This window comes from Citrus clementina, unplaced genomic scaffold (assembly GCF_000493195.1).
Source record: "Citrus clementina cultivar Clemenules unplaced genomic scaffold, Citrus_clementina_v1.0 scaffold_5, whole genome shotgun sequence".
Classification (NCBI taxonomy): domain Eukaryota; kingdom Viridiplantae; phylum Streptophyta; class Magnoliopsida; order Sapindales; family Rutaceae; genus Citrus; species Citrus x clementina.
Genome location: NW_006262201.1, coordinates 20365989 through 20438077, shown reverse-complemented (window position 1 = coordinate 20438077; position 72089 = coordinate 20365989). Strand labels below are relative to the sequence as shown.

General features: G+C 33.5%; 3 protein-coding genes and 1 pseudogene across 4 annotated transcripts; 2 read left to right on the top strand and 2 right to left on the bottom strand.

Moving 5' to 3' along the window:
• Positions 1 to 33778: 33778 nt before the first annotated feature.
• On the bottom strand, positions 33779 to 41248 carry LOC112098020 (annotated as a pseudogene).
• Positions 41249 to 47465: 6217 nt separating this feature from the next.
• Positions 47466 to 49219, top strand: LOC112098019 (protein ALP1-like). The gene is made up of 3 exons (XM_024183622.1): positions 47466 to 47600; positions 47842 to 48067; positions 48153 to 49219. The coding sequence occupies exons 1-3, from the start codon at positions 47466 to 47468 to the stop codon at positions 48494 to 48496; spliced, it is 705 nt and encodes a 234-aa protein (XP_024039390.1). The 3' UTR covers positions 48497 to 49219.
• Positions 49220 to 50957: 1738 nt separating this feature from the next.
• LOC18040485 (cysteine proteinase inhibitor 12) lies at positions 50958 to 53533 on the top strand. Its single transcript, XM_006432305.2, has 4 exons — positions 50958 to 51396; positions 51477 to 51699; positions 52478 to 52623; positions 53145 to 53533. Exons 1-4 carry the CDS (start codon positions 51193 to 51195, stop codon positions 53277 to 53279), a joined length of 708 nt encoding a protein of 235 aa, XP_006432368.1. The 5' UTR covers positions 50958 to 51192; the 3' UTR covers positions 53280 to 53533.
• Positions 53534 to 54029: 496 nt separating this feature from the next.
• On the bottom strand, positions 54030 to 60813 carry LOC18040484 (dr1-associated corepressor). 2 transcript variants are annotated; one of them, XM_006432304.2, is made up of 6 exons: positions 60523 to 60813; positions 57930 to 58002; positions 57751 to 57844; positions 55558 to 55680; positions 55425 to 55482; positions 54030 to 54958 (listed from the first exon to the last, which is right to left on the bottom strand). In XM_006432304.2, exons 1-6 carry the CDS (start codon positions 60553 to 60555, stop codon positions 54479 to 54481), a joined length of 861 nt encoding a protein of 286 aa, XP_006432367.1. In that variant the 5' UTR covers positions 60556 to 60813; the 3' UTR covers positions 54030 to 54478. The 2 variants fall into 2 exon arrangements, with proteins under 2 accessions (XP_006432367.1, XP_024040288.1); XM_024184520.1 differs by having other exon boundaries at positions 57930 to 58021; positions 60523 to 60786.
• Positions 60814 to 72089: the final 11276 nt, after the last annotated feature.

The window sequence follows — 72089 nt, the reverse complement described above, 5'->3', positions numbered from 1 at the left end:
AGCCACTGCTTCCTCATGTTCATTCCCCAAAATTCAACAAATGAATTCAAAATTAACATCGCCCCGATTCATCATCAGCAACACAACATCGCCGCCCGGTTCATCATCATCCATCAATCATCAGCATCACAACATCGCGACGGTGGCCACATTTCTATACAAGTTTCGATTTCTACCTTATATGTTAAAAGTAGATTTATTCTGAGACGTGGGCTCAAGGAATCATGTGGCTTTCTGTGGAATCATGTGCTTTTTATAGAATCATGTGGCTTTCTTTATTAATTTAATTTTCCCATCTTCCTCATTCTCCAATATCTTCACAAGATCCCATGAGTTCTATTTGTTTCTACAACTACCAAAGAGCTAAAATTGGCATGCTTGAATTTATTTTTTAACTTTCAGGCATATATCCAGGTTTAAAACCCACAATCTGGAAACCCAAAATTTTTCGGGTTCAACCCGGACCGGACTCGGAGTTAAAATCTGGGTTTATATGCAAGTCCGGTAATTAAAATTGTCATCCGGGTTTGGAACCGGAAGAGTAAACCCGGACCCGGATTTTGCCATCTCTACGGACATGAGCAAGGTAGGTAAAGGTTTCTAGCTTCGATGGTGTTACATGTACGACTTAAGATGCTGTTTTAAGGTAATTGAGTTAATGTTTACAAGATGTTCTATAAAGTTTAGTTAGGTATAGTTGAATAAATAGTAGGATTGTTCAATTTTTAAATATTCATTCTAATGAAGTGTGAGTATTCCCATTAGTATGTGCTCGTTGTTGATATTTTCAATTGCTATGCTAAGGTTTATGATCACCTTCATAGCATGACGAATGAATACGACTTACAAATGGAAGAAAATTGCATGGTGAATGATAGTTATATGGAAGGTGAATGATAGTTATATGGAATATGAATGTATTCAGAGGTAAAGTAAGTAACAAATCTTGTAAATAAATATTTACATGCATTTTTTAATATGTCATTCATATTATGATTGTGGACTAAAATGGTGAATCCAAAACTTGAGCATGTTAAACGACATCGTTTCGAATATGTTTAATATACTTAGGAGTCACGAGCATGACATGTGATTTACTTAAGTTCAAAACGGCAAGAGCTTATGACGTTTTGGCCAAAGCTTAAGTGGAACATGTGGAGTGCACGTGGGGTGGAGAATTAAATCCGTTAAAAAGCTGTTAGTCCAGGTGGCAGAAATTTGTGCTTTCTGGGTTCATTATCAGTTGTTATATAAGCTGGTTTATGGAGCAGTTTCAACAATGATTTGAGAGCGTGATAGAGAGAGTTATAATAGAGAGAAAGCTTAGTCTTGATCCTAGTTGTTAGCTCTTGCATTACTCTGTAAGGATTACTTGAATCATCAATAAAGCTTGCTCTGTGAGCTTTTCCCGTGGATATAGATTGTGCTTCTTTGCGCAATCGAACCACGTAAATCTCTGTTTTTCCTTTTGTTTTTTATTAGCTTCTAATTCTTGTTCTGGTGTGTTCTAATTACATCCATTTACACTAAAGAGTTCTATTAACACTTAAATCTTCATTGTTTAGGATCTTAGCATCTTGTTGGTCTGATTTGTGATCTTGGGCAGTGTATTGGGTTGCTAATCACTTGGTATCAGAGCAAGGTTAACAAATCAAGATCCCAGTATGGCTAATCCAAAGATCGATCTTGAGAAGTTTAATGGAAAAAATGACTTCAACATGTGGAAAGTAAAAATAGAGGCTTTGCTGGTTACTCAAGGCCTTGGTGATGCAATCCAACCTGTGACCAAGAAGGAGGGTAAAGAGTTCTCCACATTAAAGACTCCTGAGCAGGTTGCTGAGATTGATAGAAAGGCTAGAGGCACGATAATCTTGAGTCTTGCAGATTCTGTAATAAGGGAAATGGCAAAAGAACCCACTGTAGCTGAGTTATGGGCTAAACTAGAGAGTATCTACATGAAGAAATCCCTGGCAAATAGGTTATACATAAAGAAGAGGATGTTCACATTAACGATGATGGAGGGCACACCATTAGATGATCATCTTGATGAGTTTAATAAAGTGTGTGACACTTTGAAAACTATTGATACAGCCCTTGATGATAAAGATAAAGCCCTTCTGTTGATAAGCTCTCTGCTAAGGTCATATGGAAATTTTATTGATGCCTTGATATATGGTAGGCAGACACTATCTCTGGATAAAGTAAAATCAGCACTCAACATAAAGGAACTGCAAGGTAAACAAGATCATTTGGGAGTTGAATCAGGTCAAGGTTTAACAGCAAAAGCCAAATCAGATGGCAAGAAAAAGAAACAAGGCAAGTACAAAGAAAAACCAAAAGATTTGAAGTGTTTCTTGTGTCACAAAGAAGGAAACTTCAAGAAAGACTGTCCAGAAAGAAGTTTAAAAAGAAAGGGCAAAATGAAGGTGCAGAAGTAGCTGAAGAAGAAGGCTATGAATCTGCTGAAGTGTGAATTGCCACAGACAGCAAAGATAGAGGTAAATGGGTTCTTGACTCAGGGTGTACTTTTCATATGAGCCCATATAAGAGTTAATTCACAGATTATTATAAATATAATGGTGGTAGAGTAATGATGGGGAATAATGCTGTGTGTAAAATCATGGGAATTGGCAATGTTAATCTTAAGCTACATGATGGAACCATTAGGGAGCTGAAACAAGTCAGGTATGTGCCTGAGTTGAAAAAAAATCTGATTTCTTTGGGAATGCTTGATCAGATGGGATGTAGTATTAGGATTGAATTAGGAGAGCTGATGATTGTCAAAGATTCACATATTGTTATGAAAGGTAGCAGAAAGAATAGGGTGTTCATCTTAAATGGGGATGTGGTTAATGGTGAAGTTAGAATGTCAGTAGCTGATACCATTGATAAAATCAAAATATGGCATCTAAGATTAGGACACATAGGTAAAAGAGGCCTTAAAGAACTTGAGAAACAAGGTGTATTAGGGAATGATAAGCTTGGAAACCTAGACTTCTGTGAAGATTGTGTGCTAGGCAAAGCAACAAGGTCTAGTTTCAAGAGATCAGTACATAAGTCCAAGGATAAGCTGGAGTATGTTTATTCAGATTTGTGGGGGCCTACTCAACAAATATCTCTAGGTGGTAATAGCTATTTTCTATCATTCATTGATGATTACTCCAGAAAGGTATGGGTCTATACCTTGAAGAATAAAGATCAAGTGTTTGATAAGTTCAAAGAGTGGAAAATTTTAGTTGAGAATCAGACTGGAAAGAAGCTGAAGAAGCTTAGAACAGACAATGGCTTAGAGTTTTGTAATTAGAGGTTTGATAAATATTGTGCAGAGGAGGGAGTTATGAGACACAGAACTGTTAGGTTGACACCTCAACAGAATGGCTTGGCAGAAAGGATGAATAGGACACTCATGGAGAGGGTGAGGTGCATGCTTGTTCAAACAAAGCTTCACAAGTCACTGTGGGCAGAAATACTTTTAACATCCTGTTACATGGTCAACCTCAGTCCATCTTCAGCCATAGAATTTAAAACACCTTATGAAAAATGGACTGGACAGCCAACAAATTATGGAGATCTGAGAGTCTTTGGATGTACAGCCTATATACATGTAAGCCAGGGAAAGCTAGCTCTCAGGGCTTTAAAGGGCATCTTCATAGGTTATCCAGAAGGGGTTAAGGGCTACAAAATTTGGTGCACAAATATTAACCCTCCAAAATGCATAATTAGTAGGGATGTGATATTCAATGAAGAAGAACTCATAAGCAAGAAACTTGTTCAAAGAAAGTCTGAGGAAGATGCAAAAGGGTCAGATAAACATCAGATTGAGGTGGAGCTACCTAACCATCATGATACACATGAAGCTGCAGATTCAGGTGATATAAATGATGAGTCAGAAACTCAGGATGCAACTCAACTGGAATCACAAATGCAAGGTTAACAGCTAACTAGAGACAGAGCAAAAAGGCCAACAAGACCACCCAGAAGATATGGATATGTTAATCTCATCACATATGCCTTGAAAGCTGCACATGAGATTGATGATGAGGAACCAAAGACCTTTAATGAAACAATCCAGAGCAAGTTCAGAACAGAATGGAAAGAGGCCATGGATGATGAAATCTTGTCCCTGCACAACAATGAAACTTGGGAACTGGTAGAAAGGCCAGAAAAAAGAAGAATTATTGGCTGCAAGTGGATTTTCAAAATCAAAGAAGGACTGACCAGCTCAGAACCAAAGAGATTTAAAGAAAGACTTATGGCAAAGGGCTATACACAGAAAGAAGGGGTTGATTTTAAAGAGCTCTTCTCACCTATTGTCAAGCATGCCTCAATAAAGGTAATCTTATCACTTACAATAGTTCAAGACATGGAGCTTGATCAACTTGATGTCAAGACTGCTTTTCTACATAGAAGACTTCAAGAAAAAATATTCATGACTCAACCTGAAGGGTATGAAGACCCCAAGAAGCCCAGACATATTTGTTTGCTTAAGAAATCCCTTTATGGTTTAAAACAGTCTCCTAGGCAATGGTATCTCAGATTTGATGAATTTATGGTAACACATGGATTCATGAGATGCAGTTATGACTGTTGTGTGTACTACAAACTTTTGAAAGATGACCTCTACATATATCTCCTCCTCTATGTAGATGACATGCTGATAGCTTACAAAATAAGGGAAGAAATAGAAGATTTGAAGAAGATCCTAAGCTCCGAATTCGATATGAAGAACTTGGGGATTGCAAAGAAAATATTGGGGGTAGAAATTGAAAGAGATAGAGTTGTTGGTCTTATGTTCTTATCACAGAAGACATATTTGACCAGGGTACTACACTCATTTCAAATGCTGAATTCTAAACTAGTTGTGACTCCCTTAGCAGCTCATTTTAGGCTTCGTAACTTGCAAAGTCCTAAAACAAGTGAAGAGAAGCTGGAAATGGAAGATATACCTTATGTTAATGCAGTGGGATGCCTTATGTATGCCATAGTCTTAAAAAGACATATCACATGCTGTGAGTGTTGTGAGCAGATACATGGCAGCACCTGGACAAGAGCACTGGAAAGCAGTTAAGTGGATAATGAGGTATCTGTCTGGTACATTGAGCTGTGGCCTGGTGTATGGAAAAAATAAGGGAAGTTGTGAAGGTCTGCTGGGGTTTGTGGATTCAGATTACGCAGGGGACTTGGACAGGAGGAGATCTTTAACTGGTTACATGTTGTTGTTTAATGGTTGTCTCGTGAATTGAAAAGCAACTCTGCAACATGTGGTAGCCCTGTCAACCACTGAGGCAGAATACACAGCTGCCACTGATCTGTGTAGGAACCCTGCACATCATGAGAGAACAAAACACATAGACATTAAACTCCATTTCATTCGAAATGAAGTATCCAAATGAGCTACGAAAATGTCCAAGGTTCATACAGATGAGAACCCTGCTGATATGCTTACTAAGGTGGTAACGACGGCTAAGTTCAAGGTGTGCTTGAGACTAGCCAGCTTGGGTGACTGCTGATTGCCTGAGGTCTTGGAGAAGGAAGCAAATTGAGGAGTTTTGGTTCAAGGTGGAGAAATGTGGACTAAAATAGTGAATCCAAAACTTGAGCATGTTAAACGATAGCGTTTCGAATATGTTTAATATACTCAGGAGTCACGAGCATGACATGTGATTTACTTAAGTTCAAAACGGCAGGAGCTTATGACCTTTTGGCCAAAGCTTAAGTGGAACATGTGGAGTGCACGTGGGGTGGAGAATCAAATCTGTTAAGAAGCTGTTAGTCCAGGTGACAGAAATCTGTGCTTTTTGGGTTCATTATCAGCTGTTATATAAGCTGGTTCATGGAGCAGTTTCAGCAATGATCTGAGAGCGTGATAGAGATGCTGTTTTAAGGTAATTGAGTTAATGTTTACAAGACGTTCTATAAAGTTTAGTTAGGTATAGTTGAATAAATAGTAGGATTGTTCAATTTTCAAATATTCATTCTAATAAAGCATGAGTATTCCCATTAGTATGTGCTCGTTGTTGATATTTTCAATTGCTATACTAAGGTTTAGGATCACCTTCATAGCATGACGAATGAATACAACTTACAAATGGAAGCAAATTGCATGGTGAATGATAGTTATATGGAATATGAATGTATTCAGAGGTAAAGTAAGTAACAAATCTTGTAAATAAATATTTACATGCATTTTTTAACATGTCATTCATATTATGATTTAAGATTATTGTCGTAGTTCATGGAATATAATCATATTCTAGTTATCATATGTAAATGTATCAATATTTGTTGTGTTGGTCAAGCAGTTTTTTGTGCAATAAAACGCTTGCAAACATTTATATTTACTTTTTTAGGGTGAACCATATACAAAGTTAGGATTGTAATAGATTATGTGCGATAGGAAATTTTTCAGTGTTATGTCAATAGTTTGCATTGTAATTGTTGAAGTTTCGACCGATTGTAAATAAGTCGTCATTATCTATATATGTATTGTTCTTTATTGTAGTCCGAAAGTTGTTATAATGATTAGATTGAAATTGATATCATAGTAATGTAATATTCTTAACCCAAGAATGGGCAGTTTTCTATTAGCAACTGAGTGATTTGTTTGTGTAAATGTGTAGTTTCGTACACTTGATGCTTTGCTGAAAGAGGAATTAAGGGTTGTTTATGGTAAGGAGTTTAGGTTTGAGAGATTCATAATGTTGGACAACAACTACCGAGCAACTCAAAATCTTATGACTGTGGTTTGTATATTATACGCTACATAGAGAATCAAGAGACTTATAAGGGATGCAAACTACAAGGTTGTGCACTATAATTGTTAGCATTGGCGGTGATGGTTAATGACAATTTATGATAACGCACTTAGAATATGATTTTCTTGATAGCATGATTCTAAAGATGCCTGCTTGCGTTGGCATTAAAAATTGCTACAATTGACATGAAAATGACAAAGAAGAGTGTGTTGTAGGCTTTGAGGAATTTTTACTTGTATTATGAAGCTGATGAAATGAGTAGGTTTGATTCATACAAAAGGATGTACCGCAGGCAATGCAGACGATCTAACACATAGGGCATGGTCGAAGGAAATAATGTTGTCTACATGACAACAGAACACTGACTCCCATTCTTTGGCTTTATTAAATTCATAAAAGGTTACTATCACCATCGAGTTAATGACTGTTTAATTTAAGGAGTTAATTTTTTCCTTGTTTTAGGAAAACGGTGTATGTATAGTAAACTTTGTTGAATATATTGTCCACAAGGTTGTAATGTATAAAAAACAAGGTAAATGTTTGGAGATGGCTGCAATGTGTATGGGTAAAATTGTAATGATTTCAATCATCGGGGTGGGATGCCAATAACTTTATTAACGATTATACTCATAAATTGGATCTTGCTAAATATATAGTAGTTGGACGAATGAAAAATTTTAAATATGAGGCAATTTGCTTAATTAAATATCAATTTTGATGTTTGTGTAACATGGATGCAAACATACTACAATGGAACTATTAATAACAAAAGCATTCCTATACAGTATACAATCCAATATAGTTGTGTCTTGATATTTGTAAAGCAAATAATTTATTTAACTATTGCGAAATTCAGTACATAACTCAAATTTAATGGCACATTAACCAATTTAAGAAAGCAGATAAAGAAAGCCATGTTAGCCTTAAATTTTGTTATTTGTGAATAAACATTTAATTGAATGAATTTGATCTAATTCTTTTCATTAAAGAATTACCATTGTTAATGAACATCTACAATTGGACAAAAAATAAATATAGCAAGTTAAGAGGTAGAGTTGGATGGCAGTTATCTACCTATCGGATTTGTCAAAACCATGGGAGGTGTAACTGTGCATGGAGAACCATGACAGATTAATGTCAGTGTTCTTGATGCCCAAATTATCTGTTGCTTGTGATCCTATTGCTTGTGGGTGTGAAGTTGAGGGACATTTGTTTTGCCTACTGGAACATTATTACCATAAAATACTTATGTGATCCAGCTAATGCTGTCATTAACTGTTGTGTTTTATCTTGGCATTGACTTGCATGTTTTTATCGTGTGTCCTCTTCCCCCACACTTAGTGTAGCATCGCTACTTTGTTTTATTGCATTTTGATTACTTTGGTGCTCATTTGTTTATCATGGTCACTGGATCTTTAATAACTTGTCTCCGCTTAGTTGTTTCTTTGTAGTTTGTCCTATCAAGATTGGAAAATATTTTTTATGTTAGTAATTGCCTCTCTATACATTTCCTTGCTTTGTAAGACAAACCTAAGAATTTTATGGCATACAACATTGATGGAGCCAATTCGTGCTTGCTTACTCATATATTACTGGACAAAAATGCTATGTGTATCATAAAATTCACTGTTAATCTGGCCTTTTTTTGTCCATCTTAATTGTATTATATACATGGGAATACTCTGCACAATTTTAGCTTTAAGTACTGCAAAAACATAAGAACAAGGTATCCTTACACTCTCAGACAAGATCAAGATGCGAGTTGAGTTTGTAGTGGAATTTTACCTCCCAACACTTGTTAGGGTCACGGAACTTGCTTATTTTGTATGTACGTGAACTTATGTCAGAAATCATTTCCTTAATTATGAGTAACCCTTCCTTGGCAATTTTGAGCACAAACTTTCTCAACAGAATTTTTCGTAAAATTTAACATGCATGTTCTTCGGATATTTTCAAGTGAGTTGTCAAGACTAGTCAACCATCTTTGCTTTGATAGTCAACCCATATTTCCATACCCTTTTATTTTTCTTGCAAGTTGTACATTCTTTTTTCAAAGTCGGACAATTATATCCGAGTATTGACATACTGATCAAGTTTGCATTAAGACTCTAACAATTTTGGCTATCTTGCATACCACAAAATAATTTTCTTTTAAGTAAGCCTCAGCCCGTAAATGTCTATCATCAAACATCTTTTTCACCCACTTGTATGTCTCCAAGTTATGCCTGTTTACCATAGCAGTCCATGCATTTTCAAAATCATTGTTCATGGATGCTTTTAACATGCATTTTTTTAAATCTATTGTGAATTCAGACTGGCCCCCATTGATTTAAGCATTCTGATCTAAATGCTAACAACATAGCTTATAGACACTTACAGGAAATGCCTACTTGATTGCCTTTTGCGTTGCCTTGTCCCCAGCGGTAATAACAGAAACTAAATGCTTCCATTGCGAATAAGAAGGTTTCTAATACCCATGTGTATATATGTTCAGATTCAGCAAAAATGAGTGCAAAGAAAAAAATTATTGTTCGCCAGAGGTGGTTTATGCTAGAGATCAACACCAGTGGCTTTCTATGTGTTGGTGAGGTAAGTTGTGTGAAATGTTATAACATCACCAAAAATTGCATAATCGGACCTATATCCTCTACATAACAAAATAGGTATGCTATTCTATCTGAGGTATCTAGTGCGTACTCATAAAACATTGACATGTCTAAACATTTCTTTCCTTATAGATATGAAATGCATGACTCTGCGTCCGTAGCCAATAATTTTCTTGGCCTTTCTAAGCTAAGGTAGTTCTACAAGTCCTTTGTTAACATGTTAGCCTATGAATAGCCCCAGAGCTTTAAACCATTAACTGGTGTATGTGTGAAGTCTAGATACCAACTCTATGCATTGCGGTTGCCTCTGCTATGTCAGAATCAGACACTTTTCTATGCCATCACATGTAGTGAACTTGCATCGATTTTGTTAATTGATGATTGTAGTCCGAATTAAAGTCTGCTGAAACCCATCCTGTACATATCAAATCCCGAGATATTCTAATTAGTCGTTGGGGTTTCCTTTTCCTCAACCAATTCAGTTGTGTCACCCCTAAGATTGGTCTAATATTTTGTTATGATCTAGCTGAACAAAGATGAATTGAAATTGAAGGTAAGATAGATTTGAGTTTAACTGGCATAGAACCTTCGATTAACCATGGGCGTATTTTTAAACTTACTGAATTTATTTTATTAAAGCGTAACGCCTTGCATCCAATTCATATTATTGGCCTAGGAGCCCATTTTTTGTTATTATTGTGCAAATATTTATATAGCCTAAACCCCTTCTTACTGCATACCCATCTTTTTATCTTCATTTTACCATTGTCAGCCTTGCATTTAAAATTCTTCCTTACTCTAAATCCTACTGTTCTAACGTAGGTCAAATTAATTGCCTCTGCCTCTTTAATAGACGTAAAATGCCGACCAATTACAAATAAATCCACAATTCCTTCACCATTGTAGCCACTACAATCAGTTTGACTAGCTTAATCATTACGTATGTTGCCGACATTGGTTCCAGCTTCACTCTCCTAATGTGTTATGTTTATGTCGATTACAGAGATTGGATTTGTATGGCTTAACTCAACATTGTTTGCCATTCCTCGCTATCTTATATTGTGAACATTTTCATCGGTAGGGTGTTCTGTTAAGTGGGTTTTGACTGTACATTGAAATATATTGAGTTATATTTACGACACCATTGTCGCTAAAATCATTGACAAATATCTTCATTGTCTACGATAAACATGAATAATCCCTAACCACATCACATGATTCTAAGACGCTTCATTCACTGGGTATATAAATGAGGATAGAATTGAACATTTCATCAGCTGATGTCTTGCCCCTATCTTTACTTGATATTGATTTTAGTAAAAGTGACTCCATTTATGTTGGGTGCTTGAGATCTGTAGTTTCATATGTCGATGACTTTTGTTAATTAGTATTTGTCATTTTTTATGAAATCGCATTATCATAGCTATGCTGTAGACGACAACAGGGAAACACCGCCAAAGATTTTGTTTCGGGCTATTGTAATTCCATTTTAGCACTCCACCATCTGTCCTATTTGCATGCAGAATAATTAATATTGTGGGTACTTATATGAGGTCTGCTTTGGGCTTTCAAACGTTTGTTCCTAATTCCAATCAATTGGCGTTGTTGTTGTTGACCCAGTGGATTTAAAACATTAATGTTCTTTTTAATTCTTTTTTATAATAAATATTTAAAAAATTTATTTAATTTCCATGAACATATTTCGCTCGACTTCCATGTCAAAGTACGAGGATTACTCAAAAGTTTCATGTTGTGTAGCCCATTGTATTATAAAGAATATAGATTTCTTAAGTTTATTCCCTTATTGCTCTTTTTAAGGCCACTATGTTTCCTTTTTTTTTTTTCCCTGTTCGAGTTTCTATTGGTATTTGATAAGATTTGAAAATGGCAACAATATGCTTTTTTATCTTTTGATGGTATTTTCTTAGATAAAAAAAATTGTTTTATTGGCTTTTATTAGCTAAGTTGCTATAGTTTGTTGGGTAATGGATGTAGTTAACTAATTTTCATTATCTTGGATGGTCTAAGAGGGGTGGTACTATAGGTCATGATTCGATTTTTTATTGCTTTGATCTTATGCGAAATTAAGGCGTTTGACCAACAAAATCTCAATTCGTGCAATACATAGGTGATATCGAATCACTTCGCTATTTATGAAACTTGATCCCTGGTTTGAAGGCATATATTCTTCAAAAATAATTTATTATTCATGTAATTAAACGAATAATTTATCCTTATTTGTGCCAAAATATTTTTATCAGCTAATACATTAATTATATTAGTAATAATTAGAGAAGATATATAGTACTTCCATTCGTCATATGATAATCCAATAGTTAACTAATCCAAGTTCGGTTTGGTTGTATTGTTTATTAGTTCTGCGAACCGAATAACAAGAATACAACTTATTATTCTTGCAACATACAATTATCTATCTACATTTCGAGACAACCATTCATTAGCCAAACAAATCGACTCATTATAATCATAGTGTTGAGCCAACTAATTTATCGAATTTGTTTTGATTATTCGGTTTATTGCCACTGTTCTAGACAGTGGTGGACCCAGACACTCAAATTAGAGGGGGCTTAATTCAAAGACTTTTATTTAATTTAGGGTGCTTTTTTTTTAATGTTCACTTGATTACATTTTAAGTCTCATAAACTCAAATTTCATTACTTTCTTTTAAATTCTAAATTATTTTTATTTTTATTTTTATTATTATTATTTATTTTAAATGCGTGAAAATATACTTTTTCTAAGTAGTTTCCAAAAAATATTTAAAAAACAAAATAATGTGGCTATTGAGATTTGAACTAAGACTTTAAAATCATCAAATAACACTTTTCCTACTGAACTATACATCTTTTCTTATATAAAAAAAATGTATCTAATTTTTTTATTTAACTCATTCAGAAGGGGCTTAGGGTGTATTTAAAAGAAAATTTAATGACCTAGAAAGGGGTAAAGCCCCTCCTGGGTCTTAGTTGAGTCCGCCCATAGTTTTGGATACTTCATGTCTGCACTACATGTAATTATCAGAGTTTGAGATGTGCTTATATCATTCAGCTGCACAGTTTTCAACCTTATAAAATAAAGTATTCATTAAAGTCAATCAGCAATACAGTCCAAATATTTTACAACATACCATGGGAATACAAAACCTATATCAAGTAATTTCTACTGAATATTGCTATTACTGCACTGATATTTATTGTTGCATACTCTATCCAACACAATTGACCATTATGTTGGAAGTATGCATACATTGTTGTTTCTTCATTTACCACGGAGTTTAAGTAGTGGTTGATTGAAAAATCTTGCCCAATTGCATTGCATGACATTGTGTCTGTGTACACCAACAAAACCATAAGCTCACATTTGCCAATATTACAGCAAAACAAGCATTGCTATACATGGAAGACATGGAATCGCATTTTTAAATATTCGGGTGACCGCATACAACAGCATTTGGAAAATAAATTGAAACAAAACACACGTAAATGAGGCCACACCAAATAGAAGATTCCATGTCTGATTTTGTTATCTTAATGTGAATTTATTCATTAAAATCTTGCAGCAACAAATTTAGATATTGCAAGTTTATTACGCATAGCCTACTTCTGCGAAAGATAATCTTCTTTTCATATATCCAAATTTCCCCTTGTTTATGAATTCATCATGTTGATATACCTGTAAGTATAAAGACAAATTGTCAGTTATAATGTTTGTGAATGATTCACCGTTGACAACTTTAGACATGCTTATTCTTACTGCCGTCCTCGTCTGCACTTTTCGTATCATTGAAACTTATGTCAATATCATCTTCAAGTGAACCCTTGCTTCTTGATTCAATAAGAAAATAAATTTGTATTATGCGCTAGCAACTATTTTGGTTTTTAATGGGGATTCCACTTAATTAGCATATAAAATTTATGATGCAACATTACGAGTCAGCTCCACATGGTGCAAACTAGATTTCATTAATAATTAGAATTGTTTCATTAAATACCGATATTAGAAAAGTAGCTTCGCATGTTGACATCATTCATGGTATAACATACCTTGTCTTTTGCTTCATTGCACAAGTCATCGACTCTTTTGTCTATTCCCTGTGGTTCATTACACTCAACATTGTATGCTTTTCGTTGTCGAAAAGGCAACATTTCTCCATATAAAATCCTTTCCCATTTACATTATTTTTCCAACTTGTCTATTGGTGTTGACTCCGTCATCCTATATTACTTTTTTTTCAGAAGTGGGTTTATACATTCTCTTTCATTAAGCACTGACCGACCTTTCTTCTGATCATTAGCATCAATTTATCAATCCATGACCATAATCGTGCATATCTATAATCAAACGAAGTCTCAAACCTTCTAAAAATTATTTTAAAGCTTCATAATATGTTCAGTGTTAAAGTATCTTTCAACCACCATCGAACATGCACACTTACATCATTCATCACATTTACATATTTCACCCAAATGGGCATGTAGTGTAAAGCCCATTTATTCTAATTCACTTGACTGGCAGCCCTTGTCTTCACTCAACATGATTTCAAAGTACTGTTTGAAATGCTTTTTAGATCTGCTACGGCATGCTTGGCAAAAGAGTCTTCCTAGACGTGGTTCTGAGTATTTTATTGCCATTTTCTTGTAAATAAATCTAGTAAATGTTCTCATCACGACCTTATTCTCACTATCAATCATAATACAAAGACTTTCTCCAACATCAACCATTAGTACTTTATTAAGCTTTATCATGAATTCAGCCCATGTTTTAGCGTTTTCTTTTGTGACCTCAGCAAATGTTATAGGGCATATCGTGTCATTTACATCCATACCAGCAACAGTCAACATAACACTCAAAATTCTCCTCTAGTTGGCTAGCTATCTAAGAGTATAAGTTTCATGCATCTCATCCAAAATGCCCAATAAGTTTTAAATAACGCCAAGAAAATTCACTTGAACCTCCACTGTGAATCTGACCACTCTATATTGATTAGTATATGGTTCAACTTATATGCCTTCATAATGGCCTATGATAAACTATACAATCTTCCGTAGGCTACGGCATGGTCTTTTCCTACCATCTTCAGAGTACTTTTCTGCGCACACAAAAGTAAATTGTTTTCATATTCCACACCAAACTTGTTCTTAATTTTCATCTTTACCTACAACATTACATCAACTAAATCATTGTCCCACGCATGCAAGTAGTAATGCGCCAGACACAGACATCTTTCTAACACTGGTTCCAACAGGACACAATCATGGTTTGTCTATACTCAATCACAATGAAAATTGACACCCTGGCATTCTTCCTTCAATCTGCTAATCACATCTAAGGTTAAAGCACGCGCACAATACTCAATCTCTGTCATTGTCCATAATGCACACCTTCTAAACCCTTGCTCGCCATTACTAAATTTTTGGCCTTTCTACAAAACCATCACTCTCTTGTTGCTGCTGTGAAATTGTCTGACAATATTGCATAATCCAGAAACTTTTGCATCATATGGTGCTTCTTGTACTCTACTTTTATCGCTAGACCCATCATATTACATATTTCCACTTGTATCTAAAACATTTGTCAATCTATTACTCTTCATCATCTAACCATTGTAGTATGATTTTCTCTTCTCTTATCATATACATCTAAGTTTTAATTATTTTTTCCATATTGTCAAGCATGGATTTATGTACTGGTAATTTCCTCCTACAACTTTGGGGCATATTTATCCTTCCTGCATACATTATCTGACTTTCCCCTTCTATTTCCATATGTAGCGTCTGCAATATATCAAATTCGTATACAAATAAGGAAACTGGAACTATTAATTTCTTTCTAGTCTGCCCTTATGACCTTTCATCCTATAGACTTCCATTTCTTGCAAGTGTGAAGTTGGTTCTTCTGTTACAACAATTGTGCTTTTAGAACATGCTTTCGGTCCGTTATCAACATCGTCCACCTGAATAAAGCTTGACCTCCTGGCGTAAATCATGTGAACGATGACAATAGTTTTGTCAGTATTTGCACATGTTGTCACGTTAAATTATCCACAAACACTACATCCTTAATTACTACATGTCATTGTCTTAGTAGAAATGATAATGCAACATATATAATTTTGTTAATAACTTGTACAAGGAAACACAAATAATTTATGAACAATTTTTTTGGCAACCAACAATGAATCACTTAGTGCCCTCACTTATTAAAGATTAGTCACATAATTGACAGGGGAATTGTATATATTTGTTCAGCTATTACAATACCTAATATATTATAAAATTATTATATGTAAATGCTAAGGGTGCATCGGATTTGTACCTCTAGGGTTATGAGCACATGCTTCCTCTATTTCAATACAAATTCATTCCTTCCCTGATTGTTATAGCTTCCTTAATTTTTCCAACCAATTGCTCCCTACTCTAGGTTCACTTAATAAAAATTTGGCCTGCAGAAAGTATATTTTTCTCTGTAAGATTAAACACTAGATCCACCAACCCACGCATTTTACACTCCTCTTACCTACCAACTTTCATTAATAGTGCACAATTTTGCAGCATTAGAGTTCCAAATTGTTGAGTACGTCAGTCAGCATATCTTAAACTTTTTAAGCATTGCCAACTTTACTTTAATATCATTTGCATATGTGGCCTGGAGGATGTTGTAAACCCTAATGGAAAGATCATTGTTTGTCGCATGATTGTAAGGCCTGATGGCAGGTATGTTGTAAGATGGATGGGTAATATTTTACCACACAATGGGTAATGTTTTGCGGCTTCTAATGGGGGGGGGGTTTGTAATAATAAACAACATTTATGCTAGCATATGGCTAAAACTTAGAATAGAAGAAAGTAAAAAAAATTGAAATTAATTTCATACAAATTGTTCCAATCGATATTACACACTCTAACGTAGCAACAGCTTAAAAATAATTTCAACTACAACATTGTTGACATTCGCTATGCGACACTTAGTTTCAATCCACCGTTCAATTTTTTGAATTTTGATATTAAACATGCTCTATAACATTACTCAAAAATTAAGAAAAAAATTGATAGGTTTTTTGATGTTTTTCTCAATAAATATTTTAGCATCATGAACCCTATTTACTATTAAAAATCTATTAACATTATAGTTATTTTAATGATTTCCATTACATATAGTTTTAATGATGTACACCAACTTCACATATACGATCATATTAATATAGAGAATCTTATTACTTTATAATGTCTGTATATTACCATCTTCAAGTACTTTCTACTAACCATTTATTTGTTCTTATCAGTTCTGAAGATGGGTGCATTTGTAATCAAAGTTGAGAAACAAAACAAGAGAAAACTATATTAGCATTCACCATTTCGTTTCACTTCATGCTCTTTTGTAAGGCCTTACCATCTTGACCTTATAACATAGTGTAATAGATTATAACATAGTGTAATAAGTTTATGGCTGAATAATATAAGTAATGGTCCAGTATCTCTAGGTCAAAAAGTAAATTACTACTTTATAGTTTATACATCTCATGTGTCACATCACCATTGGTTCATTATTGAATTAGAACAAGGCCGATTTCGGGCATCTTCAATTGGGAAATCTATGGCCAAGTAAAAAAAGAGGTTGCTTACCACTTTGTGGTAGCTTTCCAATATATTTCCCATGGGTAGTGGAAATTCTTTGCTCTACTTGGTTGCAGGTTGGCATTGTGATTGCTAATGGAAGTAAGTTGAATGCTATTAGTGATACAAAGAGGTCTAATAATGCTGAATACAAACATTAGAAGCTAAACAACAGCATTTTAGCAAGTGTTATTTGGATTAATTAAATCAGGTGTGTAAGGCGTGACCACTTAAGTTCAAAAACGACATTCTTCAATTGCATTTTGGGCATAACACACCAAACAAACTTACGTGCATAAGCTTGTGACTTCTTAAGTGAGTTTGGTTCATTAGAACAATCATGAATGCACGGTAGCAATCAATACAATCTGGGTTGCTAAGTTTGTCAAGCCTCAAGTTTGTTGAATTGTGTTTCCAGCTTGCTTCAGAGACAATTCTAAAAGGTATAGATAGATATTTTGATCAAGAAACCTTATATCTTGTTTTTTGTAATCTCATATTATAATGTAACTCAATCCTTAACTCATTAATAAAGCTGTATCTAGTGATTTTATTCATGGATGTAGGTCTTGAAGGGATTGAACTAGAAAATCCCAAGTGTTCTTTGTTTTCTTATATGGTTTCTATTTAATATAAATATTGTAATAATTTGAACAAAATCATAATTATAATAGGAGGAATCCAACCAATCTCTTGCTTCAATTCCTTGTACTTCGATTCAAATAAGATGTTATTCGTATAAATAACAAAAAATAGCCATAAATTAGTGAGAGCTGCAGTGTGTTAACATATAAATTCCTAATTTACAAATGAAGTCATAAAACCAAATTATTTAAAAAAATATAATTGGTTACTTTCACAATGGCTTTAATTTAACAAACTACACATTAATAAACTATATAATGAAGTAAACGTCCAGTTAACATCTCATCTATACTTCCAAATTATATCTTTATAGTTTTTATGTCAGATTCAATGTCCGTGTATGCTTTTATACCACTTTTAGACAATTTTTTTTTTCCAATGCAGTCTCCAAAACCTTCAAGTAGCCATTTCTAAAATTATTTTTAGCACTAGCACTCCTATGTAATACAAATCAACAATCAGAGCACGAGCTTAATGTATTCATCTGTAGCCCAATTCTTGCTTATTGATGTTCAAAATCCATTTAACTATTAATAATAAATACAAAAACTAGGCATTACACTATAATCTCCATCCCAGACAAAACAAACATATTTAACTTTTACATATATACAATACATAACAATAAACCACTTAAACGTAAATTGCAAAGTTGCATTGCATATTCAAAACATAATGTATCCTCAACGCATTGCTGCTTTGTCCCATAGAAAACTGTTCATGTTCAAAACCAAACTACTTACAAATGCCTTAGTCCAATTCTCATATTTTTGTTTTGCAAATCATTCGGGCAAATTACTTTTGTTTCACAAGCCACATCACCTAGCTTATTAATTTAAAATTTTGTTTCACATGCTTTAATGTCTTCGCATCGTTTGATCAACGAACTTGCTGCCCTTGAATAGTACATATCATTTTCCTCTTAATGCAAGCCGCAACTATAGATGAATAACATCAACGATGAAGACCTGCGATATAATAACTCTACATCCTTTCCCCTTGTTTCACTCAACTGTATGTTTTTGCATATGAGCACCTATAGGTGATATACTCTTTTCACTGCCTAACATAACCTTGAACGGGTATTGCGAACTTCAATAGCAAAATAAGTAGAGGCAAAATTATTTACGTGACTACCCATGAAGACAACATAAACAATATTAGCAAACCTAAGACTGCTAAGCAGTTGCAAAAACAAAATGCCCAAATTATGCATTCCTTGTAAAATAAACTGAAAAAATTACAATTAAAATAATATTTTATAACTATTGTTTTTGGGCACTATATATTAAGTCTTCACTATTTTTTCTTAATTTTGTTTCACCTTTAGTATAGTGAACAAATGTTACAATACGTACAAATAGTGACTAAATCACAACTATAAATCACTACAAGCCAAATTGGCACTGAAGAACCAAAATTCTAGTTAGTACATTGTATGCAATGCCTATCTTACATAATTAACTACATTCCATCCATAAACTATATACAAATATTACTATTACTATTATTATTAGTAGTAGTAGTAGTAGTAGTAGTACCACCACCACATTCAGAGAATGTCAAACATACTCTTTATTAAGTTTCCTAACTACATACCATAAAGCTGGATTTCAAAAATTTCATACGCATGTTCTGCATATTTACGTTAGTCTACAAATTCTAATGCATGGGCTAAGTGGTGACAGTGCAATCGTATTTATCAAAGGTGCATGCTTTATCCAAACTATTGTGCAAATTTTATTGAACTCGCAAGTGCACGAATCTCTTGTAGAATAGATTAATGGTGACGAGTGTCGATCCCACGAGGAGGTGGATTTTAATTATGTGTAGAATTAATTTTCTATGAGGGTGGTTGGATTTGTGGTGAAAATGACTTACACTATCCTAGAATTTAAATTGGAATGACGGAATTAAATTAAAGTGGAAACTATTATCATTGAAGCGCTTGGGTATCTGGATCCACATCAACAAGCACCATGGGCTAAATATTTCTTATTGGTGTCAATTAAATCATGAGGGGGGAATCCACACCTCATGAAGCACACTCTAATCAATATGGTGCTAAGGGCTTATCGTGCCAAATAATAATAACCTTGTACTAGGGAGCCGGTGAAACCAGGGCGGTATCTAGACAAGATTATTATTATTTATCGACGAAAAGTCAAAACATCCACAAACATTAGCGGGGAAGAGAAAATAAATTTATCAAATAAAGCCTATGGCACATGTTGAGACTTTACCTTCAACCCAAGCTTGAAAGAAAATTAGTTACTCATAATTGAACTAGGGATAAAATAGGAATTTATTAAAATACGTAGAAAATACAAGATGGAGAAGTAATTAAAGAAAATAGAGCTCAAAAATGAATTTAGAGATGCCAAATTAAGGGGGAGAGTCCCCTTTTTATCGATGCATTGAGTAAATCATGGCCATCGGATTAAAAATATTTCGGACGCTCAGGATTGTGCCACGTCATCAGTCAACAGTACGTGGTTTGACCACGCAGTTTGAATAGTGACACGATTTGACCACGCAGTTTGAATAGTGATGCGGTTTGAACAGTGACGCGATTTGGTTGAAAATAATCATGTCTATATGCATGTACTGTACGTACAATTTTTGGTTCACTGATATGCTGCCACATCACCGATCAACAGTGCATGAGAATTTTGTCCAATAGAATCATGACACCTCATCAGTCAATGCCACGTCATCATTCTGTATGTGTGAACAATGTCATAAACAGTAACATGGACAGTACCGTACATGTGAATAGTGCCATTTTTCCTTTTATGCTCCTCCTAAGGTTTTCGACTGTCCTGAGTTCAAAAGTGATGTCCGTGTGCCGTCTGATCTCTCGTTCATTTTGAAATGACCATGATGCCCCTAAAATACATAAAATACGTAATTAAAATAAAACACACATAATTAAATCACAATAAGCTAAAATACATAAAAGTAGATGTGTTAGTAAGACTTAAAATGTAAAATGACGATTTTTTTCTTTATAAATATACACTTTATAACACTCAACACAAACTATAATTATAAACAAGATTATAACAGTATAGACAAGACATATGAAATACATGATAGGTCCCTTATGTTTATAATATACATATATGAAATCAAATCAATAATAATAATAAGAACAACAGAATAGTTAAGTTTCTACTTAGGCATAAACTGAGAAGAAATATAGGCTCATATGATGCAACCTAGAAAGGTCTACCATTTTTATCCTCAAAACAAACCACATGGGTGGCAGCTAGCCTGACCACTGACCTTGACTTTCACCCTGCAGTTTCAAGATTCGAAATGTAACTATACCTATTATTACAGTTTATCCGATTTGTTCGCTATTTCTAGTTGTTGCCCTTCTTACACCTCAAGATTCACTTAAGATTCTATTCTTCTTTTTCTTAATTATAGTTTACTAGGGTTTATATATATAGCATCAGGACAAACCTTTCATCATAATTTAATGTTGTAATTCTGTTTCATTCATAATTTAATGTTGTAATTCTACAACCACATTTTTTATTTTTCATTTTTTCAAATTGTAAATTCAGACTCCATCTTAGTTTATTCATATACCATTATCGACTCATATTAGACTTTTGCATGGGGTACTCATAGTTCTACTTTAGCCACTTACTTATCAAATAACCCATTTGTAATTTCATACGCATTTCAAAATTAATCATAGCCCACAATTTACAACATCACTCCCACTCATGGTCACAAGTTAATTATATTTTCTCTACTACGCAGGTTTGAATTCTTTATTCTTCAAGTCTGCAAGAACAATTATAACAACATCATCCACGATACTTGTATTACAAATATTAATTATTTAAAATAAGTGCGTACAGAACAACTATAACTATAAATATGAAATCAATAACATCATCTAGATCAACAAATTAACGAAATCATACTTGAAAACGACAAATAGAACCTCAGGTCATTAACTGTGAATCTACGGCATCGGAATTGCTACGATAACCATCAAGGTAGTTGTCACTAACCGATAATTGATTAATCTCCCTGTTGAATGGTCTTATTGTTCAAACTCTGTAACATTTCATAAACACATATAGATTACATACTAATGAAACTCCCGATGGTCTCTTGTGCTCAAAAGCCATCGACAGTACTCTTTATCGCTGACCACAATTCCAGAAATGATCATCAACAATTTTCAAAAATATATTTGAACATGCTTGGAGTTGCAAACTTGATGGAAGAATGGGAATTAGGGTTTTCTTGTCTTTGTTTTTTTCTAAAGGGAATTACTTGACCCTGAGTATTAAACCGGATTGATTATGCATATTTCTTATACGTACATCTATACTGACTCTTTATTCAAGTGAAGTATCGCTCGTGTATTCGCTTATAATTACTCACTATACCGATAATCTAATACATTTTATGTGTTGTAAGTACATGTCAACCTGACGGTTAATTAATATGATTGTATTGCACGATTGATATCAGTTGGCACTACTTGGAGATTCTCCAAGGTAGCCATCGCCAATCTATATATATATATATATATATATATATATAAAGCTGGGACTTGAGGAGGTGATGTGGCATCACTATTTCTCATCTTTGTATATTCTCTATTATCTAATAAATAGAGAAATTTTCTTTTAGATTTGGCTTTTCATTTTCTCATAATTAATTTGATTGTTATTATATAATAACAATTATGTAAAGATTTTAATGAGGTATATTCTTTGTAATGAACATCCAAGGGGGAGTGTTATGAATTTATTAAAATAAATGTAGATGTTCATAACATATATCTCTTAGTCTCCCCACTATCTCCCATTAGCAACCTTTAACTTCCCTATAACTCCCACTATCTCACAATGAATTATGATCCACAATTTTTCATTAATTTCATGGAGTGATTATGTAACTATAAAAGGAGAGCTCATCTTTTTGTTTTGTACACACACAATTGGAATGAATAAAATCACTCTATAATATATTCTCTCATTTTATTTTTTATCTTGTGTTGTTTCTTTATTTGTATTGCTGGCTAATAGCTTTTTTTATTTTTTATAAGGCTGCATCATCTTTAAAAAAAATCAATTCATATTTTTTATCAGTTTCATCAAGTGTAAAGTAAGAAAAAATGATAATACTAAATTCTTTTTTTAAAGCCACTTGAAGCGCGGTTCTATTTTCTAGTTTTATATTAATTGTAGTGACTTACCATATTTTTTATCAGTTTCATCAAGTGTAAAGTAAGAAAAAATGATAATACTAAATTCTTTTTTCAAAGCCACTTGAAGCGCGGTTCTATTTTCTAGTTTTATATTAATTGTAGTGACTTACCATCCTTCTTGATAATTAAATTTGTGAAGATTGCTTACGAATATTGCAATAATATCTACAAAAAAGAGAGTTTTGTCCCTTAATTTTATCATTTTATGAGAAATAAGAACAAAAGGTAATTGTGGAATAAAGAAGGATGTTTTTAGAAGTGATACAATTTGTCACATTTAATTGCATGTATTGAAAATGGGATTTTAAAAGGATTTTGAAAGGGTGCTAGTAGTTGCACTCATAAAACAAATCACATCATTATGCTTCACCAAGCTAAATTAGAGAGATGAAATCAGGGCTTTCGATCTATCCAAATATGCTCACTTAACTCCACCGCTAAAAATTTAAATAAAAATAAATTGTTACATTTAAAAACAACTCAGTAATCCTTAATTAACAATTTTTCCAGCTCAATCGAGAATCAATTTTCTTTAATTTTGTTTGTTAATTCTCGCCCAAATGGTCTACCCCCTTCTTGAATTTTGGCAGAATGATTTGGCTGCTTAGGGTTTAGGATTTATATGATTTTTAATAGTTCAAACAGGTGAAATCCGGGACGTTAAATGAAGCAAGAGAGCATATGAGGAGTTCCAAATTAAACCATATCTTACATTTTAAAAAATAATAATAATAATCATCTCAAAGTTGATTTTTGCATACAGTTTTTGTTGCAAACCCATGCCAATAGATATATTTGAAATACAAGTATGCAACCCAAGAGGGGGGTGAATTGGGATTCTAAAAAATTATTCAATTTATTAAAGAAAATCTTAATGCAATTATAATCCAAATTCAAAGCAATAACTATTAAGATGATCACAATATAAAAAGATAAGGGAAGAGAGATTCAAACACCGAGATTTTTACGTGGTTCGGCCAACCTCGCCTACGTCTACGCCTCCAAGCTTTCCGGGCTTGAGGATTCCACTAAGCAAGCCTCCAAGGCTTCAAATGCTTACACTTGACTTCCAAGGTGTCAATAAACCTTTACAACAAGAGATTATCCCCAATCTCTTAACCCAAGTGTATCCCAACACTTACAATCACTCAAAGTAAAAGATTACAAATTATTTTTCTCTCACACAATATTTAAGATTACAAATCAATGCCCAATGTGTGAATAGATGAAGAGAGAATGGTTTTTTAAGCTCTATGAAGATTGTATTCTCGAATATTTGCTCAATGGTCGTGTTGTGATCAACCTTCTTTGAATTTGAATGAGCTTATTTATATTTGGAGCTGAAAATCTAGCCGTTACAAACTGTCGGACAGAAAATGGTTCGCCGTTAACCCTAAACGGTTAACCGTTTTAGTTGGTCAAAGTTACCGTTGGGCCAGATTTTAAATAAACGGTTTGCCGTTTGGGGTTACCCTTTCACCGTTAACTTCTAGAGACCTGCAAGATGAGCATTAGATATCCGTTTACACTAAACGGTTAAGGACTGGCGTGAAGTAACGTTTCTGGATATTATCCGTTAACCGTTTGAAATAAACGGTTCGCCGTTTGTCTCCAGTAACCTGCAAAACAATTTAGCCTTATCAGTTTTTGTTAATCAGTGCCAGAGGAGGACAACCTTCAATTCTGGACGTTATCGGTTAACCGTTTAAAATAAAAGGTTCACCGTTAAGTTCCAGTAGCCTTTCCACTCTTTGTGATTTCCGTTTTTCATAAACGGTTAGAGCTGTAGGCAATATGTTGCTCTCTGGTGTTAATCGGTTAACTGTTTAAATAAACGGTTCACCGTTAAGTTCCAGTAACCTTCCCATCTTTTGTGTTTTCCGTTTTTCATAAACGGTTAGAGGTTTAGGAAATATGTTACTCCCTGGCATTAAACGGTTAGCCGTTTGATGGAAAACTGTTTACCGTTTATTTCCAGAATCACACTTTAAAACAGATTTTACGGAGAATCATTTTTGAATTTGAAGGTCCATCTTTTATGAAACAATGAATGGAATAATTATCAAGGTTTTGTTTATTAAAGAATAGCTCCAATAATTTTATCAAAATACATTTAAAATTTGTTATCATCAAAATCAATATTATTAACATATTTATGTTAACAATCTCCCCCTTTTTGATGATGACAAATTCTAATCAATGTTTAGCTCTCCCTTAATATGTGCTCCCCCTAAATGTATAGCCAAATTGAGAAATGTTCAATAAAAGGATTTTTGCTAAAAAAAAATTCTTAAATCTCCCCATTTTAAATCCATCTTAAAAACCATAATTATCTCCCCCTTCATCATAAAAAAGAAAAGAGAGAATAAGAAAAACGCAAATCCGTTAAAGAAGTTGCCCGGTTTTGGCGAGCGAAAATTTTGGCTGAGTTTCCCCTTAAAAATGATCAAAACCACTAATACAAACTGAGATAAAACACTTCCAAAAATATATTAACACTAACTTCTTCTTTCAACAAGCCAACAACTCCATGAATAAAACAAAACAACACTCCAATATCCACAAACATACCAACACTCCAACATCCACAAATAAACCAATACTACAATATCCACAAATAAACCAACACTTCAATAACGAACAATCACCAATCACCAATCATCAATCATCTAATCATCAAGAACATCGCAAACATATGCATCAAAATCCAAAAAAAAAATATAAAAATGCTAACAACCAAAATGTAAAATGTATGTGCGAAAACAAAACTTAGAAACTACGAGGCGGAGAAGATGTGCTCCCCGGATCATAGCCGAAATAGCGGAGAAGAGTGCGCTGTCCGGGGATAATTTTTAAAAACCTCCCTTGAGGTTTGAGGCTGTTGCAAGTAGATGGTGAAAATCATTTTATTTGTAAAAGGCCCCCTACCGTTAGTTAAAATTTTCATTGACTAACTGTTGACTTTAAAAAGGCAATATTACCCCCAATAATATTTACGTCAATTAAAATTTCCTTAAAATCTTAAAAAAAATAAAATTACAAACTTAAAAAAAATTATATTTTTATATCAAATAATTAAGATTTTTAATTTTATTACAAACTTTAAAAAATTTAAAAAATTACATTTTTATATCAAATAATTAAGATTTGTAATTTTATTACAAACTTAAAAAAATTATTTTAAGATTTGTAATTTTATTTTTTTAAGATTTTAAGGAAATATCAATAACTTGATCATGGTGAAAATAATTGTTTTAATTACTTATGAAATTGTAAATATTTAGAATTGTAAATATTGGGGGTAATATTGTCTTTTTAAAGTCAACAGTTAGTCAATGAAAATTTTAACTAATGGTAGGGGGCCTATTACAAATAAAATGATTTTCACCATCTACTTGCAACAGCCTCAAACCTCAAGGGAGGTTTTTAAAAATTACTCCGCTGTCCGGTGATAAGCTCAAGCTGCTAGTCAATGCTCTGCTGCTGGAAAGTCTGAAAGTCAGAGCGGAGCTGCTGGTGGTCACGGGAAATAGTATCCAACCGATCAAGAATTAGCTGCTGGCGCTCCGAAATCCGCTGAACATCAGTAATCAGCTGCTGCACCGCGTCTGAAGCAGGGGGCTGAACTGGAGCTGGAGGCGGCATAGAGGCAGATGGCTGCTCGGGAACAGCAAAGGGCTCAGGAGCAGGAGGCGGCTCGGAAGAGGAGGGAATGTCAGCATCAATCGCACGCTCCTCAGTGTCAGAGTCAGCTGGAGGCCGAGGGACAAAGTGGCGACGCGGAGGATGAGGAAGAGCTCCTAATCTAAAGTCAGGAAGCTGATCGGGAGGATATATATCATTGAGCATCCGATCGTCCTTTGGAGCAATCAAGGTATCCCGGTTTTTGGAGTTGCTTGTCTTTATCCATTCTCCATTCTTCCTAGAGAAACCGATACTAGTCATGGCCTCGGAACCAATCCGTCTAGTCTCCATGTGTCCAGTATCAAAAAGAGGCACCTCAAAACGTCGCAGTATCTTAGTGATGATACTGCCATAAGGAAGCAAGCAGTGATTGACCGCGGGAGTACTCAACATGTGTCGCACAATAATATACCCGAGGTTAATGGGACGGTCTGTAAGTAGGCTATCTAGTAGGGCAACGTCCAACCTCGTAACCTCATCCGAGTGACCCTTTCTAGGTGTCACTATATGCTGTAAAATAGTGTGAAGAATGCGGATTTGGAGGGGTGTAAAATAGGCCGAGGGACAAAAGTTGAGACCGAAAAGGAAGCAAACAAATCTCATCGGATAAGTCTCGACGACGACAAATATTGCGGACACCATCAGTATGATGAAAAGTGTCAAAGGAAAGGGCTTTCCTAGAGGTGTAAATATCAAGCCCCTCACAAGGGATACCAAGAAAGTCAGCTAAGTCTGCACCATCAAATTCTATTGGCACATGGCCGACTTGAGTAACTATCCTATTTGGGCGAGTATCGGAGATTTCCATGTTGGAGTAAAAGACTCGCACTAAATTTGGAAAAACTCGGTCATCAAGGTCAATGGCAGCCTCCCAAGGCTGAAGCATATCCCGAATGCTTCTATCACATACAACTAAGTTGCGAAAATCATCAATATCAATAAAGAAGGAATCAAGTACCTTTCGACCGTTGAAGCGATCTTCGAACCGCGTGGCCAAGGAAGGAGTGGGGAAGTGAATGCGTGCAAATTCAGAGACTTCCCGTGGTGGTATAGGATTCCTTAGAGGCACAGATTTACGCCTGGGATTTCTCCGAGAGGGTTCAGCCATGGATAAACGTAATGAAGTGTTGAAAATGCAAGAGAGATGTAATGAGACGAAAGTAAATCGATAAAGGTTTAAGAAAGAGTAGAGGATGTGAGTAGGATGTTCAATTTGGTTGAAGAAAGGTGAAAATCGGATTAAAAACGAAGAAACCCGACCCGCGACAGTTAGGGTTTAGATTTAGGATTTTTGAATTTTGGGCTCGATTTGAAGTTTTGAATCGGTAGAATTGTTCTAAGGGTGATAAACCTTCGGCTGTGCAACAATGGTGGAAACGGTAAAAGGGTAACTGGAGAAGGAGAAGAAAAACCTTTGAACAGTTTTTATACTCTCGAAAACGGTTAACCGTTTATTTAAACGGTTAAAGGGTAACTTTCAGAGACTAAGGAATAGGTAACGGTGAAGGCTTAAACGCGTAACGGCTAAGGAGTAACTGTTAGAGGACTCTCTGTTGAAAAACGGTTCACCGATTGTAGCAAACGGTGAAAGAGTAAACGAACAGACACATAATCTCGTTTTTGGAATTAAACGGTGATCCGTTTATAGGAAACGGCTAACCGTTTATTTTATCTGTAATTTCGCAAATTTGATTTAATTTTTGGCTAGCAAATAATTTTTACCCATAGAAAAGTCATTTTCTAGCAAGAAATTTTTAAGTCTATCATACCATGCTCTAGGTGCTTGTTTTAATCCATACAAGACTTTAAGCAACTTATAAACATGATTTGGAAATTTTTCATTTTCAAAACCAGGAGGTTGTTTCACATAAACTTCCTCCAAAATATAACCATTTAAGAAAGCACTCATGACATCCATTTGATATAAAATAAAATCCTTATGACATGCATATGCTAACAACATCCTAATGGATTCTAACCTTGCTACAAGTGCAAAGGTTTCATTAAAATCAATTCCTTCTTCTTAGTTATAACCTTGAGCCACTAATTTAACTTTATTTCTTACAACCACACCGGATTCATCCATCTTATTTCTAAACACCCATTTAGTACCTATTATAGATTGATGTTCTGGTTTAGGAACTAATTCCCACACATTGTTTCTTTCAAATTGATTTAACTCCTCTTGCATTACCATCATCCAAGATTCATCATTTTCTGCATCCTCAAAGGATTTTGGTTCAATTTGAGAGATGAATGCATTATGCTCACAAGTATTTCTAAGTGATGATCTAGTTGTAATACCTCGTGAGGGATCTCCTAAAATTACATCTTTAGGGTGAGAAGAGACATACCTCCACTCCTTGGGGAGTGTTTGAGAAGTACCTTCATTTTGCTCTACGTTTGGTTCTTCATGATGTTCCTCTTGAATTATATGTGGTGCGTCTTCTTGATTGTCATTTGATGCTTCTTCTTGTTGTTCTTCTTCTGCATTATCATCAACAACGACTTTCTCCGTAGAGGAGGGGTTAGACTCATCAAATGTGACATGCATAGATTCTTCCACAACTAAAGTTCTTTTGTTATAGACTCTATAAGCTTTGCTTGAATTTGAATAACCAAGAAAAATACCAACATCAGATTTTGGATCAAATTTACCAAGATTTTCTTTTGTGCTCAAAACAAAACATTTGCATCCAAAAACTTTAAAATAGCCAATGTAGGGTTTTCTATCTTTCCAAAGCTCATATGGAGTTTTATTAAGATTAGGTCTAATCAACACCCGATTTAAAACATAACAAGCGGTGTTGACGGCTTTGGCCCAAAAATATTTTGGTAATGCATTTTCATTTAACATGGTCCTAGCCATTTCTTGAATAGACCTATTCTTTCTCTCAATAACTCCATTTTGTTGTGGAGTTCTAAGTGATGAAAATTGGTGGTCAATGCCTAGATTATTGCAAAAACTCTCAAATGCATTATTTTCAAATTCTCCTCCATGATCACTCCTAATGCATACAATACCATGCCGTTTTTCATTTTGTAATTTCTTACAAAGCACTTTAAAAGCATCAAGAGCATCATCCTTATTGGCTAAGAATAATACCCATGTATATCTAGAATAATCATCCTGAAATACAAGTATGCAACCCAAGAGGGGGGGTGAATTGGGATTCTTAAAATTATTCAATTTATTAAAGAAAATCTTAATGCAATTATAAATCAAATTCAAAGCAATAACAATTAAGTTGATCACAATATAAAAAGATAAGGGAAGAGGGATTCAAACATCGAGATTTTTACGTGGTTCGGCCAACCTCGCCTACGTCCACGCCTCCAAGCTTTCCGGGCTTGAAGATTCCACTAAGCAAGCCTCCAAGGCTTCAAATGCTTACACTTGACTTCCAAGGTGTCAATGGACCTTTACAACAAGAGATTATCCCCAATCTCTTAACCCAAGTGTATCCCAACACTTACAATCACTCAAAGTAAAAGATTTCAAACTATTTTGCCTCTCACAATATATAAGATTACACAATGATGCTTAATATATGAATAGATGAAGCAAGAATGTGTTCTAAGGTCTAATAAACGGTTTGCCGTTTATGATTAACATTTAGCCGTTAACTTCCAGAGACATGCAAGATGAGCATTTGTTATCCGTTTACGCTCAACGGTTAAGGACTGGTGTGAAGTAACGCTTTTGGATATTATCGGTTAACCGTTTGAAATAAACGGTTCGCCGTTTGTCTCCAGTAACCTGCAAAACAATTTAGCCTTATCAGTTTTCGTTAATCAGTGCTAGAGGAGGACAACCTTCAATTCTGGACGTTATCGGTTAACCGTTTAAAATAAACGGTTCACCGTTAAGTTCCAGTAGCCTTTATACTCTTGGTGATTTCCGTTTTTCATAAACGGTTAGAGCTTTAGACAATATGTCGTTCTCTGGTGTTAATCAGTTAACCATTAAAAATAAACGGTTCACCGTTAAGTTCCAATAATCTTCCCATCTTTTGTGTTTTCCGTTTTTTATAAACGGTTAGAGGTTTAGGAAATATGTTGCTCTCTGGCATTAAACGGTTAGCTGTTTGATGGAAAACGGTTTACCGTTTATTTCCAGAATCACACTTTAAAACAGATTTTTACAGAGAATCATTTTTGAATTTGAAGGTCCATCTTTTATGAAACAATGAATGGAATAATTATCAAAGCTTTTGTTTATTAAAGAATAGCTCCAATAATTTTATCAAAATACATTTAAAATTTGTTATCATCAAAATCAATATTATTAACATATTTATGTTAACAATCTCCCCATTTTTTATGATGACAAATTCCAATCAATGTTTAGCTCCCCCTTAAAATGTGCTCCCCCTAAATTTATGGCCAAATTGAGAAATGTTCAATAAAAAGATTTTTGCTCAAGCATATATATATATATAAAAGCATTGTTTTAAATCCATCTTAAAAACCATAATTATTCTCCCCCTTCATCATAAAAAAAAAAAGAAAGAATAAGAAAAACGCAAATTCGTTAAAGAAGTTACCCGGTTTTGGCGAGCGAAAATTTTAGCAGAGTTTCCCCTTAAAAATGATCAAAACCACTAATACAAAATGAGATAAAACACTTCCAAAAAATTAACATCAACTTCTTCTTTCAACAAGCCAACAACTCCATGAACAAAACAAACCAACACTCCAATATCCACAAATAAAGCAATACTTCAATATCCACACATAAACCAATACTGCAATGGCCAACAATCAGCAATCGGCAATCATCAATCATCTAATCATCAAGAACATCATAAACATATGCATCAAAATCCATATAAGAAGTATGAAAATGCTAACAACCAAAATGGAAAATGTATGTGCGAAAACAGAACTCAGAAACTATAGAGGTGGAGAAGATGTGCTCCCCGGATCATAGCCGAAATAGCGGAGAATAGTGCGTTGTCCAGCGATAAGCTCAAGCTGCTGATCAAGGCTCTGCCGCTGGAAGGTCTGAAAGTCATAACGCAGCTGCTGGTGGTCACGGGAAATAGTGTCCAACCGATCAAGAATCAGCTGCTGGCGCTCCGAAATCCGCTGAACATCAGTGATCAGCTGCTACACTGCTTCTGAAGCAGGGGGCTGAACTGGAGATGGAGGCGGCATAGAGGCAGATGGCTGCTCGGGAACAGCAGAAGGCTCAGGAGGAGAAAGCGGCTCGGAAGAAGAGGGAATGTCAGCATCCATTGCACGCTCCTCAGAGTCTGAGTCAGCTGGAGGCCGAGGGACAAAGCGACGACGCAGAGGAGGAGGATGAGCTCCTAATCTAAAGTCAGGAAGCTGATCGGGAGGATAGATATCATTGAGCATCCAATCGTCCTCTGCAGCAATCAAGGTATCCCGGTTTTTGGAGTTGCTTGTCTTTATCCACTGACCATTCTTTCTAGAGAATCTGATACTAGTCATGGCCTCGGGACCAATCCGTCGAGTCTCCATATGTCCAGTATCAAGAAGTGGCACCTCAAAGCGTCGCAGTATTTTAGTGATGATATTGCCATAAGGAAGCAAGCGGTGGTTGACCGCTGGAGTACTCAACATATGTCGCACAATAATATACCCGAGGTTAATGGGACAGTCTGTAAGAAGGCTATCTAATAGGGCAACGTCCAACCTCGTAACCTCATCCGAGTGACCCTTCCTATGAGTCACTATGTGCTGTAAAATAGTGTGAAGAATACGAACTTGGAGAGGTAAAAGTTGAGACCGAAACGGAAGCAAACAAATCTCATCCAATAAGTCTCGACGACGACATATATTACGGACGCCATGAGTATGAGAAAAACTATCAAAGGAGAGGGCTTTCCTAGGGTGTAAATGTCAAGCCCCTCACAAGAGATACCTAGAAAGTCAGCTAAGTCCACAACATCAAATTCTATGGATACACGACCGACTTGAGTGACTATCCTATTTGGGCGAGTATCGGAGATTTCCATGTTGGAGTAAAAGACTCGCACTAAATTTGGATAGACCCGGTCATCAAGGTCAATTGCAGCCTCCCAAGGCTGAAGCATATCCCTAATGCTTCTACCACAAACAACTAAATTGCGGAAATCATCAATATCAACAAAAAAATGGTCAAGTACCTTTCGACCATCGAAGCGATCTTCGAACCGCTTGGCCAAAGAAGGTGTAGGGAAGTGAATCCTTGAAAATTCAGAGACCTCCCAAGGTGGTATGGGATTCCTTGGAGGCACAGATTTACGCCTGGGATTTCTCCGAGAGGGTTCAGCCATGGAAACACGTAATGAAGAGTTGAAAATGCAAGAAAGATGTGATGGGACGAAAGTAAATCGATAAAAGGTTTAAGAAAGAGTAGAGGATGTGAGTAGGATGTTCAATTTGATTGAAGAAAGGTGGAAATCGGATTAAAAACGAAGAAACCCGACCCGCGACAGTTAAGGTTTAGATTTGGGATTTTTGAATTTTGGGCTCGATTTGAAGTTTTGAATCGGTAGAATTGTTCTAAAGGTGATAAGAAATGATTTTGAAGGTTTGATTTGGCAAGGAAAGCAAGAAAAATGAGGGTTTGAGGACAAAGAAACCTTCAGCTGCGTAACAATGGTGGAAACGGTGAAAGGGTAACTGGAGAAGGAAAAGAAAACCTTTGAATAGTATTTATACTTCGCGAAAACGGTTAACCGTTTGTTTAAACGGTTAAAGGGTAACCATCAGAGGCTAAAGAAAGGGAAACGGTGAAAGCCTAAGTGCTTAACGGCTAAGGAGTAACTGTTAGAGGACTCTCTGTTGAAAAACGATTCACCGATAGTGGCAAACGGTGAAAAAGTAAATGGACAGACACAGAATCTCATTTCTGGAATTAAACGGTGATCCGTTTATAGGAAACGGTTAACCGTTTATTTTATCTGTAATTGTGCACATTTGATTTAATTTTTTGCCAGCAAATAATATATTCCAAGATCATTTTATTGATCTAAAAATATTTTATGAGCCATTTTAATACATGATTCATGAACATGTTTTCAACCAAATAATTCATATAATCAAGAGTTATCAATGCAAATTTCATCATTTGTCTATCAAGCTCAAGCATTTCATAAATAGTAGTCAATCAATTCAGTACACTCAATAGCATGAATAGAGACGTTAATGCAAAAATTTCATCATCCCAAGTTCATGCTGAATTTTTGAAAATTGTTCTTCGCAAAGCGATTTTGTGAAAATATCGGCAAGTTGTTTTTCCGTGGAAATAAACTCTAATGCAATATCTCCCTTTTGAACATGATCTCTCAAGAAATGATGTCTTATTTCTATATGCTTGGTTCGAGAGTGTTGAATGGGATTCTTTGAAAGGTTTATAGCACTAGTATTATCACACTTAATAGAAATTTGTTCAAGATTAATGCCGTAATCTCTAAGTGTTTGTTTCATCCAAAGTGCTTGTGTACAACAACTTCCGGCAGCTATATATTTAGCCTCGGTAGTTGAAAGTGCGACAGAATTTTGTTTCTTGCTAAACCATGAAACAAGAGAGTGTCCTAGAATATAGCAAGTTCCACTAGTGCTCTTCCTATCCACTTTATAACCAGCAAAATCCGCATCCGAAAAACATGTTAAATCTATATGAGTTCCCCTAGGATACCAAAGTCCAATATCTATGGTTCCACTTAAATAACGGAAAATTCTTTTAACAGCGAGCAAATGAGATTCCTTGGGACATGACTGAAATCTTGCACACAAACATACACTAAACATGATATCGGGTTTACTTGCAATCAAATAAAGTAGGGATCCGATCATACCTCGATACATTTTGATATCCACTTCTTTACCTTTTTCATCTTTGTCCAGCTTGGTTGTTTTGCTCATTGGTGTATTCTTGGTCTTTGAATCATCAATGCCGAATCGTTTGAGTAGATCCTTTACGTACTTGGCTTGATTTATGAAAATTCCTTCCTCGTTTTGTTTGATTTGAAGTCCAAGGAAGTATTTCAACTCTCCCATCATACTCATCTCAAATTCTTTGCTCATACACGATGAAAATTCTCTACACAATAACTCAATAGTAGAACCAAAAATAATATCATCAACATAAATTTGAACAATAAGTATGTCTTGGTTCTTATGCTTAACAAATAAAGTAGTATCCGCTTTACCCATAGAAAAGTCATTTTCTAGCAAAAAATTTTAAGTCTATCATACCATGCTCTAGGTGCTTGTTTTAATCCATACAAGGCTTTGAGCAACTTATACACATGATTTGGAAATTTTTCATTTTCAAAACCAGGAGGTTGTTTCACATAAACTTCCTCCAAAATATATTCATTTAAGAAAGCACTCTTGACATCCATTTGATATAAAATAAAATCCTTATGACATGCATATGCTAACAACATCCTAATGGATTCTAACCTTGCTACAAGTGCAAAGGTTTCATCAAAATCAATTCCTCCTTCTTGGTTGTAACCTTGAGCCACTAATCTAGCTTTGTTTCTTACAACCACACCGGATTCATCCATCTTATTTCTAAACACCCATTTAGTACCTATTATAGATTAATGTTCTGGTTTAGGAACTAATTCCCACACATTATTTCTTTCAAATTGATTTAACTCCTCTTGCATTGCCATCATCCAAGATTCATCATTTTCTGCATCCTCAAAGGATTTTGGTTCAATTTGAGAAATGAATGCATTATGCTCACAAGTATTTCTAAGTGATGATCTAGTAGTAATACCTCGTGAGGGATCTCCTAAAATTACATATTTAGGGTGAGAAGAGACATACCTCCACTCCTTGGGGAGTGTTTGAGAAGTACCTTCATTTTGCTCTACGTTTGGTTCTTCATGATGTTCCTCTTGAATTATATGTGGTGCGTCTTCTTGATTGTCATTTGATGCTTCTTCTTCTTCTTGTTCTTCTTCTGCATTATCATCAACAACGACTTTCTCCGTAGAGGAGGGGTTAGACTCATCAAATGTGACATGCATAGATTCTTCCACAACTAAAGTTCTTTTGTTATAGACTCTATAAGCTTTGCTTGAATTTGAATAACCAAGAAAAATACTAACATCAGATTTTGGATCAAATTTACCAAGATTGTCTTTTGTGTTCAAAACAAAAATTTGCATCCAAAAACTTTAAAATAGCCAATGTTGGGTTTTCTATCTTTCCAAAGCTCATATGGAGTTTTATTAAGATTAGGTCTAATCAACACCCGATTTAAAACATAACAAACGGTGTTGACGGCTTCGGCCTAAAAATATTTTGGTAATGCATTTTCATTTAACATGGTCCTAGCCATTTCTTGAATAGACCTATTCTTTCTCTCAACAACTCCATTTTGTTGTGGGATTCTAGGTGATGAAAATTGATGCTCAATGCCTAGATTATTGCAAAAACTCTCAAATGCATGATTTTCAAATTCTCCTCCATGATCACTCCTAATGCATACAATACCATGCCCTTTTTCATTTTGTAATTTCTTACAAAGCACTTTAAAAGCATCAAGAGCATCATCCTTATTGGCTAGAATAATACCCATGTATATCTAGAATAATCATCTACTATCACAAATGCATAATATTTGCCATTTAGACTTGCAAATCTAGATGGTCCAAAAAGATCTGTGTGAAGAAGTTCAAGTGGTTTTGAAGTAGAAATATGGTTTTTATTCTTGAAAGAAGTTTTAATTTATTTTCCAAATTGACAAGCTTCACAAATCTTATCCTTTTGAAAACCAATTTTCGGAAGACCTTTAACTAAATCATCTTTTGAAATTTTTGAAAACAAATCCATGCATGTCCTAACCTTCTATGCCATAACCAACAATCATCATGCAATGCCGAAAAACATTTATCAAGAGTAGATGCACATTCTATGTCAATGATATAAACATTACCACATCTATTTCCAACAAATAAGGTTTTGCCATCACATGAGTTCTCAATAACACAACTAAATTTATCAAAGATAACTTTATAACCTTTGTCACATAATTGACTAATGCTAATTAAGTTGTGTTTCAAGTTCTCAACCAAACATACGTTCTCAATTAGAGTTGAAGAGACTTTACCAACATTTCCAATTCCAAGAATTTTTCCTTTTGAGTTGTCTCCAAAAGATACGTCTCCACCATTTTCAATTTTAGTGAAGCTTGAGAACCATGCATAGTTTCCAGTCATGTGCCTTGAACAACCGATGTCCAAGTACCATTTATTTTTCTTCTTCTTCAAGCCCTACAAGAAAAAATCTCAAGTTTTAGGTACCCAAAGCTTTTTGGGTCCTTGAGAGTTAGCAACGGTTCCTTTTGGAACCCAAATGCATTTGACACCATAATATGCATTCCTTTTCACGGGACATCTATATTTCATGTGACCATTTTGATTACAATAATGACATACAATCTTATGATCATTTGTGGAGGTAGCTTTAATAAAATAATTCTTATAATACTTTTGCTTTAAGTTAGGCTTATATCCAAGTCCTCCTTTATCAAAAACACATTTTTGTGAGTTAAGCATATTATCCAACATCTTTTGCCCATTTGTAAATTTCAAAACAATTTCATTCAATTCATTACTCTTTTTCTTGAACATTTCATTCTCATTTTTCAACTCATCTATATGTGATTCTAGATGCTCATGTATGATGCTAGGTTTCTCATTTGATAAAACAATTTCATCATGCAATGTTTTGTTTCCTATTTCTAGGCATACAATTCTTGCATTTAGAGATTCATTTTCATTTTTAAGCTTTGCCATTTTCTTTTTAAGACATACATTCTTTTTACCAATCTTCATCAACTCATTATGCAAATCTTTAAAGGCATCATACAATTCATCATAGGTGGGATCACTTACCTCATTGAGATCATCATCCCCTCCTATTGCCATGAGTGTTAGGTTTGATACTTCTTGCGATCCTTCTTCATCACTTGATTCTTCCTCACTATCATCCCAAGTTGCAACCATTGCTTTCTTCTTGAGTTTGTTGGTAAGTGGGCACTTCGATCTTATATGTCCAGGCTTCTTACATTCATAGCATGTGATTGCCTCCTTCTTCTTCCTATGGTTCTTGAAATTTCTGAAATTGTTTCGCTCTCCGGTTTTCTTGAAGAATTTTCTGAACCTCCTTGCTAGCATGGCTAGCTCTTTATCATCTGGTTCACTCTCCCCATCACTCTCATGTTTTGAAGCTTTGAGAGCAATACTTTTCTTCTTCTCTTCATGTTCTTTTTCTGCAGCTAAATCCTCTTCATATGAAATGAGAGAACCAATTAAATTATCAAGAGGTAAAGTATTTAAATCTTTGGCCTCTTCAATGGCAGTTCTTTTAGGTCTCCATTCTTTTGGAAGTGACCTAATGATTTTCTTAACTTTCTCACTATTTGAGAAGGTCTTCCCCAAGGCACCTAGAGTGTTCACTATGTCCGTAAATCTAGTATACATAGAATACACATTCTCATTTTGTTCCATTTGGAACAGCTCATACTGACGAGTGTATCTACTGATTTTAGACTCTTTAACTTGATTTGTCCCTTCATAGACAACTTCAAGTTTATTCCATATTTCTTGTGCACTTTCACAACTAGATACTCTATAGAATTCTTTCTTATCAAGGGCACAAAACAAAGCATTCATAGCCTTGGAGTTTAGAGACATCTTTCTCTTTTCTAACTCACTCCATTGACTTGACGGTTTAGGAATATCATCTCCTACTTCATCTTTAAATGTAGGCATGAACGGACCATCACAAACAACTTCCCAAATTTCATAGTCTAAGGCTTGCAAATAGATTCTCATTCTAGTTTTCCAATAAGCATAGTCATTACCATCGAAAAATGGTGGTCTAGTTGTGGATTGCCCTTCTCTAAAGGTTGAGTCATTTAGGGTTGCCATGGATCTTTTACGCTAGACGATTAAGTCTTAACAAGAGAACAAGGCTCTGATACCAATTGAAATACAAGTATGCAACCCAAGAGGGGGGGTGAATTGGGATTCTAAAAAATTATTCAATTTATTAAAGAAAATCTTAATGCAATTATAAATCAAATTCAAAGCAATAACAATTAAGTTGATCACAATATAAAAAGATAAGGGAAGAGGGATTCAAACACCAAGATTTTTACGTGGTTTGGCCAACCTCGCCTACGTCCACGCCTCCAAGCTTTCCGGGCTTGAGGATTCGACTAAGCAAGCCTCCAAGGCTTCAAATGCTTACACTTGACTTCCAAGGTGTCAATGTACCTTTACAACAAGAGATTATCCCCAATCTCTTAACCCAAGTGTATCCCAACACTTACAATCACTCAAAGTAAAAGATTTCAAACTGTTTTGCCTCTCACAATATATAAGATTACACAATGATGCTTAATATGTGAATAGATGAAGCAAGAATGTGTTCTAAGCTCTATGAAGATTGTATTCTTGAATATTAGCTCAAATGGTCGTGTTGTGATCAGCCTTCTTTGAATTTGAATGAGCTTATTTATATCTGGAGCTGAAAATCTAGCCGTTACAAACTGTCGAACAGAAAACGGTTCGCCATTAACCCTAAACGGTTAACCATTTCGGTTGGTCAAAGTTACCGTTGGGCCAGATTTCTAATAAACTGTTTGCCGTTTATAATTAACCTTTAGCCGTTAACTTCCAGAGACCTGCAAGATAAGCATTTGGTATCCGTTTACGCTAAACGGTTAAGGACTGGCGTGAAGTAACGTTTCTGGATATTATCGATTAACCATTTGAAATAAACGGTTCGCCGTTTGTCTCCAGTAACCTGCAAAACAATTTAGCCTTATCAGTTTTCGTTAATCAGTGCCAGAGGAGGACAACCTTCAATTCTGGACGTTATCGGTTAACCGTTTAAAATAAACGGTCCACCGTTAAGTTCCAGTAGCCTTTCCACTCTTGGTGATTTTCGATTTTCATAAACGGTTAGAGCTTTAGACAATATGTCGTTCTCTGGTGTTAATCGGTTAACCGTTAAAAATAAACGGTTCACCGTTAAGTTCCAGTAACCTTCCCATCTTTTGTGTTTTCCGTTTTTCATAAACGGTTAGAGGTTTAGGAAATATGTTGCTCCCTGGCATTAAACGGTTAGTCGTTTGATGGAAAACGGTTTACCGTTTATTTCCAGAATCACACTTTAAAACAGATTTTTACAGAGAATCATTTTTGAATTTGAAGGTCCATCTTTTATGAAACAATTAATGGAATAATTATCAAAGCTTTTGTTTATTAAAGAATAGCTCCAATAATTTTATCAAAATACATTTAAAATTTGTTATCATCAAAATCAATATTATTAATATATTTATGTTAACACATCCACTATCACAAATGCATAATATTTGCCATTTAGACTTGCATATCTAGATGGCCCAAAAAGATCTATGTGAAGAAGTTCAAGTGGTTTTGAAGTAGAAATATGGTTTTTATTCTTGAAAAAAGTTTTAATTTGTTTTCCAAATTGACAAGCTTCACAAATCTTATCCTTTTGAAAACCAATTTTTGGAAGACCTTTAACTAAATCATCTTTTGAAATTTTTGAAATCAAATCCATACTTGCGTGTCCTAACCTTCTATGCCATAACCAACAACATCATGCAATGCCGAAAAACATTTATCAAGAGTAGATGCATATTCTATGTCAATGATATAAACATTACCACATCTATTTCCAACAAATAAGGTTTTGCCATCACATGAGTTCTCAATAACACAACTAAATTTATCAAAGATAACTTTATAACCTTTGTCACATAATTGACTAATGCTAATTAAGTTGTGTTTCAAGTTTTCAACCAAACATACATTCTCAATTAGAGTTGAAGAGACTTTACCAACATTTCCAATTCCAAGAATTTTTCCTTTTGAGTTGTCTCCAAAAGATACGTCTCCACCATTTTCAATTTTGGTGAAGCTTGAGAACCATTGCATAGTTTCCAGTCATGTGCCTTGAACAACCGCTGTCCAAGTACCATTTATTTTTCTTCTTCTTCAAGCCCTACAAGAAAAAGTCTCAAGTTTTAGGTACACAAAGTTTTTCGGGTCCTTGAGAGTTAGCAACGGTTCCTTTTGGAACCCAAATGCATTTGACACCATAATATGCATTCCTTTTCATGGGACATCTATATTTCATGTGACCATTTTGATTACAATAATGACATACAATCTTATGATCATTTGTGGAGGTAGCTTTAACAAAATAATTCTTATAATACTTTTGCTTCAAGTTAGGCTTATATCCAAGTCCTCCTTTATCAAAAACACATTTTTGTGAGTTAAGCATCTTATCCAACATCTTTTGCCCATTTGTAAATTTCAAAACAATTTCATTCAATTCATTACTCTTTTTCTTGAGCACTTCGTTCTCATTTTTCAACTCATCTATGTGTGATTCTAAATGCTCATGTAAGATGCTAGATTTCTCATTTGATAATGCAATTTCATCATGCAGTGTTTTGTTCCCTGCATCTAGGCATACAATACTTGCATTTAGAGATTCATTTTCATTTTTAAGCTTTGTCATTTCCTTTTTAAGACATACATTCTTTTTACCAATCTTCATCAACTCATTATGCAAATCTTTAAAAGCATCATACAATTCATCATAGGTTGGATCACTTACCTCATTGAGATCATTATCCCCTCCTATTGCCATGAGTGCTAGGTTTGATACTTCTTGCGATGCTTCTTCATCACTTGATTCTTCCTCACTATCATCCCAAGTTGCAACCATTACTTTCTTCTTGAGTTTGTTGATAAGTGGGCACTCTGATCTTATATGTCCAGGCTTCTTGCATTCATAGCATGTGATTGCCTCCTTCTTCTCCCTATAGTTCTTGAAGTTTCTGAAATTTCTTCGCTCTCCGGTTTTCTTGAAGAATTTTCTGAACCTCCTTGCTAGCATGGCTAGCTCTTCATCATCCGGTTCACTCTCCCCATCACTCTCATATTTTGAAGCTTTGAGAGCAATGCTTTTCTTCTTCTCCTCATGTCCTTTTTCTGCAACTAAATCCTCTTCATATGAAATGAGAGAACCAATTAAATTATCAAGAGGTAAAGTATTTAAATTTTTGGCCTCTTCAATGGTGGTTCTTTTAGGTCTCCATTCTTTTGGAAGTGACATAATGATTTTCTTAACTTTCTCACTATTTAAGAAGGTTTTCCCTAAGGCACCTAGGGTGTTCACTATGTCCGTGAATCTAGTGTACATAGAATATACATTTTCATTTTGTTCCATTTGGAACAACTCATATTGACGAGTATATCTACTGATTTTAGACTCTTTCACTTGATTTGTCCCTTCATAGACAACTTCAAGTTTGTTCCATATCTCTTGTGCACTTTCACAACTAGATACTCTATGGAATTCTTTCTTATCAAGGGCACAAAATAAAGCATTTATAGCCTAGGAGTTTAGAGACATCTTTCTCTTTTCTAACTCACTCCATTGACTCGATGGTTTAGGAATATCATCTCTTACTTCATCTTTAAACGTAGGCATGAATGGACCATCACAAACAACTTCCCAAATTTCATAATCTAAGACTTGCAAATAGATTCTCATTCTAGTTTTCCAATAAGTATAGTCATTACCATCGAAAAATGGTGGTCTAGTTGTGGATTGCCCTTCTCTAAAGGTTGAGTCATTTAGGGTTGCCATGGATCTTTTACTCTAGACGATTAAGTCTTAACAAGAGAACAAGGCTCTGATACCAATTGAAATACAAGTATGCAACCCAAGAGGGGGGTGAATTGGGATTCTAAAAAATTATTCAATTTATTAAAGAAAATCTTAATGCAATTATAATCCAAATTCAAAGCAATAACAATTAAGATGATCACAATATAAAAAGATAAGGGAAGAAAAATTCAAACACCGAGATTTTTACGTGGTTTGGCCAACCTCGCCTACGTCCATGCCTTCAAGCTTTCTGGGCTTGAGGATTCCACTAAGCAAGCCTTCAAGGCTTCAAATGCTTACACTTGACTTCCAAGGTGTCAATAAACCTTTACAACAAAAGATTATTCCCAATCTCTTAACCCAAGTGTATCCCAACACTTACAATCACTCAAAGTAAAAGATTACAAATTATTTTTCTCTCACACAATATTTAAGATTACAAATCAATGCCCAATGTGTGAATAGATGAAGAGAGAATGTGTTTTTAAGCTCTATGAAGATTGTATTCTCGAATATTTACTCAATGGTCGTGTTGTGATCAACCTTCTTTGAATTTGAATGAGCTTATTTATATTTGGAGCTGAAAATCTAGCCGTTACAAACTGTCGGACAGAAAATGGTTCGCCGTTAACCCTAAACGGTTAACCATTTTGGTTGGTCAAAGTTACCGTTGGGCCAGATTTCAAATAAACGGTTTGCCGTTTGGGGTTACCCTTTCGCCGTTAACTTCCAGAGACCTGCAAGATGAGCATTAGATATCCGTTTACACTAAACGGTTAAGGACTTGCGTGAAGTAACTTTTTTGGATATTATCGATTAACCGTTTGTAATAAACGGTTAGCTGTTTGGCTACAGTAACCTGCAAAACAATTTAGCCTTATCAGTTTTTGTTAATCAGTGCCAGAGGAGGACAACCTTCAATTCTGGACGTTATCGGTTAACCGTTTAAAATAAAAGGTTCACCGTTAAGTTCCAGTAGCCTTTCCATTCTTGGTGATTTCCGTTTTTCATAAACGGTTAGAGCTTTAGGCAATATGTTGCTCTCTGGTGTTAATCGGTTAACCGTTTAAGTAAACGGTTCACCGTTAAGTTCCAATAACCTTCACATCTTTTGTGTTTTCCATTTTTTATAAACGGTTAGAGGTTTAGGAAATATGTTGCTCCCTGGCATTAAACGGTTAGCCGTTTGATGGAAAACGGTTTACCGTTTATTTCCAGAATCACACTTTAAAACAGATTTTACAGAGAATCATTTTTGAATTTGAAGGTCCATCTTTTATGAAACAATGAATGGAATAATTATCAAGGCTTTTGTTTATTAAAGAATAGCTCTAATAATTTTATCAAAATACATTTAAAATTTGTTATCATCAAAATCAATATTATTAACATATTTATGTTAACAATATTGAATTAAGTATATTTATTTTTTCAAATTTAAATAGTAAGATTTAAAAAAAAAAAATAGAACCAAAATTTATTTTGAGTTTCCTAATACTAGAACCACCAATATATATCATTACCTCATGCTTTTTTCATAACACCTAATAATTCTCCTAACACAAAAAAATTTAAAAGAAGATAGTAGGGTGAGAAAAAAGTCTGGACGGCCTAGCCTAGGCCAGTGCCCTTTGGCTCTGGAGGAGGCCCTCTATTTAAAAAAAAATTATAAATTAGAATAATAAATTAAAATTTAAAAAATAGAAAAACAATAAAAAAACTTAAATGCCTAATTCATAAATCAATAATGATTAAAAAAATTAAAATTATGATACTAATCTCTCTTTTAAGCATTAATTAATTAAGAGAGTGCTTGAATTATAGATGACATGACTCAAAAATGTTTAATTTACCTCTAAGTATAAGAATGTCTAGTTATAATATAACTCGATGAGTCCAAGATTGATCCACAGAGAAAATATTTAATTTTTTTTATTTTAGTTTATCTAAAAAATAAAAATTAAATTAAATATATACAACATAATTTAAGTGACACTACGAGGGGAAAGAAGTGAAGAAAAGGTGTAGAGAGGTGTGTTTCCTCCTCCCCGTCTCTATTTATATACATGATTAATTCACACCACACACATAAATAAGTCCAATTATATCAAGCACACCCAACTCATACCATTAACAATTACTACACTTAACATAGTAAAAATTTATAATTTCATAATTACCACACTTAACGTGATAAAAACTTATAACTTCATAACAAAAGTCATGAATCCTCATTGACAATAACCTAACTTCTCAGGCCTCCAGAATCTAAATTTGACATTTGTCCATTTGTTTGGAGTTTCGAATTGCGTGAAATTATTATTTTATCTAATAAACACACAACAATACACAAAATCAAATATTTAGAAACATAATTAGAAATTCACAATATGTTATATAATTACAAATATAAATTATAATATAAGCACAAAATAACGTTTTTAGTTTTTTTTACCCCTTAATGAACATACAATTTTTAACACTAACCAAGGGAAATCAATATTAAAAAATTAAATTTCTAAACTTTTATTTGCTTCATCTTCTTTATTGTTATTTTATTTTTAAATATTTATTTTTTAATTTATTGTTGATTATAACAACTTGTTTATTATTAACTCATTTCAAGTAGATGAATTAAAAAAATAAAAAATAAGTGAAAGCTTAGACCCAACCTTTATACTTCCTTTAAATTATGCTTAGACATGGGCTTGAAAAAGCCCGACCCAAGCTTGCATTTTGTTATTCCTAGAAAAGAGGGCGAAGTGCAACATCAATAAGGTAAGATTTAACTGGTACATAATATAAATTTCATTATGCCATATGGAAAGATAAATTATAACTTATATATTTAATAATTGATTTTGAAAAAAGGTATACCGAACACATATTCGATGTTTTCATCATTTTTAATTTTGTCTACCAATTTATAGTATTATTTTGTTTTTAAAATGTAGGAATACAAAATCATATTAGACGCATGCTCAAATGATTTCCATGCATTTTTAGATATTAAAATTACTAAAAAAATACATCAAAGGATTTTTGAATTTTATCCAAAATTTTGAAATTAATTTTAACATGCTAATGAAATTTTTGGGCCATGACGTAGCCCATTCGGAAGTGTACAATGATGCCCAATGGGTGGCGAAACGAATAGACAAATTGAATTCGAATCAAATCATAAACAAATTGGGTTAAAACTCTACTTATTCACATTTAATTTATTTGTTAAACAAATTGAAATCTTAGGATTCAGATTTGTTTCGTTTATAAAACAAATATTCAGTTTGATTTGTTTAATTCATTTAGCAGAATTGATTAAACAAATCAAATCAAATCTGGATCCATTTACTATTCATTTATCTTATAACAAATCTATAGGAATCAAACTAAATATGAATTCGCTTGTCAAAATATAATTAATAAAAATTTAAGCAAAATAAAATATTAAGATTACAAATTTATCATCTTACAGAATACAAACTTATTATTATTTATAATTATTATATTAACCTTCAAATTTTATAATATTTTCATAAATTTTTAAAGATAAATAAATGATTTAATTAAATGAATAATAAATGAATGGATTGTATTATATTTACTTAACGAATCTTAAATGAATAAACAAATTAATATCTTAAAACTCGAATTTAATTTATTTAATTAACGAATCCAATCACATTTATGTACCGAATCAATTTTTTTTTCAAATCCATTTAATTTGCATGGAATCGAAAAGAATAAACTAATGGTGTGTTTAATTTTTGGAACAAGGAATGGGAATCAAAACTATGTTTACTTGACAAAATTAAATTTGGGAATGGGAATAAATTGTGTGAGTCCCACACAATTTGGGAATAAATAATGGGAATCCCATTCCCATGGGGGGGTTGGGAATGGGGATTTCCATTCCCTGAACTGACCATTATATCCCTCTCATATATTTTATATTTACTGAATTACCCTCATTTAAAATGAAGCCACTTACACGATTTCTATTATCAAATTGCAAAGCCCTTGAAACCTAACCATCAACGAACTTCACAAAACAAGTTGTTTGTCAACGTTCTGCTCCCGTCTCTAGCGACGCCTGCCCTCGTCGCCTCCACGCCGTCGACCTGCTCTTGACCCACTTCCGTCTCAACCAATTGAAAGGTTTGTTTTATTTTACTTAATTTTTGTTTCGACTCTCTTTGTGCTTCAAGTTCTCTGTGTTTCATGTTGTTTTGCTTCTCAGTTTCATTTGTGTGATTAATTTAGTTTAATTTAATTTAATTTGTTTGATTATTTTGCATGCAACACCACTAATCGTCATTTCGACAGTCCTTCATTGGTCAACTTTCTCTGCAAAGATTTGCTCTTTAGCTTCTACGGTACTCTCTCTCTCTCTCTCTCTCTGTAATTTGCGTTATGGCTTTGCATTTTTATTGTACTTTTCTTTATTATTATTATTTATTTTTTTGGTATGGGTGTTAATAAATATTAGTGGACATGATTTATTAGTGAGGATTGGAATACTAAACTGTAAGTCTTCTGTCATTAAAACAAGAGAAATGAATTTTGGAGTCCTAATAAATATTTTGTGAATTTTCAAAGTTGTGGATCTCTGTTTTGGTTGTTGCTGAACAGTTTTCTGGTTTTGGTTAAAAGTCACTTATCGGAAATGCTCCTCACTTGTGTTGATTTTTATGGATTTTTATGAGTAATGCCACACCTGTCCACAGTAGCTCTGTAAATTTTCATGAATTTCTTACATATATAATTGATTTATTATTATTACCCTGGAATTTGCTTTCTGTTTTATGATTCTGGAAATATGATTTTACTGCAGATATTATGTATTTTGCTTTCTAAAGCTTTTTATTTTGAACTATATATTTATTTTTGTTTTTATAAGAGCTATTGTTGGTTTCAAACTTTATATAGTAATTAGTTTTTTATGTTATGTTGAGATATAGGAATGACTCGTCAGTTGGCAAGAAAGAAGAGAGTCTTGGTAGTCGTACAAACTATGGGTATGATGTTACAAATGATATTGGTTGTGTGTACTGCAATGTGTTCTCACCTTACCTTAATTAATGAACGGAGAGTGAGAAGACCTATACCGGTCAATAGACTTTGGAGTAGAATGAGCTTTTTGTATGGTTTGATTTTTTATAGCGATGTTAAATGTTTGTCACAATTAAGGATGGATAGGCAAACATTTACAAAATTATGCAACATGCTTCAGGAGGAGGGGGGTTTGGTTGGTAGTACAAATGTTTCTCTCGAGGAGATGCTTGCAATGTTCTTGTATATTTTAGCACCCCATATGAAGAATTGGGTAATTGGTTTTAATTTTACACGATCGGGACGAACAATTAGTAAATGTTTTCATGAGTGTCTGAAAGCAATGATCAGATGTCAAAAGAATTTTTGGAAAACACCCGAACCAGTGATGGAGGATTCAATGGACCCAAAATAGAAATGGTTTAAGGCGCGTTTAAATTATTGAAACACAATGTCAAGGTTGTTAAATTTTTTAAATTAATAGACCTGTGAAATTTTTTAATTTTATTTTGTAGAATTGTTTGGGAGCATTGGATGGTACTTATATCAAGGTTCACGTTCCGGAAGTCGATAAACCGAAATATAGAACTAGGAAAAATGAAATTGCAACTAATGTCTTGGGGGTTTGTTCCCAAGATATGCAATTTATTTATGTTTTACCTAGATGGGAAGGTTCAACTCATGATATGTGTGTGTTAAGAGATGCATTGACGAGAAGAAATGGTTTAAAGGTTCCACATGGTAACCACATATTTCAAAACAACGTTTCCATTAATGCTGTTTTTTTATTAAATTTTTATATTATGTAGTTTATTTGTCTTAATAGGTCATTATTACTTAGTTGATACTGGCTACACAAATGGAAATGGTTTTCTTGCACCATTTAGAGGTGAACGTTACCATTTGAGTGATTATCGTGACGGACACCAACCTACTACGCCTGCTGAGTTCTTCAATATGAGGCATTCAAGTGCTCGCAATGTCATCGCAAGATGTTTTGGGTTACCAAAAAAGAGATGGGTTGTTTTAAGGAGTCCTTCATTCTATGATATTAAAATACAACGACGCATAATATATGTTTGTTGTATGTTACATAATTTCATAAGAAGGGAAATGCCTTATGATGATATGCAAATGAACTTTGATGATGAACAGCCTGATGAATCATAATATATTGACAACGTTGAGCCCACAAATGAGTGGACTACTTGGAGAGAAAATTTGGCACAAGAGATGTGGAACACATGGAATGCTAGTAGAGAAGCATGAAATGATTTCTTTGTATTGTTGTTTGTTTTGTCTTGTTATTTGACATTATATTGTTTTTTTATATTATTGTTTGACATTATAGCGACTGAGATGTAATGTCTTTCCTTTTTATTGTATTTCATGACTTTGGCCTAATTCCTTTTAATTTGATTGGTTTATGATTGGTTGTGTTAAGATTATTTAAATTTGTACATGAAATTGTTTGTTAATGATATAGAATGAGTTCTTCTACAAGAGGTAAAGGGTTGAACAAGCATTTTTGGACCGAAGTTGAAGATGCAGCCTTGGTTGATTCATTGTTGGAATTAAGTCAAATTCCCTTGTGAAAGACAGATTGTGGATTCAAAAATGGCTATTTGCAAAAATTGGATGCTATTTTGGAGGAAAAGTTACCAGGTTGCGGTTTGAAAGGAGATCCCCACATAGGATCTCGAGTAAAGACTTTGAAGACTAAATGGAGTGTTCTGCACGATATGCTATGTCTTAGTGGCTTTGGTTGGGACAGTGGAGCAATGAAGCTTATTTGCGACAAATCTGTTTTTGAAGATTGTGTCAAGGTATTAATATTTGTCCTGTTTAAGATTATATTAGAATTATTATCTGTTTTCGATTTTTTGAATTATGTGTAAGAATTATTATCATGTTGGATAAATATTTTGATTCTATTACAGAAGAGACCAGCTGCAAGTGATTTGCTCAACAAACCATTTCCACATTATTACACTTTGGGTGAGATTTATGGTCGTGATCGTGCTACAAGAGCGAATGCAGGGAATGCCGATGATAATGAAGAGGAGGTACGTCAAGAGGACAATTTGAATGTGAATTTGGGAAATGACTCAACTAATAAGGTTTCAGCAAACAAGAGTGCACCCTCTCAAGCTGAAAATGCTCATAGTAGTTCAACAAATAAGTCCAAGAAAAGAAAAAAAAAACAAAGATAGAGATACTGGTGGTATGAACTCAAGTGTTAAGGTAATAGCTGAGTCACTGGCTGGGATGATACCCAAATTAGATGGTTTGATTAATGTTCTTTCTACACAAGATAAGGAGGTAGCAGATTTACTAGCTAAGGTGTTTGATGAGATGCTGAAAATTGATGGCTTGGATGAATGCAGAAAATGAAAGCTACTAACATGTTGGCAACAAAGCCTGAACTGCTGCGTGTGTTTTTTAATATGCCTAATTCGATGAAGAAAGGATATGTGCTTCTATTGCTAAGTGGTGATATGTAGTTTCATGTGATAAAATCTGTTTCAACGTTTAACATGATAATATTTTGAAGAGATATCTTGTTTTGGATGATGGAATATATGTGTTTGGCTGTTTCAAAAATAATAGTTATTAATTATTTTTGTTAGTTATCAAACATGTTGATCCAAATGGCTCTTTTATATCTTTTTCTTCTTATTCATCTTTTATTATTATTATTATTATTATTATTATTTAAACTAGATCTAATTAGGTTCATCGGTGAAATCTGCCTCATATATGTTGTTTCATTACAATCTGCCTGAAATCAGATTGAGATGTCGAATTCTAAAATTGCAAAGTTCCAAAATTTTACATGTCATAAATTTTTGAAGAAATGGAATATATGTGTTATTTTAAAATTGTTTTCCTTGATAATAACTGTTAATAATTCCATTATTACACAACAACTATTGCTACAACTTAACACAATTAAGCTTCGTTCTTGAACAAGTCCATGGCACGGCATCATTAATTTTTCAAAGGAAACTGACAGACATGCTTATGGGAGTTTAAAAAATAGCTGGGGCTTTGTTTGTTTATAATTTGTATTAGGATGTTGTTATTTTGAAGAATATTATCGATTTTTTGTTTCAATTTTGATTCTCTTCAATTGTAATCTTCAAAATTTATTAATTTTATTATTTTAAATATCATTATTATTATTAAATTTTATTAACTTTAATATTTAGTTATTATTATTATTATTATTATCATCAAAATTTATTAATTTTATTTTTTAAATGTCATTATTATTATTATTATTAAATTTTATTTATTTTATTATTTTAGTTATTATTAATTATTGTTATTATTATTTTTATTATTATTATCATTATTCACATATATTATTATTAATTTTATTTTTTAATTAATATCATTTTTATAATAATATTGATACATGTATGTAGTTAATAAAAATTACATTATTTAATACTATGACCATTTTAAAAAATTAATTTTTATTCTCATTCTTCATTTCTATTTATTTTTAACAAATAAATATTAAAATTTTATTCACATTCTTCATTCACATTCTTCATTCACATTTCAAACTATTTATATTTCTAACTCATTCTTATTCCACCCAACTCTCATTCTATACCAGCACCCCGGTCCAGTCCCACGCATCTTTTCCTTTTTTATTCTAACCTAGTGAAGCAATTGAATGCCCACTTTGCTTACTCATTAAGCAAAGCATAAAATTGAGAAACACAACCGAAGGCCGTTGATCGACAGGTGCAGTCCACGTGTCTGAATCAGGAGACCTCTTCGCTGCATGCAAAAGAATTGAAAAGAAACGGGGAAAGGAAACGCCATAAGTACAGCAAATCTATTTAAGCACCATGGCCAAATTCACCAATCCCTTGATTTCATTAAATACTCTCTCTCTGCTTCTGTTTCTGATCATATCTGCGACGGCAAATTCTGAATTTTGCGACGATAAAATGGCCTTGCTTGGCGGAGTACAGGAATCCCGAGGTGCCGAAAACAGCAATGAAATTGAAAGCCTCGCTCGATTCGCCATCGAAGAACACAACAAAAAAGAGGTGTTGTTTTTTAAAAATTGGGTTTCATTTGCTTCTTCATAATAATAATAATTTGTTGAATTTTTTGTGGGTTTTTTTAGAATGCTTTGCTGGAGTTTGTGAAAGTGGTGAAGGCGCAAGAGCAGGTGGTTGCTGGTACCATGCACCATCTAACAGTGGAGGCTATTGATGCTGGTACGAAGAAGCTATATGAAGCGAAAGTGTGGGTCAAGCCATGGTTGAATTTTAAGGATTTGCAGGAATTTAAGCACGTTGGTGATTCCCCGGCCTCTTTCACCTCTTCAGATCTTGGTGTTAAGAAAGGTGATTTCTATCTTTTTTTCAAATAAATAATTATGTTATTTGTTTGTGCATTTATTAATTTTATTTATGTATAGCATGACCGGGAGTGGTTTTCGTATCCCAGAAGATTTTTCCAACTGAACAAGCTAGTACCCACGAAGTCATATGTTATGTTTATATAGAATGTGGCATTTTGTTTTACTAATGAGAGCTTTAGCCTTAGGAAGCAATATACTCAGTACAGGAACATTTTTTTATTTTATCTCAATTTTCTAGATTAGTAGGTGATGATATTACTAGAAATTGAGTTATGATTGCCTGGATAGGGTTTGGTTCATTGTTCTCTCTCTCTTTCTTTTTTTTTTCTTTTTTTTTTTCCTGCTGTTTCTTGTTTGTGATGCAACTTCTTTTATTTTGGCCACACTGGAGAATGAGTAGGATGGTTCAGTACTAAGAACACTCTGAGGATCATTGTTGTTATTTCCATCGGTTCAATGTAATTTCTTGGGTTAACAATCCTTGGGGAATGTTTGCAGGCATGGTAATGGTGTATCAGATGTGCTCTGTGATAGTGTTTTAATATTTTTTAAATGTAGGATATAATCATTTTATGAAGATATGCGATTTAGAAAATTTTTTATTACTGGGTCCAAGCCACGGTTAAGAAGCAAGTCATGTGGCTGATTATATAATCTGTTCTTCCTAATTGGTGCCAATTGTGTATGTTATCTAATTAATTGCTAATGAATGTTATCTAGCAAGTGTGTATATTTCTCTTGTTGACCTGGGTTTGTATCAGATGGTCATTGCCCTGGATGGCAGGCAGTTCCCGTACATGATCCTCAAGTCCAGGATGCAGCCAATCATGCTATCCAAACCATTCAGCAAAGGTCCAACTCCCTCTTCCCTTATGTACTTCAGGAGATTGTTCATGCAAAAGCTGAGGTCAGTTCTTCCTACTTGATATTTTTATTTCTCCATGTTCTTCTCCATTTTCATTTGGCTGATTGTTGCATGATATATATGGTAATTGGAACGGCTCTGTTTTATTTGAGTGATATGTTGTTTGGTATCACTTGCATATTTATCATCAGAAAACTATTTTATACCACCCATGAAAAAATGTAGGTCATTAGCCAGGTTTTCAATTTGGTGTCTAGTTCTCAACTTCTCTTGAAACAAATTCATTTCATACTTGAGAATGAAGAATCTAGTTTTGTTTGTATAAATATGCTGCATTTGAGACAAAACTATCTTCTCTTTTTCCTTCTTTTCTTACTGTATTTTGCTCCTTGATTTAGTTCCTTCCCTAGGTGAACAACCGGGAGAGTTTTGTTCTACTGGCCTCTTATAGTATTTGCATTCTGGAGAACTCGAATTAAAGTGATAAGATCTCATTAAGTGTGGTCTTCAAATATGACATAAGTTGCGGTTGCATTTACTAATGGTGTTTCGGTGGCATGCAGGTGATTGAGGATTTTGCGAAATTTGCCATGCTTCTGAAAGTGAAGAGGGGAGAAAAAGAGGAGAAGCTCAATGTTGAAGTACACAAGAAGGAGGGCACATTCCATCTCAATCAAATGCAACAAGATCAAGAGTGATTTTGGAGATCATTGCTTGTGTTTTGTAGGGAAATTTATGCTTATATCTTGTTCATGTTGGTAGTATTTCTGTTTATACATATCGGTAGCTGTATTGCTCTATCGCTACTGTTGTTCCATGTATCAGTTTCCCTAAGCTAGACCGTTGCTGTGGTAAAAGATCTTTGATCTTCTATTTAAAATATTTCAATAATCGGAATCTACTATTGGAAACTTCAAATAGTATCTTGATGCTGTATTTTTTGGTCCTAAAATAGTGTTTCTGAAAGATTTTATCAATTCTCTGTACAACAAAATCATACATTATCAATTTTCTGTACAAAATCGTACACTAGTCCTTCCGCCTTCGGCACCGAAAGTTGATTTAAATCTTAAATTCAAAGGAAAATTGGATTTGTTCGGATTTGTTCGCTGGATCTGTTAAAGTAAGCCTCACTTAAGAAAGGAAAAAGGGAAAGCTAAGTTCGAGACAAATATGGTTTTTAGGTCCGATTTTGAAGATATGAAGAATGTAAGTGCAGCTCGTCGAGTACATAGCAAAAATTTGTGCTCAATTGGAGAAATAAAACACTCATTTGGTACACACAGTCAAAAGCCCAACACCATGCTGGTAACTTGAGAAAATCAAAAATTTTATCCAGTAATGGTGCTTAAAGTGGTGTTTCTTTTAATCGACTGCTGTCAAATACTCTAATTTAAAAAATTCTGGGAAAACAAATGCGACAAAAATAGAGTAAATGATAAGGGAAGTGCATAAGAAATCTCATGGCATTCGCACATTCTGCATTCCGCAATACAAGTAAAATGCAAGAACAGGAACACAACTCCATCTTTCAACGGCTGAGTAAAAGACTAATAGACAAATCAGAACAAGTAAAAGATTTACTACTAGCAAGGCTGCCAATTTCCTGCTACATTACATAGTTGAAGTGCATAAATCTAGTGCAAGTCTAGTTATGGAAAAGGTAGTTAGAAAATGGTATCAAATAAAATTCGCAAGGTGGCAAAGAACCAGAAGGAAAAGAGAGAGATAAAACATAGCAGCCATTTCTAAGGAGAACTACGGAGAGCGTATATTCATTCTGTGTCTTGTAGGCCATCGCTATGCTTGCAACTACGTTGTGTCTTTCTCTTGTCTGTCTACTACACATTAATCTGATCTGAATGACTAACCTTCTTGCGAAGCCTTGACTTCATAATTACCCTTCTTCATCGTAATCTTCCTCTTCCTCATCTATCCTTCTGCTGAGGTTTGCAATCTGAAGAGGGTCGATGGCCATCCTATCCATTTCCGAAAGAGACCAACCTGGATATTCTTCATGTTTGGTCTCCTCAGAAGGCCCTGCTGATGAGGGTTGGGTTGGTGCTGCAGGAGCTGCAGTCTTTGTGTCCACATTCTCATCTAAATCAGCATTCAGATCAAAATTTCTAGTAGCAGGATTAACACCATCACTGGCTATGACATTTTCCTTTGGCTGTTCCTTTGACTCAGAGGCATTATCCACCAACATTGTGGAGTTTGAATTATCACTAGCGCCATGCTGTGGAGCTGTACGGGGTTCAGGCTCGACCTCACGATGAGAAGACTCTCTTTCTAAATGTCGAGCACCTCGTCCACGGCCTCTTCCTCGACCCCGGCCCCTCCCTCTGCCACTGCCAGTAACATGGCCCATCTCATGCTGTGAGGAATAAAGGAAAAAAATAGCTTAAACCCATTTTCCAGCCACTTGAGAAACTAAAAGCCTACTTTTAATGTCCATCTTTATGTGGAAATAAGATATCTTAAGTAAACCTTAAAAGTTCATCCTGGAAATTAAATAGATTGACGATAGAAAACATGATATCATCTAAACTTGAGTTTCCTCTTTGTTTGACAACGCTTCCTGGCTTCCTGCGTTGTAAACTTTGGAAAAAATTACAAAGAGGAAATAATGACCAAAAGGAACCTAGAGATAGATGTGAGTTACTATCAGGAAATCTTCTCTTTCTCTCACTCTTTTATGTGAAAAAAAAAATTATGATAATCATTCATAAATTAAGTTGGTCTCAAAGATAAACAAGCACAGATAAACATGTGATTGAAAAAAGGAATGGCAAAAGATATTCCGCTTTATATATGTACATATATATAAAGGACTATCTCACCATCCTGCTCCTCTTTGACTCTTCATCACTGTCATTGCATTCATCACCAGCAGCTTTCCTGGAGGAATAAATGCCGATAAGTAAATATAGAAACATGAACAGGGGAAAGCAAAAAGAACCACGTCATCCTAACCTTCTCTTAGAAATGGATCGATCCTCAGAAGTAGCATCAGAATGACCATGACTATAGTCTGGAACTCGGCTGACAATATCCCTCAGAAAATCAAACACATTATAGCTCTGAACACAATGTTTTCTGCAGTGTAGCAGGATAGTTAAGTTGGATCAAAATGTAGAGATCATTACCATTAAGTGTATGACAAATGCACTTGTCCAAGAACAGCTTAAATGGGGAAAAATACTTTTTGCTAAGCTCTAGAAAAGAAAAAGTAAATGTAGTAAAAGAATAAAGGTTTGATCACAGTAAAGAGAGTTGCAAAAACCATTTATCAGCTGTACATATATATGGTCTTTTTGGTATTGAGGTTGGGCAACTGTAACTTAAAAGTTATAGAACTTAATTGTTTGGTAAACAGTGGCTGCTATGACTTGGAAGCTATGTTGATTTGATCCTACAGTCATATGATGAAAAATCTACAATATATTTGCTACTTTTGTAAAAATTAGTATTTAAAAGCAGCATTTTTTCTACAGCACCGTAGTAGCAAGCGGGGCCATAATAATGTTGCCTCAACACACATCCTCTATTTGTAAACTGCTTTCCACTAATAAGAGGTTTTCTCTTCATATATATAGCCCCCAAATACTCCTGAATTCTTACAGCTTTGAGGCTGCCAGTCTTACACAATTTCTCCATCACTTTCTTTTAAGTGGCTAGCACAATTTTACCATTCCCCAATTTCATAAATTAATTAATTCAACAAGGAGACTGAACACAAGATTAAGTCAATTTAGCTCTGACACCATGTTAAGTTGCCCTAGCAAGGATAAAGCATGCTAAGAAAAGTTGACTACTGCCCGCCATTTAATATTAGACAGATTCTTCATACGGTATAACTATGAAGAACTATGCCTAGTTTAATTGAATCTCATTATACAGGCTTCGATCATACTCTGAAACATTGAAGCAAAATGAAGAATTGTTGATCACAAGCAGACATAAACCAGAGACAAATGACTCAAATCAGATAAAAGAGTCTTGGAAGATAACTTTAAAAAAAAAAACATTAATTAATTCATTATTCAAGGCATCTGACTTCAAGCTTTTTGCATTGCACAGATTAACTTCATGAATATTATTGATTCCATCAAACAACATTAACATGTTGCGCTATCAATCTCAAATATATTACCAGCTCGATATGCACATTTCTCAAATAAAGAACCGCTTCCTGTGGTTAATTATCAAATTGACTCAGTTATCTTATCATACTTTTGGCTGGTAGGTGCTATTATCAAACATATTGATAATTCTTATGAAGGAAAAACTCATAAATGTTTGTCAGAGAAAGCTAAGATCAAATCTAGTCTCTTCTTTTCTACTTTACCAATTTTCTAATTCTGGGTAAGTTACATTGCATGACACAATAAGAAGTCATTTATATGTGTAAAAAAGACCTCAAACAATTCATGATTCACGACATAACATCCCGTGAAACAAAAAACACCAACTATAGTTACCTCCTCAGTCAAACATATGCAAGAATCAGAATACTTCTCATGCACTCAGCTGTGATACAAGTGACCAAGACATCAAGGCATAGTGGAACCATACACACCAGAAACTGACCTTTAATGATAATTTAGTTCTGAGAAACAATCACAGTTAGTAGGCCATTTTTTTTAACCATTTTTTCACAAATTTCAATGGCCTAGCAGGTAAGTAATTCTTCAGGAATTTAAAAGTAGAAGCAAAAAGGATAAACGAGTACTTTTAAATGCAATTTATCTACAGAAGATTCTTTGCCATGTGGACAATTGTATAAACATTTCCTTTTACCTGAAACTCAAGAATTAAACAAAAGTATTAATCTGCAATTTGCCTTACACAACTTATTATTCTGCTACATCTGACATTAAGGCAAAAGCTTTAGATCATATACCTCGATCGATGATTTATTCAGCAACTACATTTTTTTTTTCCCCGGCAACTACATAACAATTGAAGTCTATATTTAATTAGTCCCTCTATTAATCTAAAGTTTCTCGTACAAAACAAAGGGGAATGTAACAATCCCCAAGAACCTAACAATTGATACTGACGAGAACATCTTGAAATACAGAGTCCAACTTCAAGTTCACATATTAATCACATTTACAGCTAAAGAAGAAAAGAATTGAGCAAAGGAAGGTTATTGACACTTACAAATGCAAGGAACTCATTGTCTTTGCTCCTCTCTGAAGGGTTATCTCATATGTACGATCACAGAGGTCTTGCAAAAATAATTCCAAAGCTTTTGCTACAAGAATACCCAAAAAGAGAATAAATAACACAAAAGCATTGATGTTGCAAGAAAATAAGGCCAAGCAGCCACGGCTACTTACAAACTAGAACAGGGACAGCCAATGCTATCTTCCCAACATCCTCATCAGCTTGCATTATCTTTTTAATTCGAGCCTGCACATTTTTTTTAATCCTATTTGTCAGATTACAAGACTAAGTCACATAATGAAAGTAACAGCAGATAAAAAATAACAGGGACAGGTAAAGATAATTTTCAATTTCAGTGCCCTCTAAAAATCGTGAGTGCGGAGCGACAAGGAAAGGAAAACTTAAGGAAGGAGAAATTCTAAGAAAATCAACAATATAAGTGGCCAAAGGAAAGGGGACGCTGCCAAAGAACCAAATAGTGAAGCCTTCCAAAGAGCCAAATAAACTTCTAATAAGTCAGATTCAAGTCATGACAACGATTGAAGATACTCTCAAAGGTCAGCCACTCCTTTCATTCCAAAGCACTAACTCAATCAAATAGGAGCAGTCTTCCAAGCTACATTTCTGTGTTATCACCACAGATAACAGTGCCAACAACCTCCACAACACAAAAACTCCATCCCAAGCCAAACAAAGAAAAGATTGCGTCCAAATCTTTCAAACAATCTCACAATGAAAACAACAATTGAATAACAAACTTCCACTATTTCACTAAAACATATAGCAGTAGTTCTCAACAATCCTCCCTCCTCTTGGTTAGGTTCTCAGCAGTAAAGATATTTTAGAGAGTAGCAGGGCAAACAAAAAGGCTGCCTATTCTGCAGACAAGATTGTCATCCCTCCATCTAAGCAAACAAAAACCTAGAAACTCGAGCCTCTACATGTATTCCAGAAAGCCTACTAGCAAAAAATTGTTTTCAATTAAAATTATCTCCAGCTCAACATCTAATTGACATGAACTAATTTGGTAACTGAAGCCTCCAAGCACAACACTGGAGACTGAGTTCAAAACTTGCTACATACTGACCAATGCCATCTAGTCAATACCATATGCTTTGCAAATATTCTCAAGATGACTATGTTATCACCGACCGTTATCAGATATTTAACTCTTCAGTAGAGACCTGATTCGATCATTTCTTGATAAGTCTCAGATTTGATATAAAGTCAGTGCTAACTCAATCTCAAAAGCCTCAATAACTTAATGAGGCTAGATGAAATGAAAGAAATAAATATGATCCCTTACAACAAAAGCCCTGAAATAGAATAGGATAAAGTATGTTTACAAAATATTGACACAAGACCCAGGCGCCATGTCTATGTCTAACACAAATGCATAGACTCCCACAATGATTTCTATTACAAAGCAACATCCCAACTCAGCCAACAAGGCTAGAGTCATATGACAAGAAACTTCCAACCCACTTCAAACCTCGTAAAATGATCAACCTATTCCAAGCATAAAACAGAGATTAAAAGCAGCAATAAAGTTTCAATATTTCTGCTACACAAAATTTTTCAATTTAATCAAGCTACAGGCTACTCAAGCAGGTGGAAAGTTTGACGTAAACGTTGACCTATTTATAGAAAGATAAGGCAAAAGGTTTGATGAAAACATTGACCTATCTATAGAAAATTAAGGCACGATGCACCATGCAAAATATAACATAGAAAGGAGGGGAACCATACATGCATAACAGGCTAAAGTCCTCAGATCAAATGTTACCAAATGCGTGAAACCCAAACTTAATTTGAGTAATTTGGTGGATGGAAAATTGATCTATTCTATGTCCAAAAAAGCCAAGTCAAGGTAACATAAAATGGAACTCTAATAACGTAATTCTGTCATTCTATCCTTAAAAAAGAGAGTGGCAACAGAGATGCACTAACGGAGAAATACAGATATTCTCATCTCCAAAAACAAGTATGCAAAAAGGCTCTAACAACAAGGAAATCATACGTCCAATATAATTTACATGTTAATCATAGTTATGGGATAAAACCGATATCTTCCACGAAACAAAAGCAAATTAAAAACCCCATGACATCCCTAAGAATGTGACACCTACCGGCTTCAGAACTAAACCACTAAATAGACCCCCAAACACACAAGCAACATAAAAATTCCCCACACAACTCCCACAAAACTATGTAACACTCAATTGACTTTTAACCTACACAATCATGAACAGGCAAAGTGCAAATGTAACCAAAGATCCCCATTAATACCCTAGACATAAAATAAAAAGCAACTTTATTTCATTAGAAGCCACAATCCTACGATGCAAGTATCTAAAACAAAAAACAAGATAAAACCCAGGTCATTTTGTAACATAAGTCACCCGAAACTGAGCCTCCCATAAAAAAATTTTTACAACACACCACCATCATAATCAATCAGTAGAATCCAAAATTAGGTCAAACCATCACCCAGATCACCCATGCCCCGTAAATCCCTAAAACTGAGAACCCACAACTAAGTTTTAGTAAATATCGATTCAAGCAAAGAAACCAATTTCAAATTACGAGGAAAAGCCGACCCAGATCAAATATTCCCACAAATATCAAAAAATAAAATTAAAAATATATATAAACTAACTTTTAGGGCAAAAAAAACAAGAAATCCTAATTATCAACCAATCAATCAGTAAATTAAGCTACTAAGCTAGAATAATTAAATAAAAGAGAGAGAAAGAGAAGACTTACAGCTGGAAAACGTGTATCGAGCTTCTTCCTCATAGTGTAAAAATTTGGAGCATTAAAGTTAAAAAAAAAAAACTATATTCTTAGTCGATTAAATTTATTTTTGTCCAAAGAATATTGGTAACATGCAAAAAATGATCACATAAAATCTAGTAAACAAAACCCATCTCAGATCCGATAGTATTTTCTTTTTTGTTGCCCAGAAAAAATACAGAGTCTCGTTACAACGGAATATCCGTCCGTACAACTTTGACGAACTAATAGAAGGAAAAAATTAAGAAATAAAATAAAATTATAATGGGAAGATAAAGTCACTGAACAGTGACTAAAAGTTTACAACTGCCTATTCAAGAAAAGTACACGTGCGTAAGTGGATTGTGACCTTTATTATTATTATTATTTTTCCTCTACTTTAAGTTTTCGGCAGGAAAAAATTCTTTTATCCCTCATCCGTCCATTTCATCTTTATTATTTAAATAATAACTGATTTTATCTTATTTTTTAAACAATAACTTAAAACACCGTTAAATTAATTTATCATCAATTTATTACATAATTCATTGAGAAAAAATAAAATTTTTAGTTAAGGAGATACAAACTATTTTAAAATAAGATTATCAAATATAATTAAATAACATGTGACTTTCTATATAAATTTAAAGTTTTAGGATAATTAATAAATTAACAATAATAATACTAAATACTATGTAGATATATATTTAGGACAAAATAAAAAATATAAATTTTATGGGCACTAGAGTGAGTTTTTCTTTTTCTTTTTATCTTTTTGCTTGTCTTTAATTTTAATATGGTTAAAAATAAATAAATAAATAGTACTGTTATTTTATTAAAAATAAATACAGACTCTTATACTTACTTAAAAAAAAACACGATAAGGCATAAAAATACAAATTTAATATACTACTGCAGAATAAAATACTCTGCATTAGAGTGTATTTTTTTATCTTTTAATTTATTCTTGACTTTAATATGGTCATTAACCCTTAATTGGAAAAAAAAATTATTATTGTTGTTGTTGTTATTACATATACATATCTATTAAAAAAATTTAGTAGACTTCATTACAAAATTTAATGAAAACACAGACAAACATATTTACATATATAGAGCATATTCTTTAGTGTTATCTTTACTTCATTAAATTATTCTTAAATTTTAAATTTATACAAATAGTTAAATGTTATTTTATTATTTTTAAAATTTTTATTTTAAAATGATTTGCATCTATTTAATTGAAAATCTTATTTTTTCATTAACAAATTATATAATAAACTAATTGTAAGTTCGCAGGAAAGTGTTTTAGACTATTGTGGTAGGATTGAAATGAATTATTTTTTAAAAAATAAGGATGAAATAAGTATTTGCATCAAAACTGTAAGGGTAAAAAGTCTTTTTTCCTTTTAGTTGCCAAATGGTGATATTTGATATTTTCCCCAAGTTTTATTTAGAGTTACAGTTTTATCCTTAAATTAATGACTGAATAACCATAAATTACACAAGTTTATATAATTCTTAATACATAAAGCATTACTTCTATCATTATCATACAAAAAACTAAGACATTTGTATAATGTTTAAAATATTACCTGCCTGATCATTATTACGAATAAGATAATAATGAGTTATTTTTAAGGCAATTTATAATAATAACAGTCAAATATAATATCTAATACGATACTATAATGGATAAATAATCAAAATTGAAAGAGAATTTTTTTTTTAATCTAAAGAGATAGGTACTAATAAAAGAATATTAGAAATAATATGTGTGTGTGTGTGTGTGCACGGCTACAAAGATAGGGAAATGTTTGGTATTACATAAGGTTCATTTATCAAATAACTATGGGTAAATATCTATCGACCATCTAATGTTTCACATTTTATAAAAAAATTACTAAATATTTTTTGTTCTGCAGCTATCTACTTAAAGTTTACAATACACTTTTCTACTTTTTCATTAACACTGTTAAAGGATTTAACAAAATATTGATAAAATAACTATTTTACTTCTAAATGTAAAAAAGTATTTAATTCTTGCTAAATGACAAAAAAAACAAATTTCATTTTGTAGCTATTGACTCATCAAACCTACTAATTTATACCTCACTTACAACATAAATCAAGAATCCATGTTCATATAATTTATCCTATATAACATATTTTTTACAACAATAACAAATCTTCAACAACAATAAATCACCAATAAATACAATCATAATTATTCAAAACTTAATCAAAATAACTATAAAACCAGTTACAGGAAACTTCAAATATTATAGTGTGTTCCTACCAATAAAAAAATAACGACATAAAACTAGTTATAAGGAACTTAAAGTTTACAATTTATTCCTACCAATTCAAAATAACAACACATTCCAAAATTATCCAAAATAACAACCAATAGGTTTTTTTTTTTTTTTTACATTCAGGACAAAATAATTATTTATCAATATTCTATTAAATCCTCTAACAATTCTAATAGCAAAGTATAAAAGTGATGCATTTTGTAGACTTTAGATAAAAAACTGCAAAAGAAAAAAGTTTTGGTGTATTTTTGAAAAATACGAAGTGTTAGGTAGTCGTTGGATATTTGGACAATAACTATTGTTAAAGGAATTATTAATTTTGTCGCTCATATTTAATGAAAGTTTGAGAATATACAAATATTTTTTAAATTATCAACAATCCACCCAAAGTTTGTAGAATGCATAAAATTTTCATTATGTCATTTGCTACCTTTAAATTTTATTATGTAATAAGGATAATTTAGTCATTTAATATGATGTTGTTTCACACATGTGCACGCACACACGCACACACATAAAATGGCAATATTAAAAATTGATATATAATGCAAATTTTTGGGTGGATGGTTGATAAATTTAAAAGGTTTTGAATACTTCGGAACTTGCCTTAATCATCGGCGTAGTTTCCCTATAAACAAATTTAAAATTTAACATGCAAGCTAGAATGATATATATTAGTAGAATCTCTATAAATTAATAGGACTAAGACCATTTAAAATCTATTAATTAAAAGAGAAATTAAATAATCAATTAATTAATAATTTATCAATTAATAGATAAATTAATAATTTATTAATTTACAGAGTTATTTACCATTCAATAAACATACATCAATAACACTTCATTTCTTATTATAAATTTACAATTCGAGATGTCAATCTTAGAACTTCTAGATACAATAAGAAAAATAAGAGATGAGATCTAACTAAATTTAAATTTTAGGAAAAAAAACAAGTAACAATAAAGTCATATTTTATATAAGCAAGTAACAATAGAGTCATATTTTATTAATTAATATATTATAGTCAACTACATTTGTAATTTTAGCAAATTATTAATTTATTATTTAAACAAGACCACAAAGTTTTATAAGATTTTTTTAAGAAAAATATTATGTTATTAATTTAGTCCATTGGCCCAAGACAAGACGGTAATAACTTATTATATAATAGAGATTATTAATTTATCGAATATTAATTTATAGAGGTTCTAATAAAACATAAGAAAATAATTTTAAAATTACTCTATTGAAATAATTTTAGAATTTGATGTATCATGTATTATAAGGTATTTTAGGAACACGAAAAAACGCCCCTATGCATATATTTATACATCAATTCATAAAATCAACACCACCTGGGTGGAGACAAAGTGGTGAAGTGATTCCAAAATGAACATGGTGGTAAACAGGTAATGAAGGCAGTACTAAGAAGGCAATTTAATTGTGGCGATTAGGTGGCCTCGAAAAGACATCACCTCGTTTTTTAACTTTAAATATTTGGGATGATAAATTGCGACGGGGAGGGGAGGGAAGGGGACCAATCTCCCCGTACCTATCCCCGATATTTTGCGTATGTCCCCGTCCCCTCCTCATCCCGTCAAAATTATTTCAGAGAATCTTCATCTCCTCCCCGAATAATAACAGGGGATCCCCGAGGGTCCCTGATCCCTGAATAACTAATACATTTTTTTTGTTTCCTATTTTGAGTTAATCATATTAAAATAAAAAATTCAAATAAAAGTAAAGTTCGAAATATATCTTACATTAATATCCATTACAAAAGTCACATACATTAAATTAGTAAGTAATGCAGCATGCAAGTGATACAAACTATCATGAATAAATTAATAGCATAATACAAAATTGTTAGAAATAAAATCAAATTTAGATTCAAAATTAATTTTTCAATGGTGGCGTGGACACTTTATAAATGTGGACTATTCCCTTTACAACACAATAGTTAAGTCGAAGCAAATCAAGTGCAAATATTAGATTAGATTAGATATTAAAATTGTGATTTGCTGTGGGCAATTATAACATCTAAAAATAAATAAAAAATAGATTTAAGATAAATAAAAAATAGATTGAAGTTTAAAATATTTAATGAATATTAAAATTAAAACAAAAGTTTTGGGCTAATAGAATCTGTCCGGTCTTTTTAATGTCCTAAATAAAAATTTAGAACTTTAATTAGTTAATTAGGCCTAAAAGTTTAATAATATAAATATTTTGACATTTTTATTTTTACCAATACTTATAATTTTATAATTCAAATTTTATTATTTATTTACTAGTAATTTTAAAAATTAAAAATTAAAATGGGGAAATGGATAGGGGATGAGGATTCCACCTCATCCCCGTCCCCTCCCCGAATAAGAAATTGGGTAAAAAAATTTCCCTATCCCTTCCCTGAATAAGAAATTGGGTATGAAATTATCCCCATACCCTCCCCGAATGGAAAAAATCTCCGAGGGTACCCGTCCTCGTGGGAATTTTTACCATCCCTAGGTGAAAGGTACTCTTTTTTCTTTTTGTTTCTATCTTTTTAAAAAATTATATTGTTTGCTCTTTTCTTAAGTTCCAATCTTCTCTGTTAAAGCTTGGTAGAATTTTTAATTATACTTTTATAAATGAATTCATATTCAATTTGATTAGTAATGAATTCATTATAGAATGAACAAATAGTAAGCGAATGTAGATTCATTTCAATTCATTTATTAATTCTACTAAACTAATGAAACGAACCAAACCAAAAATATTCATTTAATTAATGAATCAAATTCAAATTAGTAGAGTTTGGACCTAATTCATTTACTATTCAATTCAAATATGATTTGTTTAATCATTTTGCCACCTCACTTACGGAAGGAAAGGAAGAAAGAAAAAGAAAGAAACTACTAATTGTCTATCCATATACGGTGATTCTCTAAAAATAAAAGCTACCATTTTAAAAGCACCTGCTGTTGAGGGTTAAATATTGCTAGAAATAAGGATCCTTGGCACCCAGACGTGTACATGACATTTAAATTAGAAGCCAAAATACCCTACAACATATAGATCACATTACTGTTAAATTTTTTTTATTAATTGTATATGTGATCACATTACCGTTTAATTATGAAGGATGGATGCGAATTAAGAAGATCTGCAATTTTAAACTCCAAATACTACAATTGAACAATATGGTTGTTCTTTGATATGCGGTTGATTGCTTTTAATTATAATTAAATTGGTACGTGGCTTGTTAACCATAAGTGTGGACCAGACTAGTGCCCATTCGGGTTCACCTCTAGAACGTACGTCGATGGATTCCCGCCGATATACCCTTTTAATTAATGCTTTACCAAATATGGATTAGATATTTAAACAAGCCTAGCAATAGATCTAAAGGCTCATATATAGTACTAGATCTGGTTCCCAGAAATAGCACTCTGATTGGATGGAGGGAGAAGAGAAGATACAACTGAGGATTGAAATCTGGTCTCGTTGCCTCAGAGGAATGTAACAATTTACATGGCAGATCTGATACAGATCAGTCTGCAAAGCATGCATAAAATTTAAATGCTTTAAAATAAATTGCGGAAATTAAAATGCTTTAAATTAAATTGCAGAAATTTAAACATACAGAACTTTAAACTTATTATAAACTTTAAAAGGAACTACAAATCTTACATTTGATTTTGCTTTATTTTGTTCTTCTTTAAAGAAAAGTATAGAAGAAATTGGAAATTAATCCGAAGACAGGAAAAATTCCTTGTTGTCTTCCGATTCCTGATTCCCAGGGAGAGAGAGAAAGAGAAAAGAAGAGAAGGAGAGGATAAAGAGAGAGAAGAATTGGAAAATTCTGAGGAATTTAAGTCTTCCTCCAGAATTATATACAAAAATTTTAATCTTTAACTGTAGCGAGTTTGTAGCTTCTCAACTGTAACTAAACTGTAGCTTCTCAACTGTAGCGAAATTGTAGCTTGGAACAGTAGTCTTTGTTACGAAAATGAACATTCTTTTAAAAATACAAGTATAACTCGGGTGAAGAGACATGTGCGCTCTCACTTGTGTCCAGGGGACCACCCGAAGGTACAAACATACATATATATAATAAAGGAAAATACCTAAAATACAAATGGAAAAATAATTACAATGGGAGTGCGGAAAAATGAAAATTTACTCTTTTTTTTTCAAATGATAATTATTTACAATGCTTTATCGGAGAGAAAATTCCAAAACAGTCGTCTTCATTTTCATGTCCAAGAGAAATAAATGGCTCTTCATTGCCTTCATCATCATCAGAGGAATCGGCAACTGAAGATTTGGATCTTGATGTGAGGAGCTGCTCCATAACTTTAAAATATTCTTCTTCAGTTTTGGCGCTGGCCAAAAGAGATTGGGCTTTGGATTTTTGGGTAAGAAATGTTTCTTGGGCTTTGACATCTTTGATGGTGGGGGGTAAGAAGCCTTTAGAACAGAGCCAATTTTGGATCAGAGTGTCAGTTAATTTGGTCTGTTCGTCAAACTTTGACTACCATTTTACTTTAAAGGTTCTTTGTAAAATGAGTTGGGCTTCTTGGGTATGATATCTGAAATTCCACATCCATACCCATGGGAGGAAGAAATTTGTACAGAAACAGAGAAATAGGGAAAACCTTTTCTCGGATTCAGAAGGGATATAATGGGTTTTAAAGAGGTTTAAACAATGGGTGGCATTTGGAGTTAAAATCTAAGGAATTTGGCCAAAAGAGTTCCACCATTGTTGAAACCAATTAGGGAGGCTTTGAACGGTTATTTTTGAATTGAAGAAAAATAACCATGAATGAGATTTCTTTGGGTTTTGTATGAAAAATGTGTTAAACCATGCTTGTTTGTAATCCCAATAGGAATAAGACAAACAATGTGGTAAACGCATTTGAAAATTTGGAGGGAAACTTTTTTGTTTGTGGAGTTGGTCTCCCTACTGGTTTGGGCTCAAGACTTTCAGAATAGTAGCCGTGGAGTAGGCTGGATCTGAATGGGTTTCACTGAGAAATGGTTTGGGCTCAAGACTTTCAGAATAGTAGCCGTGGAGTAGGCTGGATCGGAATGGGTTTCACTGAGAAAGAAATGCTTGAATTTTACAGACTTAGTGGGTTCTAAAATGCTTTGATAATAAGACTGGGGTTTCGTCAAATCCCAGTGTTTGAAAAATCAGCCTTTAGGGAAAAACTTTGAAATAGCTTGAAAAGGATCGGTATGGTAAAAACCATCCTCCATAGATAAAATATTTTGGAAATGGGTTTTATCAAACCAATCAGAAGTTTTCTTTGAAAGTTTTGGCTGGGAAAGAATAATTTGAGAAGATGAACTTTCACCAGAAACAACCACATTTTGAGAAGAGGGTTTTGAAATCTCTTTAGGAATATTTTATTGAGGAGAAATTTGGCTTTGAGAAAAACTTTGTAGAGCGAGCATAAGCTCAGGGGATTTAGAAATGGATTTCATCTATTCATTTACCTGCTCATGAGAGGCAAGCGCTTTAGACTGGGCTTCTTGATCCTCTATCATGTCGATCCAAGACTTGATTGGCATGGCAGAAGAAAGCAATTTTTCTTTAGGTGGAGAGGTTTGAGAAGCTTTAGAAGGTGTTTGGGACACAAGGTCTTTAAGAATCCCTTTCCCCTTGTCTTTATTTTTGGGCGGCATTTATCTATTTTGGAGAAATTCCCTAGTTAGAAAATCAAGGATAGAATTTGTATCTCCTTTAATAAATTCAATATCAAAATAAAAAGCACTTAAAATAGCTTGCCATCGTGCAAAAATTTGTTTTGATGGAATGTTTTGAACATTTTTTTCTAAAACATGTTTTGCAACTTTGCAATCAATTCTAAGTAAAAATTTTTGATTTAGTAAATCACTTTGGAATTTGGAAATGCACAAAACAATAGAAAGAATTTCTTTTTTGATAGTAGAATAATTTTTCTGGCATTCATTCCAGTGGGCAGAAACGCATTGTACTATTTGTTCTTTATCATCTTCCTTTTGTTTTAATATGCCTCCATAATCTAAATTTGATGCATCTATTTCAACAATTTTAGGTAATGCAGGATTTGCAAGAAATAAACATGGAATGTTTTTAACAGAATTTTTTATTAGTCTAACAGCTTTAGTATGTTCATCTGTCCAAGCAACGGAATTCTTTCTTAGCCTATCATGCAGTGGTTTAGACATCCTATTGATGTTGGGATAGAAATCAAGAACATAATTTAAACTACCTAAAAACCTTTGTAGTTGTGTTTTATCAAGAATTTTATCAGGAAATTTATCAACAAATAAAAGCGATCGCTCAATAGGCGTAATAGTTCCTTTAGAAATATAGTGACCAAAGAATCTGACTTTTGTTTGAAACAATGAGACTTTAGAACTAGAAATGGCTAGGCCAGCCTTTCTAGTGCCAAGGTAAAAGGTTTTTAAATGTTTGAAATGTTGATCAATTGTTTGAGAAAAAATCAACACATCGTCTATATAAACTATGCAAAACTCAAAAAAAGATTATAAATATCATTCATGATTCTTTGAAATTCTAAGGGTGCATTCTTTAGTCCAAATGTCATTACAGTCCATTCATACTGTCCAAAAGGAACAGTAAATGCGGTTTTATAACGGTCTTTAGGGTGAATTTGAATTTGCCAAAAATCAGATTTCATGTCAAATTTTGAAAAAATAAAAGCAGAACACAATTTCTGGAGCAAATCTTTTTTATTAGGTATAGGATACCTAATCCATTTTAATGATTATTTAAAGGTTTGTAATTTATTACAAGTCTTGGTGTTCCTCTTTCTATTTCTGAGTTTTTATTTACATAGAAGGCGGCACAAGACCAGGGAGATCTAGATTTTAGAATGAGTCTTTTACTCTCTAAGTCTTTTATCTCATTTTTACAGTGTTGTTCCAATTCCATGTTCATTTAGATTGGATGAGCTTTAGTGGGAATTTATTTTTCATCAAAAGAATTTTCATAGGGCAAATCTACCAAATGTTGTTTTCTGTTCTAAAAAGCATATGGTAAATCAGCACATATTTCTTTTTCAATGAGATCTTTAAAATCAGAGATTTTTCTTTGTATGAAGTCATTTTGTAATTGACTTTCAATTCTTTGTAAATTTAAATCCTTTTTTAAACAAAACAAGTTATTTTGTTTAGATTTAAGTATGACATTGATTTGGTTCTGGTAAACAGAACAAGCTTTAACAATATTTAAGTTTCTCGTTTTTGGTTTCTCAATAAAAGGGAAAGCAAGTTTTTGATTTTTTGCTTTAAAAGATATACTATCATAATTGACAGTATACGGGGTAATGAGGTTTATAAAAGGGGTTTCTAAAATGAAAGTATGGTGTATGTCATTTGTAAGAAGAAAAAAAGATGTCATAAATTCAAAACCATTGTTATGAATAGAGGCGTCAGCTTTAGATTTGATTTTTAGCTTTGAATTATTGGCGGCTGACAATCTTTCTTTTGTTTTTTCATGGAATTTTATAGGGACAATATCTTCTTTGATGCAATTTAAATCGGCACCAGTGTCAAAGAGGGTGATGGTGTCAATTTTAAAATCTTTAGAAAAAATTAAAGTGATTTTGATCAAATATTTTCTGGTGGTGATTTGTTTTAAAATAAACAGAAAATCATTGGGTACAGATTCAATGTTTTCAAGGTTTTGTTCATTGTCACCATCGAATTCAACTTATTTATCAGAATTATCTTCTAATTGAACTAGTTGTTTTTGTAAGAGAAGTTGAATAGTTTCAGAATCATTCTTTGGTTTTTCTTTTAATTCTTTAATCTCAAGTTTAATATATTTGATTTCTTTCTGAAGATCTTGGATATTAGGGGTTGTTTTCTTTGTTTTCTTTGTACCCAAAATTTCAGTGAGATCATAAGAATTCTTCTTGACAATTTGAACTTTAGAAGTTTCTGTTTGAACTTTAGAATCCAGGGTTTTTAAAAGTTTATCAAGGTATTCTTTTTGAAGATTCGAATCAGAGATATGTTTAACAAGCTCAAGAAAGATTTCTTGGTCTTTGGTCAAAACATTGATTTTCTTTAAATAAGAATCTGAATCACTAGTGTCGGAATCACTAGAAGAAACACATTCAGAATCATTTAACTCATCAACCTGTAAAGGTACACTATCTCCCGTCATGAAAGACTCAGAGTCAGAAGACTCTACAAGTAAATTGACAACTTTAGAAAGAATTTCTTCATCAAGGCCAAGCTCATGGAGCTTTCTGTTCATTCTGCAAAACTTTGCAGTGTGGCCTCTCTTTCCACATTTATAACATGTGGCTTCTTTGTAGTTAAAAGGGGTTTTTAGCTTGGCTTTAAACTCTTTCTTTTTAGAGAAGTTGGGCTTCTTATAAGGCCTCGAAGGTTTCTTATAAGAGAGTCCTCTAAATCTTGAAAGGGTTTCCTATGGCTTTTGGATTTGTAATGTTTTTTGTAAGGTTTTGAAGAACACTTACCATTACAATCTTTAGAAGTGGAAGTTTTAAAGGGGTCATAGTTGAATTGTTTACAGAAACTGCCTAATTCTTGCTTAGATTTCCTAAGCTCCCATTTAAGTCGTTTCTGTAATTTCAAATTTTGACAAATCTTTAAACCTTCTTTATTAACAAAACTGACAAGTTCACCATAGGTAAGCTCGTCATAAGGAATACGGTTGTCATACAGGGCTTTAATGGAATTCCTAACTTTCTCTCCTAAAAGGGTAGTTAAACCTGCAATGAATTTCTCTTTCCAGGTTATGTGATTTGCATCATCCCTAAGGAAGAGTCTGGTAAAGAAAGTGGTTTTATAGTTTTGGAATTCACTAAGTTTCCTACACCTCAGATTGTGTAGTAACTTGGCATTTTTATCTCTAAGGTGCGAAGGGTCACCTATGAAATGAAGGGATATAGTCAAAATCAGGGTAGCAACAGCAACCTGAATTGGACTATTGAACTCATCAAGAATGGGGGCTCCATTCTCATCGACTTGAATAGAATTTAGGATATCTAATTGTTGCTGTTTAGTGAGAAGATGATCCCACTATCCTTTAAGTTGACCAGTAAAACCAGCAACGAGAATTTCTGTTATGGCTCTATCAGAAGCTCCCGCCTGTGTTTTATAGGCATTAGCTGCCATGGTCATCTGTTGCAACAATCCTAAGATGTTGTATTCAGACATGCCATCAATATTCCACTCATAGACAGAATATGCATTAAATCGCGATTGATTTA

Bases quoted from the DNA above. Each gene is read 5' to 3' on its own strand.
- LOC18040485 (XM_006432305.2), top strand. From the start codon at position 51,193: ATGGCCAAATTCACCAATCCCTTGATTTCATTAAATACTCTCTCTCTG. The intron at 51,397-51,476 runs GTGTTGTTTTTT...GGGTTTTTTTAG, and splicing joins AAGAACACAACAAAAAAGAG to AATGCTTTGCTGGAGTTTGT. The intron at 51,700-52,477 runs GTGATTTCTATC...GGTTTGTATCAG, and splicing joins AGATCTTGGTGTTAAGAAAG to ATGGTCATTGCCCTGGATGG.
- LOC112098019 (XM_024183622.1), top strand. From the start codon at position 47,466: ATGGATAGGCAAACATTTACAAAATTATGCAACATGCTTCAGGAGGAG. The intron at 47,601-47,841 runs GTAATTGGTTTT...TTTATTTTGTAG, and splicing joins CACCCCATATGAAGAATTGG to AATTGTTTGGGAGCATTGGA. The intron at 48,068-48,152 runs GTAACCACATAT...TTGTCTTAATAG, and splicing joins TGGTTTAAAGGTTCCACATG to GTCATTATTACTTAGTTGAT.
- LOC18040484 (XM_006432304.2), bottom strand. From the start codon at position 60,555: ATGAGGAAGAAGCTCGATACACGTTTTCCAGCT. The intron at 58,003-60,522 runs GTAAGTCTTCTC...AAAAATGTGCAG, and splicing joins TCGATACACGTTTTCCAGCT to GCTCGAATTAAAAAGATAAT. The intron at 55,681-57,750 runs GTAAGTGTCAAT...GCTACACTGCAG, and splicing joins ACAATGAGTTCCTTGCATTT to AAAACATTGTGTTCAGAGCT.